Genomic DNA, 72,089 nt, shown 5'->3' with positions numbered 1-72,089 from the left:
TATAGAATCTTCAAAGGGAAAACTGGCAAACGTGTGATGAAAACTGTTCCACACCTCGGCACAGGATTTATTGTCAGCAGGAAAATTATTGATTCAGTCACCGATTTCAGCTCTCCTAACAGCAGGGTCTCGATGCTTAGCTTTCGGAGTATGAACAACGTACACACGCTTGTGAACGTACATGCACCAATTAACCAGGCAAACAAGAAAGACCCAGAAGGAACAGACAAATTCTGGGAGGACCTGGAAGATGTTATATCAAAAATTCCTGACAAACACACAATCATTTTGCTTGGAGACTTCAATGCCCAGATTGGCAAAGACAGGAAATTCCAAAATATCGTTGGAAACTATCCAGCCCACAGACGAACCAACCGAAATGGGGAAAGGCTTATAGAGCTTTGTAAGGCATTCAATCTTGTTCTTAAGTCAACAGCCTTCAAACATCTACCAAGAAAACAAAAGACATGGATATCACCAAATTCTCACTTGGGAGAATTTCAAATAGATCATGTTGCCATTGCACGAAAAGCAACACAAGAGATCCAAAATGTTCAAGTCCTGAGAAGTGCTAACCTTGACTCAGACCACTATCTATCCAAGATCAAAATTAAGCTTCATCCAAGATGATGATGATGATGATGCTTGTTGTTTTAAGGGGCCTAACATCGAGGTCATCGGCCCCTAATGGTACGAAATGAAAGAACAAAAAATTCAAAGGCATCCACTGACCAAAATAAATATAAAATGTCATGAAGAATGAATGAATGGATGGACAGGAACCCAACAAAACACAAAACAAACCCAACAAAAACCAGTGGAGCGGACTCAATGCAGATCGAACATTATTACCGACCAAGGAACCACTTACAAAGCACAATGATGCTTGGTGTCTAAAGGGGGTGCAAAATCCATGTCTAAGGCCCCACAGAATGGTACATCTCGCGAGTAAAATAGAACCATGGTATGTGTCATGTTGGGGTATTAATCAGAAGTAGCGAAGACTCACGGTGTTCCACAAAAGATGGTACTACTCACAAGTATTGCAATACGTACAAGTAACGCAGACCTATGGTATGTCTCACACAATGGCCCAACTCAGATCAACGCAAACCGAGAAGGTTCCCCACCTAGGTGTACTAAACACGGGCGCCGGTATTCCCGTGGTGTTCCTCACATAGTGGGTACTAATCACAGGCAACGCAGACCCACGCTGCTGCTCATATAGTGGTACAACTCACAGGCTACGCCCAGACCCGCGGTGTTGCACACATGGGTACGACGCACGGGTACTGGAATCCACCAGGCCAGGCTTTTACTGCTACTAATCACAAACCGATTTCGTACCGAATTTAGTGGTACTACTCGCAAGTACAGGCAACCTATGGTGTTCCCCGCGTGATGGTACGATGCAAAATTAGTTTCATGGTTCTAATTCAGTCAGCCCTTGGTCGCCCCTTTTAGTCGCCTCGCACGACAGGCAGGGGATACCGTGGGTGTATTATTCGTCAGCCTCCCCCACCCACAGGGGGTGTGTGTTTGGTCCGCGAGAGGTATTTTATTTCCCTCAAGTCCGCCGGCAAGCCGGTTAGGACCCCCCTATCCGCCACCTGGGACGCGCCACGTGGGAGTATCACCTCTCCCCCTGCTACGCCTGCGTAGCAGGTTCGTGGCTTCATCCAAGAAACACAAAAAAGAGTTAAGATAAAGAAAACTAGCAAATTTGATACAGAAAAGCTGAAAACCAGCGAAATTTCACTCAGAAACTTCAGTCTTTGGACACAGAAAATTGGGAACAACTGAAAAATGCCATTGTTGAAACGGCTGAGGAGACAGTATTGCTAAAGAAACCAAAGAAGCATCCGTGGTGGACTCAAGAATGTTATGAAGCCATAACACAAAGACAAATCGCTTGGCAAAGATGGAATTCCCTGAAGAATCCAGAAAGATATGAAGACTTTCTGGAGGCTAGGAAACATGCAGCGAAAGTGATCCGCCAAGTAAAGCGCGCATTTGACAAAAACCAACTGACACAGATCGAGCAGGACTTCAATAAGAATAATACTAGGGATTTCTATAGAACCTTCAAACACAACCTCACCAAGTACACTCCACCAAGTCTACACTTCCGAGATCAAAATGGAGAAGTTGCCTACAACGACAAGGATAACTGCCAAATCTTGGCTAAATATTTTGAATCTCTTCTTAACTGCGAAGAACCAGAATCAGAATTCACCTTTGAAGAATCCAGACATCCCAACCCAGACTCTTCTCCCCCCACAAAAGAGGAAATCAAACAGATAATTACATCATTAAAGAACAACAAAGCACCTGGAGAAGATGCGATAATTGCTGAACTCTGGAAGGCTGCAGGTGAAAAGGCGATCGATAAACTAACTGAGATCATTCGCGAGATCTGGGAAACAGAGAAGATCCCAAATGATTGGACAGCAGCCCTGATTCATCCCCTACATAAGAAAGGTGACAAAACAGATGTAAAAAACTATCGCGGCATCTCCCTTCTCGCAGTAACATACAAAATTCTCTCCAAAGCCCTTCAAACTCGGGCAGAAGAGCAACTTGATTCACAGTTGGGTGAATACCAAGGAGGCTTTAGAAAAGGACGATCTTGTGCAGAGCAGATCATGAACCTTAAGTCTGTCCGGTCGTACCTAAAATCCAGGAATAAGAATTTTGTAGTTACTTTTGTTGACTTCCAAAAAGCCTACGACTCCATAGACCGACACACACTCTTCCGCATTCTGAAGGAAATGGTCTTAGACAACAAAACGAGAGCTATCATTCAACAGACCTTAACCAGCACTACGTCCAGGGTGAAATTCAGGGGAGAAATTTCGAACGTCTTTGAAATCAAGACTGGTGTTAGGCAAGGGGATGGACTATCACCGCTTCTCTTCAACTGCGCTCTGGAGAAAATCATTCGGGAATGGCGCAAGGAGATGTGCAAGGAAGAGGTTGAGAATGGCCTTAGAATAGGATATAAGAAAGATGATCTTATCATAGACTGCCTAGCTTTTGCAGATGACCTAGCGATCTTTTCTGATTCCCTAGATACTGCTGAAAAACAAATTAACCAACTGAGAATCCAAGCAGCAAAAGCTGGCCTCCAAATCTCTTTCCAAAAAACAGAGTTTATAACCAACATCAAGCCAGCCCCCAGAGAGCTCATTGTGGAACAGGGAAAAATCAAGCAGGTGGAAAAGTTTATGTACTTAGGCGAGTGGATAGTACCTAACAACTCTGAGAAAGAAGCGATCATGTGCAGAATCAACAAGATGGAGGTGGCATATCAGCTGTCTAGGAATGTCTACAACAAAAGATCAGTGTCCATCAACGCCAAGCTTAGGCATTATTGTTCGGTTGTACGCCCGGAAGCACTGTACGCAGCAGAATGCCTTGCAATGAACAGAAAAGGTCAGATGGAGAAGCTAGAAGCTAAAGAAAGAAAAATCCTGAGAAAGATTCTTGGACCAATCAAAGAAAATTTTGAGTACAGGAGACGACACAACAGCGATCTGTACCAGCATATGGAGAGGATAACGGACACGATTCGGAAAAGGAGGATTAATTTTTATGGCCATATAGCACGCATGAGCACACAGAGACAAACCAATAGGATCTTTTCCTACTTTCTTAACAAGAAAACCAAGGGACCCTGGTTTATCGAAGTTGAAAAAGACCTTCAAGAAATAGGAATCACACTCGAAGGCATCCAGAAACGTGCTCCTCTCCAGAAAAAGCTCCAGGGATACAAGAGGTTCCAAGAAAGGCCAAAGTTGAAAACAGGCAAGAAGTGGACTGATGAAAGGAAGGAGGCTCACAGAACGAGAATGCGTGAGTACTGGGGAAGAATTAAAGCTCAAGGATGCAAACGGTTGAAATAACGTGGTCCACAGCAGGCCGAAACGAAGAAAGAAAGAATAATAATAATAATAATAATAATAATAGTAAATCTTCTTTCTTTTCTTAATCTGTTCACCCTCCTGGGTTGATTTTCCCCTAGGACTAAGCGAGGGATCCCACCTCTGCCGCCTTAATGGCAGTGTCGTGGAGCTTGAGACATTGATCGGGGGATGAAACTGGGGAGGATGACCAATACCTCGCCCAGGCGGCCTCACCTGCTATGCTGAACAGGGGCTTGCAGGGGATGGAAAGATTGGGAGGGATAGACAACGAAGGGCGAAGGAAGCGGCCATGGCCTTAAACTAGATACCATCCCGGCATTTGCCTGGAGGAGAATTGGGAAACCACCGAAAACCAGTTCCAGGAAGGCTGAGGTGGGAATCGAACCCACCTCTACTCATTTGATCTCCCGAGGCTGAGTGGACCCCGTTCCAGCCCTCGTATCACTTTTCAAATTTCGCAGTGGAGCCGAGAATCGAACCCGGGCCTCCGGGAGTGGCAGCTAATCACACTAACCACTACACCACAGAGGCGGACAATAAAAAATTCTACATAACAAAAACATTACTCTTAATTTAGGCCTACCGTTCAGAACTTAATTTTGTTCATTTTCTTCGATTTTTTCCGTGCAGCGTTAGCGTGTGAATCCGTAGTCCAGCTTTCATTCATTGACCCCTTGAGTGCTCTCTTTTTATTCAGTTCTTTCATTCTAATAAATGAACGAGTTCTCTCAAAACACGTAACAGCGAAGTCGTTGACTTCACTGTACTTAGCTCTGATGATATCTATCAGTGCCTTCGTCACTCTTGGGCACTTCCCCAGAACATTTCCGTGGAACGTTTGAAAATCTATTTCTAGTTCGCAAACGGTGTCGAACCACTGGGGAGATGGATTCATTTGACATCCTCTAGACAAAGCCGAGATCCAGTCAGAGTTCCTAATATTAACGCATTTTCCAGTTTGTCCTCCGTAGATGAAGCTAGTGGTGCTTCCTTTTTTCGTAACTCTGTATGCAATGTACCTCGTCAACATTTTCAATAAGTCCTTATTTTCATTATGTAAGCAATCTTCGAGATTGTGCTGCTCAGTAAACTAATCTATTAATGAGTCAACTATACAATTAAATTCTTCATACTCTCAACCAAAAATGTCCAAGTTAGTTTCGACTGATTCTATGGTGTCATTAATAACAACACAGTTTACTCGGTGGAGGACATCTACAGTTAATGTTTCACACTCTAACCTGTTGCAGGTTGCAGTTTTAATTATGCCTGTTCCGAGGTATCTGTGGAACAGCAGAGGTGAAAGAAGGTGCGGGGGTGAACGGGTCTCAAACTACGAAATTAAAGTTAAGGTAAAATTTAACAAGGTTATATTTTCTTTTCAAAATCAAGAATAAGAAATAACAAATTGAACAGGTACACAGTAGCCGAGACACTATTCGAAAAAGTACAATTACAGTGATTACAGGATTTGGGCTCCGAGAACCAGACACCCAATTCTTGAGCTAGAAGCCCAACCTTACGATATACAGAAGTCAACAAAGGGGCAGAAGACCCCAATCATGCCTAGGAGCACTTGCTCCTCTTTACACGGTAAAGCCTCCTCGAGGCATTCAACAACGCACTTTTTCAAGAAAGAGCAACTCGCTCTTAAAATTTAAGGCTATCAAAGGCCACACCAAAATCCACCTTCAAGTTGTCCTCTAAGGACATAAACACAGGGGTAAAATACCCAACCTACTGAGGCCTATTAAGTAAAGAAACATGAAAATTACATGGCCTCAAAAATACCAACTTGAGAGGAGGCGTTCTTGCACTCCTAATACATTTTATTTAAAACCTAAGCTGGCTCTAGGCCGCTAATGCAAGGGCTAATCCCATACTAAAGAGGTGACTTATAGAAGGAAACAATTTACATTACGTTAAGGAAGAAAAGGTTGTGAAAATAAGTTCTGACCTGCCCCGAGAGTTAAACTGCTGAGCTAGCAAGAAAAGAAGTTATTAAACGGCCATTACCTTGTGGATGAACTGCTGCCCGAAGAAAGAGGCGCTTCCTGCCCCCTGCTACGTACTTTACACACTGAAAGATGTTACTGAAGTGGCGCCGAGACCCTAAAATCAGCAGTTTATATACTCTCGCGGAAAGTTCGAGGCGTATCAGGATTAGAACACCCTCCCACAAGCATTTTATTGGTTAACCAAGAAAACCCCTACACAAGATGAAGAAGAAACACATTATTGGTGGAAAATTAATTCGAGAAATTCGGGATTGGCTAAATTCAAAACAAGGGGAAAGAAAGGGTTATACAGCAAACTTAAACAATAACAGACAGAAATTTAACAAGGAACAAACTTTTGAAATAAAAATTTCTTCAAAAAAACAGTTCTTTCACTTCGCACTAGGGTGCACCATTGTAGTTCTTCAGTAGTGTCCTGTAGAAGAGAATGTTCACACTTCTTACTACAGGCAAAACAAAAATACATCGAAAACGACCCAGTTCAGAAACTTCAAAATTTCTAAGTAATGACATCTTCTGAGAAACTTGAAAATTAACACATTAGATAAAGTTCAGACTTCCTCCAGTAGGGGAGTTTGAACTGGCGCAAAGTTTGAATTAGCGACGTGGAGGGGTACCACCCGGTACAATGTCAAATGAACTTTTGCTCAGTAATAGGGACTTCTTTCTTTGGGTAACAGTTGTGGGCAGGGAGTGGTCATAAAACCGTCCTAAGCCCCTGATCATAGAAAAATGTGAGTCTAAAACATCTTGATTACATTTCGATGCTAGTATATATTGATATCCTTCAGATTTTAGGTTTCGAAATAATCCATGCAAACTACGGATGGAATCCATACAGCCATTTGAAAATGTAGTAAGTCCGTCTTTCTAGTAACTCTTGCTGAAGAAAATAGGTTGAACATTTTATTCGGGATAAGATTCTGTTCCTCTAAACTTGTTCCATAAGCACTTTTGAACTTGTTTGTTGGATGATGAAGGATTCTGTTATTAAGAACGTCAAATCCATCGTTAACAGTTTCAACGAACTGTACTACATGTTCATTCCCAAGAATAATATACGGTATAGCGTTAGCCACAGTGCCAGAGAGAAGTTCAGCAGCTTTCCTTACATTTTGTTGTTCACTACCAGTTACTAGCAAATGTCGTTCGATTGTTTTGAGAGTCAATTTTAAGTTCCCAATTTTCTGGTACTGTAATAGGTCTACAAAGATGTCTTTTGTAACGGTTTTTCCAGGTGCAAGCGTGTATCCTTGGTCGAACAGATGGTTCCTTATTAACATAAGGATGAGAGGAACGTCACAAAACGTCCAAAATCACACCACCCATATCACTCACAAAGTCCCGTAGGCGAAATCCCGTTTCCTCAACAAATTTTACCGTTTCATAACATAAACTAGTAGTGACGGTATGGTCGAACTGATAGTAAACAGGCTGTTTCCATTTTTATCAGTTAGACTTTTGCACTTTTACATGAGGCCCTCTAAATACATCTTGGACACTATTGGAGAATATATCAGATTTAACTTTCATCTCTTCAAAGCATTTCACTACATCTCTTTTAAAATTATCATTCATAATATTTGCTTGACCCTCCAGTAGGTTATTCAACGGCCGTAGCCGTGTTGAAAAACCGGATCCCGTGAGTCTAAGAAGTTAAGCAACATTGGGCGTGGTCAAGATTTTGGTTGGTTGCCACGCGCTGTTGGTGGGGGTAAGGGAATGGAGGAGCGGAAAGGAACTGGCCACGTTACCGCACGTAAACTCCGGCTCAGGCACAGCTCTGCGGAGGTTCGGACCTGCCTTCCGGCAGAATACACCCTTACCTTTACCAGTAGATTAAAACTGATATCCCAAACCCAGGTGGAGATGAAAATTGTGTCAACCGGCGTGTTATTGTTGCTTCACTAGGAAGGAGATATTTTGGAGTTTCCCTAACATATGACAAACCTTTTTATTTTTTGCTGCTGTTTGCTTTACGTCGCACCGACACAGATAGGTCTTGTGGCGACGATGGTACAGGAAAGGCCTAGGAGTTGGAAGGAATCGGCCGTGCTCTTAATTAAGGTACAGCCCCAGCATTTGCCTGGTATGAAAATGGGAAATCACGGAAAAACATCTTCAGGGCTGGCGACAGTGGGATTCGAACCCACTATGCAAGCTCATAGCTGCGCGACTCTAATCGCACGGACAACTCGCCCGGTACAAAGCTTTTTTGGAAATACACCGAAGTGTAACTGCTTTGGCTAGATCTTTATGTGACCAGTTTGTGCACTTTCCCTTCAGTAAGCATTGTTTCTGTCATTTAGAAAAAAAATCCTCTTAGTTCTTTAAAATTGGCTCCAATATCTTTATTTTGGTTTGGGCTCTTTTTTAGATCTTCGGTAAGTAGTTTAATTCTTTCTTTTAATCCTTCACTTTCGACCATCACACCAGCTAGTTCACAATTCAAGGGCAAGTTGTCCTTTTTTGGCGTAAACCCATGCGGGTGGGGGACGCACATGTAGAACCCGCTGTATACCCTGCCTTTCGTAAGAGGCTACTAAAAGGGCCATGTGGCCATGGTCCCCTCCTTATTTTTTTATTGTTTTTTAAGGGTCCAGGTCATCATACGTTCTTGAGAAATTTTCGACTATATTCCACAGAACGACATTATGCTTACCGGGCATCCGGTGGCGTTGGCAATTTTGTCTGTTCTGATACCTACAACGAAGAGATTCCACTAAGAACTCCGCTGTAGGCTGTAGCAGTTCGCGTTCCGCTGCCTGTCATAGCAATAGTGCGTAATGTTTATTTTCCACCAGGCCAGCCTCTTAGCATAAATTATGTCACGAATCTTATAGGCCAGCTTCCTCGATCCCTTCCTTTTATCCACGAACCACTACGCCAGCGTAGCAGGGGGAGAGGTGATACTCTCACGTGGCGCGTCCCAGGTGGCGGATAGCGGGGTCCTAACCGGCTTGCCGGCGGACTTGAGGGAAATAAAATACTTCTCGCGGACCAAACACACTACCCCCTGCGGGTGGGAGACGCACGTGTAGAATACACCCGCGGTATCCCCTGGCTATCGTAAGAGGCGACTAAAAGGGGCGACCTAGGCGCGGATATGGATTGGGTTTGGTATAATACATTCACAGGGATGATGATGATGCTTGTTGTTTAAAGGGGCCTAACATCGAAGTCATCGGCCCCTAATGGTACGAAATGAAATAACAAAAAGTTCAAATTCATCCACTGACCGAAATAAAATAAAAAATTCATGAGGAATGAATTGATGGACATGAACCCAACAAAAAAACAGTGGATCAGACTCAAAAAAGGCGCCGCAATGTGCTAAACACAGTAGGTCTGTAATACATGTGCGAATTTCATTATCTGTGAGTAGTACCATAATGTGTGGAATACCACGAGTCCACGCTACTCTTGATTAGTGCCGCAACATGACAAATACCATGGTTCTACATTTCTAGCGATAAATACCATTATGCGGATCCGATGTCCTGGATTTTGGACCCGTTTCGGCAAAAGCATAATCGATTCAACATCGTGCTTTAGAAGCAGTCCCTTTGTCCGTAATACTATTGTTTTATGCCAGCTTCTGTGCATGTGAGGCACTGTGGGTCGGATCCGCTCATCGTTTTAAATTCATATTCATCCGTCTATTCATTCTTCGTTCTCACGCTTTGAATTCTGGTCAGTGGAGGTTTATGGACTTTTAATTTGTCATCTAATTTCGTACCATAATGGGCCGATGACCTGATGTTAGGCCCCTTTAAGCAACAAACATTAATCAATCAAACAATCAATCAATCAATCAATCAATCAATCAATCAATTGATCAGTGGATCATTGGTCATATTACGCCATTTTCTTTTTGCATTCCCGTCAGACCCGTCTTCACCCCTGTCGCTGCTGGCGCTCCGTCTGTCACAATGGCTGAGCATTTATTCAAGCCTCCAACTCTGTCGACAGTTCTTTTAACAGCATCATAAATGTCCCCCCCTTTTGCTGTTCCTTGAAGAGAGCAGACATCAAATAGCTCATCTGTATTACTGAAGTCTTCGAGGATGGTGCGTACAAATATTAGTAGCTGACTGACTTCTGACTGATCACCACGAACCTGCTACGCAGGCGTAGCAGGGGGAGAGGTGATACTCCCACGTGGCGCGTCCCAGGTGGCGGATAGGGGGGTCCTAACCGGCTTACCGGCGGACTTGAGGGAAATAAAATACCTCTCGCGGACCAAACACACACTCCCTGTGGGTGGGGGAGGCAGACGAATAATACACCCACGGTATCCCCTGCCTGTCGTGAGAAGCGACTAAAAGGGGCGACCAAGGGATGTTCAAATTGGAACCATGAAACTGCTTTTGATTCGTGCCATCACGCGGGGAACACCAAGGGTTGCTTTTACTTCTGCGTAGTACCACTACATTAGGTACGAAATTGGTTTATGATTAGTAGCACACAGGAGCACCGCGCGGTCGGCTTTTGCAGTACCTGTGAATAGTACCACCATATGAGCAGGACCATGGGATGATAGCTACCATGGTTCTGCCTTGCCTATGATTAGTACCCACTATATGAGGAACACCACGGGATAGGGAGAGGTCCCTGTGGTTAGTACTCTCATGTGATGAACACCATAGGTTTGCGTTGCCTGTAAATGGCGCCGCAAAGTGAGAAAAACATAGGTCTGTATTATACGTCGAATTTCATAAGCTTTGAGTAGTACAATAGTGTGTGGAATACCGCAAGTCTCTGCTACTTTTGATTAGTACCGCAACAGGACAGATACCATGGTTCTACATTACAAGCGATAAGTATCATTCTGAGGGGCCTTTGATCTGTATTTTGGACCCATTTAGACACCAAGCATTCTCGATTCAGGATTGTGCTTTGGAAGTGGTCCCTTGGTCTGTACTATTATTAACTATGATAGTTTTTTGAGACGCATCCACTGATTGTTTTAAATTCATATTCATTCATTCATTCATTCATTCTTCATGGCATTTTTTATTTTGGTCAGTGGATGATTTTGAACTTTTACTTTGTCGTTTCATTTCGTACCATTAGGGGCCGATGACCTCGATGTTAGGCCCCTTTAAACAACAAGCATCATCATCATCATCTGACTGATCAGTGCTTTCATCAAGGCTTAGCGGGAAATATGTGCTTTCCTTAACCAATTTAATGAGCGCTTTTTCTACTTGTTCTCCCATATCAGTGACCCCTCTGTGTACTGTTTGGTTGGAAAGTGGCACTGATTCAAATTTCTTAGCCATTTTAGCATCTCCAAAAGCCTTTGCCATTTACATAGCGCACTTTTTAACAAGACTGCCTTCAGTGAAGTGTTTTTTTCCCTTTGCAAGTTCAAGTGACACTGCGTAGGAGGCGTACAGAGAAGACGACTGATTTTGTAAGTCTTTACCAAACATACCTGTTTGCTGCTTTAATTTCTTTTTGAAGTCTGCAATCAGTGCGTGTCGAGCTTCTTCCTTGTATGTTGCATACTTTTTCTCGTGCATTGTTGAGTAATGTCGTTTAACATTGTACTCCTTCTGCACAGACACTATTTGCATACAAATCAAAAACTGAAGCTTCCCACTGTTAGTAATTAAATAGTCCTCTCCCAGCTTTCCTTGTAAATTCTGTTTTCATTTTCAATGTTGCGTTTCACTGAGCTTCCGCTCATTTTCTATGCACGTAACGGACGCAAGCACTTTACACTCAACACTAAACAAAGCCTCCAAAACGGACAGTGCGGTAACTTGGCACTAGACGTCAGTCAAGCGCGACTCAGTGTGTGGAGACGGGAGGAATAGCCAGCAAGCCTTACCGAACGAGTCTATTGCTGCGTGAGTGAAGGGGATGGAGGTCAGTGGAGGGGCCCACGTTCGCTCTTGCCGCATCCTGTAATGTGAGATACGGCGCGTCGCTCGTAGAACAGCTGATTTAGCCTAATTCTTTATCAACTTCGTTTGCTCATTTTTCCTGTATCATTTTCAGACCAACCACTTGCTGATATGAGTGCCTTTTATACATTTCATTAACATTAGCGATTAGAGTTCAGTCTCTGTGGAGTTGGGACCGGTTTCACATGAATGTGAAGATTTTTTGTATCAAGTAGGCGGTGAATTTCTACGAAAACAGTTTTAGACGGGTTGGAAATTACGAAACAGTTGAATGTTGGACATCCTATATGTCTGCATGACAATTCAAACGTTTTTTATGTCATCATTAAGATATGTATGACAATATTCAAACATAAATTATTGAAAAATATTCTCAAGTGTTAGATATTGATTTTATATTGATTGTGGCAAGCCACGAACCCGCTACGCAGGCGTAGCAGGGGGAGAGGTGATACTCCCACGTGGCGCGTCCCAGGTGGCGGATAGGGGGGGTCCTAACCGGCTTGCCGGTGGACTTAAGGGAAAAAAAATACCTCTCGCGGACCAAACACACAAACCCCTGAGGGTGGGGGACGCAGACGAAGAATTGTCTTGCAACCATGAAACTACTTGTGATTAGTACTACCACGCGGATAACATCATGGGTCGCTTTTACTTGCGCGTAGTACCACTGTATTATGTACCAAATAGGTTTGTGATTAGTAGCAAATAGGAGCACCGTGCGGTCGGATTTGCAGTACCTGTGATTAGTACCACCATATGAGCGGGACCATGGGATGATAGCTACCATGGTTCTGCCTTGCCTATGGTTAGTACCCACTATATGAAGAACACCACGGGATAGGGGAAGTTCCTTGTGGTTAGTACTCTTATGTGCTGAACACCATAGTGTTGCGTTGCCTGTGAATGGCGCCGCAATGTGAGAAAAACCATACGTCTGTAGTATATGTCGAATTTCATAAGCTGTGAGTAGTACCATAATGTGTGGAATACCGCGAGTCTCTGCTAATTTTGACTAGTGCCGCAGCATGACAAATGCCATGGTTCTACATTCCTAGCGACAAGTGCCGTTATGAGGGGCCGATAACTTGAATTTTGGACCCCCTTGAGACTGCAAGCATCATCGATTCAAGGTTGTGGTATAGCAGCAGTCCCTTGTTCAGTAATCATATTGTTTTACGTCAGAATCTGTGAATGTAAGGCATTGCTGGTCGCATCCACTGATAGTCTTAAATTCATCTCCATCCATTCATTCTTCGTCCTCACGTTTTGAATTCTGGTCAGTGGAGAATTTTGGACTTTTAATTTGTCATTCCATTTCGTCTCATGTCGTACCATTAGGGGCCGATGACCTCGATGTTAGGCCCCTTTAAACAGCAAGTGTTGTATACAAGGAACTTGGTATACAAGGTACAACATAAAAGTTTATTGCTTCAACACATTTATACAATATGTACATGAAATAGAACGAAACTTTTCTTGAAGCTTGTTGAGTTGCACACGTTTAATGTTAATATAAGGTAGTAGGCTGAGGGCCTGAATAATATTTACATTTGAGATTCCTATATACGTTCAATCTTGTCTTGATGAGACAGTCTGTTCAAATGAGAGAATGTTTTTGATAGTCGAAAACTATCGGTCATGTAGAATAACAAGTGGAACTTGTAGACAGAGTTCGTATTAGCAGAATCCTAACAGAAGGTGTATAACTTGCAAGGAACTTGCGTATAATGTTCATATATAGCAGAATGCTATGATTGGAGTCGGAGCACTGTAGAGGACTTAAGTGAGTAGCAGAATGCTTGGATGGGTGCTCGACGTGGCTACGGGATGCAGGATGAGTGAGTCGATGTCCAGAAGTGAAACCTCACGGCCAGGAATCAGTCCACCTATTCAGAACACATTTTTAAGAGGGTGGCTCCGTGTTTGACTTGCGGTGTAGTCTGGTCGTTGGACACTGTAGGAGTCCTGGCCATGCCCCAAGTCTCAGATGGAATCCAGGTAGATTTGGATCCGTTGAGGATTTTAGCCCTCCGACCGTGTAGGTCTTGGGTGCTATCTCGTAACTAGTAGACAGAAGCTGCATTGATGTAAGGTAGGGGGACCTGGTAACAACGAAATCAGTGCTGGTCAGAATGTGACCTGCGCCCTTTTTAGGGGGCGACTAATCTAAGACAACCTTGGGTCACTTATAGCGGAGGCCAAGGGTATCATAATTGCCCAGCGTCGAGATGAGGGGGTTGGGCTTGGTAGTTAGACCAGAAAAGAATTTCCGGGATGTCTTCTTTATTCTGGTTCTGATCTCATCAATCCTTAGGGATTGATGGATATCCCGATTTCGTTGAAACCATTGAGCACTAGAGATGAGACGCAGCGCGCAATTTTGGGCGCGCTGTACCTTATCCAGGTGGGTTTTGGCTGCCATTCCCCAGACCGGACTGGCATACTCTAGTATAGGTCGAATGGATGTCTTGTATAGCGTGAGCCTGTTTTCTAGATTTAGGCCTTGATCGGCTTTCATGAGTGGAATAATTTCAGATAAGCGTCTGTTCGCTTGGGCCGAAATCGAACTGATATGCTATTTGAAGGTGAGTCCTCTGTCTAGGATAACACCTAGGCATTTAGTAGCATTTCTCCACCGGATCACTTCGCCGAAAAAGACCAGTGGGAGGGGGTTAGTCCTAGTACGTTTTGAGAAAAATGTTGCATTACTTTTGTTGACATTGATCTTAATTCTCCACTTCCGAAACCAGGGTTCGAAGGTGGAGAGGGCGTCTTGAATGTAATTTTGTGCTCTAGGTGGTTGCCAAGAGACAGAGGATATTGCCGTATCATCAGCATACATGTAGACCTTCGCGTGCGTCGGCTTAGTTATGTCAGCCATATACAAGTTAAATAGAATTGGGGAGGGAACTCCACCCTGGGGAACACCCGCCAATATGGGGCGAGGGCTGGACAGGGTTTTGTTCACTTGGACTTGGAATTTCCTGTCTGAAAGATAGCTTTTAGTTATTTGTATCATAAAGGGGGGAATACCGAAAGAGTTAAGTTTAAATATGTGGCCTTCATGCCATACCTTGTCAAACGCACGCGATATGTCTAGAAAACAGACTCCCGTGTGCATTCTATCATTGAAGTTTTTGGTGATTTCTTCTGTAAGTCTAAGTCTTATGAATGGATGAATCGTAGAGTGCTTACTTCGGAAACCGAATTGTTCATGATTAATTAGTTGATTACCCTCAATGATAGTGTTTAACCTAGAGAGAAGGAGTGTTTCAAATAGTTTTGATAGAATAGATAGTAGAGAGATTGGCCTGTAGTTTTGAGGGAAGGTGGTGTCTGCGAGGGGTTTTGATAGCATAATAACTTTGGCTGTTTTCCATGGAGTAGGAAAATGGCCATATCTGAATATGGCGTTAAAGAGTTTAGTAATGAATGTGAGGGCTTTTTTGGGAAGGTTTTTCAGAAAAGTAGCTGAGATATTATCCAAACCTGGGGTTTTTCTATTTTTGAGTCTACGGATAGTTGCGTAGAGTTCTCGGAGGGTGATAAATTTAAAATTAGGGGGAAGATTGGTATCACCTAGTTTCTCGACTTCATCCTCAACTTGATCAATGAAGTCGTCGTCAGAAGTGTCATTATTGGGGGTACAGGTGGATTCTAGTGTGTCAGCAAGTGCATTTGCTTTGTCCAGGTCTGAGTAGACCAGTCCTCGTAAGCCATGAAGGGAGGATATGCCAGTCCGTTTTCTAGTGAATTTCCTAGCCATCCTGTGAAGGGAGTTATCAGCCACGTTCAACTCAGCTAGTCTGGATTTCCATGAGTTAATCTTGTGGTGTTTAATAAGGATGAGTAGGTTTCTTCTTTGTCTATTCCACTTGAGTTTAAAATAGGGATTGCGAGTAGTTTGCCAGAGTTTCCGGGTGCTGTTTTTAAATTTGATTTGGTCCAGAATTTCAGTAGGCAGGGTGTCCTTTCTGGACTGAACCACTGCTGGTCCCACGGCGGAGGTCTCGGCAGCCGAGATGATGCTGTTAGTTATCCCGGTCACTAGTGCATCTATATCTTCGGGGCCTTTCACACTGGGATTGTCATTTATGTGGTTATTAATATATTCTCTGAAATGGGCCCAGTTAATTTTGCGATTGTAAATGGGAATATGTAGAAGGGAGATGGAAGGGGAGAAGGAGAGGGTCATAAGTACTGGGAGATGGTCGGAGTCAAGAGCGTCTACGGTATTGAGTACGATGTGTTGCCTGATCTTGTTGGAAATGGCAATGTCCAGTGTGTCAGGTCTCACATTGAAGTTATGAGAATAGTAATTTGGTTTATCTGGACCATGAGTTAGGAGGAGGTTTCTGTCGCAGTATCTAGAAAGGAGTTTACCTCTATAATTAGTGGTGCGGCTATTCCATCTGGGTTTTTGGCATTAAAATCACCACCAAGATAGATTGGGTACCACCCTGAATGACATTGTCCAAGTCAGCTGAGTCGAACCTGGCTGAAAGGGAAATAAAACACGCAGAGGGATTGAGAGGTCCTTTCTGAGTGTCGACTTGTATTGTGGTAGCTTCGAGGGAGGTGAGATCTGGAGGGGTGGGAATTCTATGGTGGGAGATGGTATTCCGGATGAGTACAGCAATGCCACCTTTTTCGGGAGTAGGTCGGTCATGACGGTAGGTTGTGTAGTTGGGAATGTGGAAGGAGATGTGTCGTTTGAGCCAGGTTTCTCCAAGGAGTGCTATGTCGACATGAAGTTATTTTAGTATTACACATGGTTCAGTGTGTTGGCGCTTTACACTTTCGGCATTCCAGTGAAGGACTCTTAATTGTCTGGGAAGAGTTTTTCTGTTGAGACTATTAGGCATTGTTGAACCATAGGAAGATAGCTTCAAGTAATGTTTGTTTCTTATCATTTATGGTGGGGGCAACTACTAGCTTTTGGAGGGTGGTATTAATTAGGGAGATAATATCCTTTAGTGCTGGGTCAGCAAGTAGTTTGAAGAGTTCTAAGAACTCAGAAGAAGAAGTGGAGGTGATATGAGACGGTGCTTCCCTTGTTGGTAAGGGGGCCGTAGAGGTTTGTGGAAGAGCAGGGAAATCGGAAGGAGATAGAGTATTGGGGGTAGGTTGAGCCAGGTTTCTCCAAGGAGTGCTATGTCGACATGAAGTTATTTTAGTATTACACATGGTTCAGTGTGTTGGCGCATGGAGTTGACCGCAGATGACACACTTAGAGTGACAGTGGCATCCACCAGACACATGACCAAACCCCTGGCAGCGGTAACATTGCACGGGTCCAGCAGGGCTCCTGTAGTGCTCTATTTTTATGTCAGTGCGAAGAAGGTGTTCAACTTTGTAAATGTTATTCTCACCTGTAGTGTCGCCAGAGTAAGTGACAAGGAATAGAGGAAGTGTAAAGCGCCAACACACTGAACCATGTGTAATACTAAAATAACTTCATGTCGACATAGCACTCCTTGGAGAAACCTGGCTCAAACGACACATCTCCTTCCACATTCCCAACTACACAACCTACCGTCATGACCGACCTACTCCCGAAGTACCAGAAGTGGCATTCGCAAAAGTGATGTTTGTTCTGAGACCAGAGGGAGGAGGACCTGCTGGCTTTTTCTTAGCAGAAGGGAGTCTGCAGTTCTGTGCTTCGATGAGACACAGGTAGGCACTGCAACCTCGGTAGTTGGCTGTGTGTTCTTGGCCGAAATTGGCACAGCAGGGTTTAGCTAGTTTGTCCCCTCTTCTCGGACAGTTCTTTGTAGCATGGAGTTGACCGCAGATGACACACTTAGAGTGACAGTGGCATCCACCAGACACATGACCAAACCCCTGGCAGCGGTAACATTGCACGGGTCCAGCAGGGCTCCTGTAGTGCTCTATTTTTATGTCAGTGCGAAGAAGGTGTTCAACTTTGTAAATGTTATTCTCACCTGTAGTGTCGCCAGAGTAAGTGACAAGGAATAGAGGAAGTTTTCTTTTGGTTCTTAGCGCCGTGAGTTGCGTTACAGATGCAATGTTGAATCCTAGTTGAGTAAGTGCTTCCTTGATGTCCTGCAGATCCTGAGTAATATGAAGGCCGCGGATGACTGCCTTTCTGTGACGTCGATCATAAATGGGGCGGGTTTGAAACTCGCCCTTGTGATAGAGAATGGCTAGTTTCAAGGTCTCGAAATCCTCAGTGGTTTTGGTTTGAACCCTTACACCATCGTGGAGAATCTTAAGAGAGTAGTGTATTTGATTTTCGATGAGAATGGAGGTGAAGGCATGAATGTCCTTGACGTGCTTGACGTAGACAGGCGGTATTTGAACTTTCTTCTGAGTAGCATCTTGATTGAGACATGAGTTGGTAGAGGCGTTGCCAGTATGGTTGGAAGTGCTGGGGTTGGTGGATGCCTGAGTGGAGGGGATGTAAGGGGGTGGTGCAGAATTGGAGGTGAGATTCGTGGATGTGGTCGTTTTGGGAGCAGGCAGGGTGTTGCCAGAGGGGGTACCATTGAAGACGTCGTATCTATTGGTGGTCACAATAGGACGGGGCTCAACAGTGAAGTATTGCAGCCGTTTCTTTTGGGACCTTCCTGTCGGTGATGAGAAGGGAAGATCTTCGTCTTTATTTCTTGACCTGAGGTGGTATGTCCATATTGCAGATTGTTGGTAGTTTTGGCCTTGACTAAGGGTAAATCATCTTCATTTGAATCCCTGTCTGGAGTGCAACATCTTCCTTGAGCGTGTGGAAGAGGGTGGTCCTCGTCCTGATTGGGGTGGTGCGACGACTGATCATCATGGAGAGATGGAGGCGGAGTTGTAGATCCTGAATCTGTTGAGGTACATGGTGAGGGGGACCTCGTCCTGGGTGGGGAGTTACCCTGTGTAGTAGTGCCTACCGAGGCTGCAGTCGTAGCTCTGGGGGAGAGTGAGGAATCATCATCGATGAGGATTTTCCTAGCTGGTGTAGTTTTGCCGAGCGTAATAGGGGGTACATAGATTGCGTGCCAGGGTTGATTGATTCCCTTCACAGGTTTGGCTTTCGGGGGCCTAATAAGGCGATTAGTGGAGGAAGAATACATTTTAGAGGGGTGTTTCCCTACCTTGGTCATAATAAGACATCTGAAGAAAAATAAGATAGGGGATCGCAGGTGGAGTCCCCTGCCGAGGCAGGGGGCAGGTCACTAGGCTTGGGGAGGCAGTCAGCAGAGTGTGTGGGGAGACATCAATGCAGCTATAGTGGATTTGAGATGGAAAGCGATAAGATGGGGGGAGGTCAAACACCAGAGGTGGACAGCGAAAGCCGTATTCCTATTACCGGAGTAGTCGTGACAGGGACAGTTTTTTGTACGTGGTTGTGGCCACAGACAAGTCACGAGCTCCAAGCAACAGGTAACGGAGATATGATGGCCGATAAGCGGCAGAGAAAAATAATTACTGGGAACTTATTCCCGCAGCAGGACGCTAAGTTTGCTCCCTAATCTACCGGTACTGCTGCGGGGAGGCAGGCATACACGGACAACAACGCCACCCAGACCAGCTAAGGCGCCAAGGAGCCGACACATTTTGTGCTCTTTCGTCCTGGAGAGGCGAGAAACGGTGCTCCTTATATAGCGCTGGCTGACGTCACAGACGATCACGTCAGCGCACTGCAGGCTGCCTCGTGGTCTCTGGAAACATCCGTGTGTCAGGCGGGCTGCGGAGGACACACACAACAGCAAGCATCATCATCCCACGAACCTGCTACGCAGGCGTAGCAGGGGGAGAGGTGATACTCCCACGTGGCGCGTCCCAGGTGGCGGATAGGGGGGTCCTAACCGGCTTGCCGGCGGACTTGAGGGAAATAACATACCTCTCGCGGACCAAACACACACCCCCCTGTGGGTGGGGGAGGCTGACGAATAATACACCCACGGTATCCCCTGCCTGTCGTGAGAGGCGACTAAAAGGGGCGACCAAGGGATGATTGAATTAGAACCATGAAACTACTTTTGATTCGTACCATCACGCGGGGAACACCATGGGTTGCCTGTACTTGCGAGTTGTACCACTATGTTCGGTACGAAATAGGTTTGTGTTTAGTAGTAGTCATGAGCGTGGCCTGGGGGTTTCCAGTACCCGTGCGTCGTACCCATGTGAGCACCACCGCGGGTCTGGGCGTAGCCTGTGAGTTGTACCACTATATGAGCGACACCGTGGGTCTGCGTTGCCTTTGATTACTATCCACTCTGTGAGGAACACCATGGGGCCCGTGGGACCGGCATCCGTGCCTAGTACACCTTGTACGTACGTCTTGTGTGGAACACCGTGAGTTTCGCTACTTTTGATTAGTACCCCAACATGCCCAACATGCCATGGTTCTACTTTACTCGCGACATGTACTATTCTGTGGGGCCTTAGACATGGATTTTGCACCCCTTTCGACATCAAGCATCATCGTGCTTTATGAGTGGTCCCTTGGTCAGTAATCAATTATGTATGATCTTTGAGTCTGATCCACTGTATTTTGGTTGTTTGTTTCCTTTTTTTTTTTTTTTTTTGGTTGGGTTCATGTCCATCCATTCATTCTTCATGACGACATTATTTTTTTTTGGTCAGTGGATGAATTTGACATTTTTGTTCTTTCATTTCGTACCATTAGGGGCCGATGACCTTGATGTCAGGCCTTTTAAACAACAAACATCATCATCAGCATCATCATCATCATCATCAATTGTGGCAAGATATAAATGCAAGTGAAAATGATACCCATACGAAAATATGTGGTATCGCAAGAATGAGGGTTTTACATTTTGAAAAATAAAATAATTTATTCCGACCAAGTGAATACTTGAAAACAGTCAATTATATTAAATAATGAATTAGTTCTGACTTGGGATAATTTGTTGAACGAGCTATGAAATATTTTTTGGTACATTTTCTTCAAGTTACTTTTAAAAAAATATTTTTTTCTAAAGTTCTCGCGTGCAGCACAATATGGCCGCCTTTTGGAACCCCTGATATAGAGCCTGGTCATGTTAGAATATCTTATAAAGGTTTCCCTTAGATAAAGACATGTATAGGAAGCAAAAATGCAATAATGATGATGCCACCATTTGCGTTTAACCCTCAGTTCTCTCCTGAAGAAATAGACACAAATTATAACATAGCATCAATGCGTATTCATGTGGAGCGAGCTATTCAGAGACTGAAAATATACAAAATACTTAGTAATAAATTTGCTATAGATGTATTGCCCCCTGTGGACGAAATTGTTCATCTTGCTGGAATATTATCAAATTTAAGCTCTCCCATAATAAAATCACAAGCATAAACACAAAGAAAACTATACAAAACATTATGTTACATTATTGGTGAATGTTTGGATGGTAAAAGAGGTGTCAATGTTGGGGGTAAGAGAATTGAATGTATAAGATTTGCTGATGATATGGCAGTGATAGCTGAAAATGTAAAGGACCTCTGCAAAATGCTGAGAGAATTAAACAAAAAGTGTGAAGAGTATGGAATGGGCATAAACAAAAAGAAAACCAAAATTCATGATACTTGGAGGTAAGGTGAAAAGCGACAATCAAGATACGGGGAGAAATTATTGAACAGGTGAATAAATTTAGGTATCTTGGAAGTATTGTGACTGAAGACCTTCGCTCTATAACAAATATAAAAGCTCGAATTGCCTTAGCCAAGGAAAGCTTCAACAAGAAGAAAACACTGTTTTGTGGCCCGCTAGAGAAAGATCTGAGGAAGAGGCTTGCAAGTTGATACATATGGAGTATAACTATATATGGCGCTGAAACATGGACATAAAGGAAAGAAGAACAGAGAGGAATAGAGGCATTTGAGATGTGGATTTGGCGAAGAATTGAAGGTGTGAAGTGGGAAGATAAAATATCAAATGAAGTTCTGAAGAGAGTGGGAGAAGTGAGGAGCATGCTGACCGTAATCCAAAATAGGAAGAAAAAGTGGATAGGGCATAATTTAAGACACAACACCTCACTACAAGTAGCAATTGAAGCGATGATAAAAGGAAAATGAGGAAGAGGAAGGAGACGACAAAAGTTATTAGACAGCATTAGAAAAGAAAGGAAGATTATGCAGAAGTGAAGAAAAGGGCACAAGATCGAGAGATATGGAGGTCACAGCCATGATTGGACCTGCCGAATGGCAGAACAACCTATGATGATGATGATGATGATGATGATGATTGGTAGCCTGTTCTGTACATGCAGCCTATACAGTAGTGTTATATAGTTTTCAAAATAAAACCTTTCTAATGTTGGAATGACTTGTGCAAGAAAATGTTCTCTGGACATTCACATTTACTCTTCCCAGAGGACTCTAATCAAATAAGGCACATAATCTGAGGTTCAAACCATGTAATGACACTTGAATCTGTATATAATAAATGTGTGATTTCTTCAAAGTGATATTTCTCAAAGGAGACGGTTACGGAGATATCTGTGGTAGTTAGACGTGAAAGAAGGTGCGGGCTGGAATAGGTCTCAACTACAGAAGTTCGAAAGATGAATTAAAATTTCAACAAGGTTATATTTTCAAAACTTAACAATGGTAACAAACAATTTGAAAACTTAACAAATCAACAACAAGCCAAAATCAGATACAAAGAATTTACAAGTGTTAGGGGATATTACAAGGTCTGGGCTTCGAGCCCCACAATCACAATCCTTGAGCTACGAGCCCAACTTTACCAAGGTACAAAATTAAACAAAGGGGCAGAAAACCCCATCATGCCAAGGAGCACTTGTTCCTAATTACAATGTTAGGCCTCCTAGAGGCACTTTCCAAAATACCAGAAAGATCTAGCCTGCTCTCGTTTTTTACCAGCCTTATCAAAGGCCGCAACAACCCTTACTCCTAACTGCCCTCAAGGCACACATACAGTGAAACAGGGGTATCAAATACCCAACCTACGGGGCCTTTGCATGAAGAAAACAAAACATCGGGATGAGTTACTGGCCCAAAGTACAGAAGGAACTGGAGGCGTGAACTTGAACTCCAAATAACACCTTTAAAACCTAAGTGGCTCTAGGCCGGCACACAGGGGCTAATCCCAAGATAGGGAGGTGACCCGTATGAGAACTTTAATACATTAATGAAGAGAAGAAACGGTTATGAAAACGTAGTCACCTCAGTTTCAAAAATGAAGGGGAGCTCGAGAGGGTACAGCACTCTCTATCCCCGCTTTACAGTAAAAGATATTTGTAGTTTTTACATAGAAGAGGAATTTACATTTTAAAGTGGTAGGCTACATATTAAGGTTTCGAACCCTCCCCGAGAGTTGAACTGCTGAGCTAGCGAGAAATAAAGATGTTAACAGGCCATTACCTTGTTGAAGAGCTGCTGCTGCTTGAAGAAAGAGGCGCTTCCCGCCCCCTGCTACATATCCACACACTAAGTTAGATGTTACTGAAGTGGCCCCGAGACAAGAAAATCAGCAGTTTTTATACCCTCGTGGAAAATTCGATACCTTTCAAGAATGAATAGACACACCCCCTCAACTTTATTGGATAGCTTAGAGCTACATATCCATATCGAAGAAGACATACACTATTGGTCAAAAATTAATTAAATAAATTCGGGATTGGCTGAGTTCAAAACTGGCAGACAGGAAGATTAATATTGCCAACCCAAAAAAATGAAAGAACTAAATGTAGTAAAGACAAAACTTAATACAAAATTTCTTCAAGAAAGTTCATTCCTTCGCACCAGAGTGCGTAATCATAGTTTTTAGTAGAGACATCTGGTAGAGAACGTCCGCACTTCTTGGTCAATTGCAAACAAAAACACATCAAAATTCACACAGAGCCATCTTCGGAGAATCTTTTGAGTTAATACAGTTTTTTAAAGTTCAGGCTTTCTCCTGCAGAGGAGTTTTCACTGGCGCAATATTTGAACCAGCGGCGTGGAGGTGTACCGCCCGGTACAGAGACAACAAAAGGTAGGGCACATTGCACACATTTCTAACAATAAATCGTTTTTCTGCACATGAAAATGAGCACTTAATTTCTAGCAATTTTAGTTCATCAGGCCCCTCCACAATACCATCAGGACTATAGCTGAGCGATGGTTGTGTTTCATGAATAAACAAACCAACGTGTTTTACACTGCACTTATACACATCACAATATTCTGCAATAGCAGTTTCCCACGAACCTACTACGCTGGCGTATCAGAGGGAGACGTGATACTCCCACGTGGCGCGTCCCAGGTGGCGGATAGGGGGGTCCTAACCGGCTTGCCGGCGGACTTGAGGGAAATAAAATACCTCTCGCGGACCAAACACACTACCCCCTGCGAATGGGGGATGCACATGTAGAATACACCCGCGGTATCCCCTGCCTGTCGTAAGAGGCGAAGAAAAGGGGCGACCAAGGGATGCTTGTATGAGAACCATGACACTACTTTTGATTAGTACCATCACGCGGGAAAAAATGGGTCGCCTTTACTTGCGAGTAGTACCACTATGTTGGGTACAGAATAGGTTTGTGCTTAGTAGCAACAGCGAGAGGGTCACTGTGGGTTTCCAGTACCTGTGAGTCGTACCCATGTGAGCAACACCGCGGGTCTGGGCGTTGCCTGTGAGTTGTACCACTATATGAGCGACATCGTGGGTCCGCATTGCCTGTGATTAGTACCCACTATGTGAGGAACACCACGGGATGTGTGGTTAGTACACCTAGGTGACGAAGCTCATCGGTTTGCATTGGCTATGAGTGGCGCCATTGTGTGAGAACGCCATAGGTCTACGTTACCTGTACGGCGTACAATACTTGTGAGTAGTGTGGAACACCGTGAGTCTTCGCTACTTTTGATCAGTACCACAACATGATATATACCATGGTTGTACTTTACTAGCGATAAGTACCATTTTGAGGGGCCTTAGACCTGGATTTTGAACCCCTTTAGATATCAAGCATACTAGATTCAAGATTGTGCTTTATAAGTGGTCCCTTGGTCACTAATGCTACTATATATGATCATTTTTTGATCTACTGTTTTTGTTTGTTTGTTTGTTTTGTTTTGTTTTTCTGTTTTGGGTTTCTTGTCATCCATTCATTCTTCATGACATTTTTTTTGTCAGTGGATGATTTGAACTTTTTGTTGTGATTTCATTTCGTACCATTAGGGGCCGATGTCCTCTATGTTAGGCCCCTTTAGACAACAAGCATCATCATCAATAGCAGTTTCTTCCTTACTTCTCCCATACCTATTTGCTGTCGTGTAGTCTTTAGTCATCACAAGTGATTTTGCAAGCTGCTCATACATTCCGGTTTTTAGTGTCTTAAATTTGTGTGGCTTTATACTAACAGATATTCTCAGGTTTCTCTGCTCGTGTCAAAGTTTACAGTGAGATTGAGATTTTGTAAACATGCAATTTGAATTTTCTGTATTTTGCTTACTTTAATGTTCATCTCATAGAAACTGTTGCAATCCCTTTGGTCAATTATGCACAAATTAACTGGAACTAGTTTTGCTTTTACTTCTGATAGTCCTTGAATAAAATAACAATTGTGTATATTTTGATAATTATAGGTTTCTAATTCATTAATAATAACTTTTAATCCTTCATTTTCACTTAAATAAATGCATTATTTACAATAATATTTACCACTGATTCACATATTGCAATGTTTTCTCTTTCACACTCAGCCCCACGAACCTGCTACGCAGGCGTAGCAGGGGGAGAGGTGATACTCCCACGTGGCGCGTCCCAGGTGGCGGATAGGGGGGTCCTAAGCGGCTTGCCGGCGGACTTGAGGGAAATAAAATACCTCTCGCGGACCAAACACACACCCCCTGTGGGTGGGGGAGGCTGACGAGTAATACACCCACGGTATACCCCTGCCTGTCGTGAGAGGCGACTAAAAGGGGCGACCAAGGTTTGATTGTATTAGAACCATGAAACTACTTGTGATTAGTACCACCACGCGGAGAACACCAAGGGTTGCTTTTACTTGTGCTTAGTACCACTACATTGGGTACGAAATTGGTTTGTGATTAGTAGCACACAGGAGCACCGTGCGGTCGGCTTTTGCAGTACCTGTGATTAGTACCACCAGTGTTACCGTGTTTTTGCGGTAGTTAGAGGTGAAAGAAGGTGCGGGTGTGAACGGGTCTCAAGCTACGAAATTAGAGTTCATGTAAAATTAACAAGGTTATATTTTCTTTTCAAAATAAAGAAATAACAAGCATGGCAGGTACAGAGTAGCAAGGCAACAAAATCTAGTGACAATATTTACCGGATTTGGGCTTCGTGCCCCGACTTCACAATTCTTGGGCAATCAGCCCAACCTTACTCCAAAATAAGTTTTAACAGAGGGGCAGAAAACCCCATTCATGCTCAGGAGCACTTGCTCCAAATTACACAGAAAAGCCTCCTCGAGGCATACAACACTCAATTTTCAAAAAAGAGCCACTCTCTCTCAAACTTTAAGCCTCTCAAAGGCCACACCAAACTCCACCTTCAAGTTGTCCTCTCAGGACATATACACAGGGGTAAAATACCCAACCTACTGAGGTCTATTAAGTAAGAAAAAAAGGTTAATTACATGACCTCAAAAATAACCACTTGAGAGGAGGCGACCTGCACTCCTAATACATTTGTTTAAAAAACCTACTTGGCACTAGGCCATTAATACAAGGACTAATCCCATACTAAAGAGGTGACTTTAGAAAGGAACAATTTACATTACGTTAAAGAAGAATAGGTTGAGAAAAAATAAGTTCACCTCAAAACAATATGAGTGGGAGCTCGAGAGGGTTAAGCACTCTCTATCCCGATATGCAGTTTAAAGATAGAATAGATACCAAGGGTCTTTACATTTTAAGGAAGGTTACATTATGGAAAAACTTCGGACCCGCCCCGAGAGTTAAACTGCTGAGCTAGCAAAGAAAGAAGTTATTGATCGGCCATTACCTTGTTGTTGACCGCTGCCGAAGAAAGAGGCGCTTCCCGCCCCCTGCTATGTACTTTACACACTAAAAGATGGAACAGAAGTGGCGCAGAGACCCAAAAATCAGCAGTTTATATACTCTCGCGGAAAGTTCGAGGCGTTTTTGGAGTGAGAACACCCTCCCACCAAACCTTTATTGGTTAGGGATAAGCAGCGTATTCAAGTTGGGGGAAGATACATCAGATTGGTCAGAAATTAATTAAAGAAATTCGGGATTGGCTAAATACAAAACAAGGGGAAAGAGAGGGGTATACAGCCAACTTAAACAATACCAGAAAAAAATTTAACAAGAAACAAACTTTTGAAATAAAACTTTCTCCAAAAAACAGTTCTTTCACATCGCACTAGGGTGCACCATTGTAGTTTTTCAGTAGTGTCCTCTAGAAGAGAAAGTTCACACTTCTTACTACCGGTAAAACAAAAATACATCAAAAGTGGCACAGTTCAAAAACTCCAAACTTTCCACGTAGTGACATCTTCTGAGAAACTTGAAAATTAATACCGTCGATAAAGTTCAGACTTCCTCCAGCAGAGGAGTTTCAACTGGCGCACATTTTAAATTAGCGGCGTGGAGGTGTACCGCCCGGTACAAGCAGGACCATGGGATGATAGCTACCATGGTTCTGCCTTGCCTATGATTAGTACCCACTATATGAGGAACACCACGGGATAGGGAGAGGTCCCTGTGGTTAGTACTCTTATGTGATGAACACCATAGTTTTGCGTTGCCTGTAAATGGCGCCGCAAAGTGATAAAAACGGAGGTCTGTATTCTATGTCGGATTTCATAAGCTCTGAGTAGTACAATAGTGTGTGGAATACCGCAAGTCTCTGCTACTTTTGATTAGTACCGCAACAGAACAAATACCATGGTTCTACTTTGCTAGTGATCAGTACCGTTATGAGGGGCCGATAACTTCTATTTAGGACGCCCTGTTGACTGCAAGCATAATCGATTGTGTTCTGCTATAGCAGTAGTCCCTTCGTCAGTAATACTATTTTGTCACGTCAGTTTATGTGAGACCTTGCGGGTCGCATCCACTGATTGTTTTATATTCATGTCCATCCATTCATTCTTCGTTCTCACGCTTTTGAATTCTGGTCAGTGGAGGATTTTAGACTTTTAATATGTCATTCCATTTCGTCTCATTTCGTACCATTAGGGGCCGATGACCTCGATGTTAGGCCCCTCTGAACAACAATCATCATCATCATCATCACACTCAGCCTTTAATGTAGCTGAGAAGGCACAGTCAGTAATTTTAATTTTATTATAAAGTTCAGTTTCATTTCTTTCACTATTAGGCCTACTTGTATTTTGTTCTGAATGGGTAAGATTTTGAGCTGTATGGAATATTTCTGCAATGCACTACGCCTTTTATATGCTAGGTTTAATTGCATGCCACTGCTGAATAACTGAAGTTTGAGACTCCTGTCTTTCACTCTTAATATACGCACATAATGCAGCTATGTGTTTACATCTTCCAGATAGACCTACGTTGCAAGTACAGGCAGCTTTTACTAGGTCTCTGTTGCAGTCAATATAAAACTATAAATAAATAAAATAAATAAATAAGGTAGCTATCGAACGGGAAAAGTTAAATTGAACATTAAGGTTATATGTTTAATAATGTTTGTTCCGTTCTATCTGTGGAACGCAGAGGTGATGAAAGAAGATTCGGGCTTGAATGGGTCTAACTACAGTCTCAAAATTAATTTAAACTTTAACAAAGGTTATATTTCTTTAGAATTTCAAAAATCAACAAATAACAACACAAGGTGAATGAAAGCACACGGCGTTCCAATATAATGAACACTTAAAAACCTATAGGGCTCTAGGCCGATGAAACAGGGGCTATTCCCAAACTACTGCGGTGACTCGTATAGGAATTGATTTAACACTTTACAGAAGAAAAGTTACAAGACGTAGTCACCTCAAACCATGATGAACGGAAGCTCGAGAGGGTACATCACGCTCTATCTCCGGTTTACAGTTAAAGATTTTAGGAAGGTTTTTACATTAGCCGGAAGAAAGTTGCATTTTAGAAAAACTTGTTACATAACTAAAGAGTTAAACTGCGGAGGTAGCAAGAAGGAAAGAAAGAAGTTATGTGGCCAATACCTTGTATATGTTCTGCTGAACGGTGGAAGAGGCCGCCCGCCTCCTGCTTTGACACACATACTCAGTAAGATGACGATCAATTGGCCAAGAAACTAGAAAATCCGCAGTTTATAAACCCTCAAGGAACGCTCGAGATCATTCAAGTCTAAACTAGCCACACCCTCTAAATTTTATTGGATGAATTCCAAAGTTACACTTAGAATCGAACAAGAAGCGTGTGATAGGTTGAAAATATAAACGGAAATTAGGGATTGGCTAGATTCAAAACTGGCGGAAAGAAAAATGTAATATTGCCAACCCAAGAATAAATGAACATCAATCAGTTACAAAAACCTAGAAATACAAAACTTCTTTAAATTATAACCTCTTACAACTCGCACCAGGGTGCATGATCATAGTTTTTAGTAGTGTCCCCTGTGGAAAAATGTGCAAACTTCTTGATGAATGTCAAACAAAATAAGTAGAAATTCACGCAGGTTAGGAAACTGCACAATAATAAAATTACTCAATATTTCTGTGGTGACATCTTCTGAGTAAAGTTCTAAGTTGGTGTAGTTTCAGTTTCACTCTTTTACCAATAGAGGAGTTTATTTAGGCGCTGAAATTGAATGTGCGGCTTTGGGGTGTACCTCCCGGTACAGGCCTCCTCCCCCCCCCCCCCCAAAGTCCTTCCTTGGGGTGACACAGAAGAATTTTGAGAAAACCTTTTCACTTGAAGAGAAAAAAGAATTCGAAGTTTTTTTAGATGGTAGGTAGAAACTTGTTTAACTCCAGCTTTCAACGTGTCCTTGTTGTTGTAGAGTATTAACAACGAGTTGATACTTTTGACGGCAAGACCTACCGCCACCGCCGATACCCAGTCAAGGTCGCCCGGACCCCTCAAGAACACTCAGATACACCTCTCCCGATACTATGAGAGGGGTAGTCGTGGTGATTGTCGCCGCAGATTAGAAATATATGTGCAGTCCGCAGATGAGTTGGCGGTAGGGTCACCGCACTTCAGCCTTTGCCGGGAATGGACTCTGGCGCGCCGTTCACGAGGAGCCTTCACGGGAGTGGAGTGGGTCCGTACCTCACTTCAGTTGCAGTACGGCGGCGAACAGGCTGAGGGGGCACTGAAACAGTAAGATCTCGGCGACAGAGAAGTGTTCTTGCAGGCTTGAGAGTACGATCTTTATTGGTGATGCAGAAGGGCGGGCGGCGTGGAAGGTTCTTGTATGCCAATAGTGCGGAGATGCAGGAGACGGGAGCTGGGTAATGGCCACTAAGGAATAGACACCAGGAAAACCAGAGGGGAAGATCGTACATACACATTATATACATAACTAAATAAAATAATTTCGGGCAGAAGGCCTCCAAAAAATATATAATCCACGAACCTACTACGCTGGCGTAGCAGGGGGGGGGGAGGGGTGATACTCCCACGTGGCGCGTCCCAGGTGGCGGATAGGTGGGTCCTAACCGGGTTGCCGGCGGACTTGAGGGAAATAAAATACCTCTCGCGGACCAAACACATTACCCCCTGCGGGTGGGGGACGCACATGTAGAATACACACGCGGTACCCCCTGCCTGTCGTATGAGTCGACTAAAAGCGGCGACCTAGGCGCGGACATGGATTGCGGTTTGGTATAATGTGTTGGACCTCCTCTAGATGGGAGGGGTCGAGTACATTCACAGGAAATCCCTGCCTGTCGTAGAAGGCGACTTAAAGGGTCATCTGGCCATGGTCCCCTCTTTATTTTTTATTATTTTTCCGAAGGTCAGATGTACACCATTCGAAATTTTGATGTGCGTGCTGCTCGGCGATGGAGCTCCTATGTGTGCGACTACCCTCGAAAGCCCGTGCCAGCAACCACCCAGGACGCGGCGGGTGGGAGTGTCATGTACCCGGGCAGTGGTATCCGCCTGACAACGCAGGTCCCCGCACAGCCGAATGCCAGAAGGACATATTCTTATTCATTATTTTTATTTATTTTTTCTATATTTCGTGCTCTGTACACGCTATGGGGTACATGCTATTGCGGGTGACTGGAGGAAGGGAGTCTTAGTGCTCATTGCCTCAGTCATCCCGTATTAGGCATCGTCCAACATCGGACCCCGGGCAGTACCTGCTACGACCAGGTGGGTATTGCCTTGGCTGCTTGGTTCGGCTACAGAGACCCCTGATCGGAGTGGGTGGCATTCGTGGAGGAAGCTTTCGGGAATGGCTTCCAAACGAAGTCGTCCTTCTCAAGGGGGTCCCCCGCCTAAGTCTTTAACTTTTGCTTCACTGAGAGGTTCAACTCCCTGGGAACATGCGCAGCGTGAAGGAATGGGATCCAGCTTCCCTAGGTTTCTGGTCGCTACCAGAACCGATGGGCATGATTTTAAGCTGGTGAAGTCGATCCTTTTTAGTCGATACATCGAAGGCGTTTACGGCGAATTTGATGACCTTAAGAAAATGCGCAACGGTAGTTTGCTTATGAAGACTCGTACAGCACTGCAAGCTGATCAGCTGCTAAGTGCGACCACTTTGGCGAATCCCCGTCAAAGTGGAGGAGCATAAGTCCTTGAACCTAGTTCGCGGAGTCATCTTTCACCGCGACCTTATTTTGAACACTGGCGACGAGTTGATGGAAGACATGAAGAACCGTGGCGTGACACACGTCCGGTGCATTACGCGCAAGGTCAACGGTGAAGACGTTGCCACTGGTGCCTTCATTGTCTCTTTCAAGTTGTCTGTGTTACCAGAGAAAGTCAAGGTAACAACTTATCGTTGCGATGTGAGGCCGTACATCCCGCCTCCCATGCGATGCTATCAATGCCAGCGATTCGGACAAATGGTATCTCGCTGTTCGAATCAGGCTGTATGTGGTACATGTGGACGAGTAGCTCACGGCGCGGAGGAGTGCACAACTCCGTACAAGTGCACTAACTGCTCCGGTTTTCATTCTCCTCGGGATCGGAACTGTCCGACATACCTGAGTGAGAAGATCCAGGAGATCAAGACCCTGGGCGTAGTACCACTATATTAAGTACGAAATAGGTTTGTGATTAGTAGCACACAGGAGCACCGCGCGGTCGGCTTTTGCAGTACCTGTGATTAGTACCACCATATAAGCGGGACCATGGGATGATAGCTACCATGGACCTGCCTCACCTGTGATTAGTACCCACTCTATGAGGAACACCACGGGATAGGGAGAGGTCCCTGTGGTTAGTACTCTTATGTGATGAACATCATAGTTTTGCGTTGCCTGTGAATGGCGCCGCAGAGTGAGAAAAACATAGGTCTGTATTTATGTCGAATTTCATAAGCTTTGAGTAGTACAATAATGTGTGGAATACCGCAAGTCTCTGCTACCATTGTTTAGTACCGCAACAGGACAGATACCATGGTTCTACATTACTAGCGATCAGAATCATTCTGAGGGGCCTTTGAGTTGTATTTTGGACACATTTAGACACCAAGCATCCTCGATTTGCTTTTGGAAGTGGTCCCTTGGTCAGTAATACTATTAACTATGATAGTTTTTTGAGTCGGTTCCACTGATTGTTTTAAATTCATGTTCATTCATTCATTCATTCATTCGTTCATTCATTCTTCATGACATTTCTTATTTTGGTCAGTGGATAATTTTGAACATTTACTTTGTCGTTTCATTTTGTACCATTAGGGGCCGATGACCTTTGATGTTAGGCCCCTTAAAACAACAAGCATCATCATCATCATCAAGACCCTGGATGGTCTTTTTTCTACCAGGAAGCGCGCCGTAAGTTTATTTCCACGAATACACCTGACCGTACACTCGACTACAGCATGATAGCTCAGAGTCTTCCAGGTTCGTCATTTACGACCTCGACACCTGTCCAGACCGCTGCGCCCAAGGCGACTGTTGCTGCTCCCAGCGACGTCGCAAAGAGTAAATGCTCGAAGGGGGGGACCACCCCACCTTCGACCAACCAGAAGTCTGTGCAGGCTGGCAGTTGCCAGCCGGCACAGCACGGGGGGATGACTAAGTCTTCCCCCCACCTGGGAGGTCGACGAAAGTCGTGCCCCAGCCGGCGGAGGCGGCATCGTCGACCAGGGCTGGGAAACCATCTCCCAGCCCGTCTAAACTAGAAAGAAAGAAGGGGAAGAAGAGTGTCCGTCCTGAGCGCTCTCGGACTTCCCCTGCGAAGGAGATGTCATGCCCCCCACCTGAGGGGTATGAGCTTTCGCCGGGGGGTACTCCTGCTCCCAAACCTGCGCGCTCTCCTCGTAGGGGTCCCCTTCGCCCCCGAAAAACGTCGAAGTTCTGGGCGGCATCCCCGCCGTCTGTTGACGACGAGATGGATGTCGCGCTGTCCACTACATCTACGGATGTAGATGTTGATAGTCTTTAGGTTTGTGAGCATTTTATCTCTCATAACCTAACACTACGTATATCGTCCACACTATGGCACTGTTACAGTGGAATTGTAATGGTTATGACAGGCATCTTGCTGAGTTACGTCAGCTTATTAGTGAGTACGCAGCGAGTATAGTCTGTATTCAGGAGACCAACTTCAGACCTGGTCATCGTACGGCCTTGAGAAATTTTAGGCTATACTCTACAGAACGATACTATGCTCACCGGGCTTCCGATGGCGTTGGCATTTTTGTACGTTCTGATACCTACAGCGAAGAGGTTCCATTAAGAACTCCCCTCGAGGCTGTAGCTGTTCGCGTTTCACTGCCTGTCATAGCAACATTGTGTAATGTTTATTTTCCACCAGGCCAGCCTCTGAACATCAATGATGTCGTTGATCTCATAGATCAGCTTCCACCTCCCTTCCTTTTATTGGGCGATTTTAACGTCCATCACCCCATGTGGGGCTCTGAGGTGCCTTGCCCCCGGGGAAGAGAGCTGGGAACATTAGTGACCGAGCTGGATTTATGTCTTTTGAACACAGGTGAACCAACTCACTTTAGTGTACGTTATGGCACGTATTCTCGCATCGACCTAAGTCTATGCAGCCGAACGTTGGTTCCACTGTTTCGGTGGAATACACACGATGATCTCTGTGACAGTGACGATTTTCCCATTATCCGTACTTTGTTGAAGCATAAATCCGTCGAGGCTCCCCCTCGATGGATACTTAAACGTGCTGGTTGGGCAAAGTACTCATCACTAGCTGTCTTTAATGACGATATCAGGCGGACTGTCGGTGAGGAAATAACTTATGTCACCCAAGTTATTCTTGCTGCTGCTGTGGAGTCCAATCCGTTCTTCTCGGGGACTCCTCGCCGAAAACTCGTTTCCTGGTGGAACGATGAAATAGCAGCCGCCATCACAGAACGCCGTCGCGCTCATAACGTTACCGTAGACAGCCTACTGTTGCCAACTTGGTAACATTTAAGAAACTTCGCGCTAAGGCGCGAGTTCTTATTCGACAAAGTAAGAAGTCTTCATGGGAGAGATATGTGTCGTCCATGACGTCACATACTCCATCATCAAAGTGTGGACGAAGCTTCGACGGATTTCGGGTATTCACGGATCATCTGCTGTACCGGGAATTTCCATTGCAGGCAGTGTCGCCACTGACCCTCTTGCGATTGCTAACCATCTCGCTGGTCATTTCGCGGATGTCTCCGGCTCCGGGAATTACCATCCTGATTTCCTACCTCTGAAGCGGGAGGCAGAACGTCATCACCTTAGTTTAGCCACCCAAGCTTCAGAGGATTACAACGTGCCCTTTACGGAGTGGGAACTCCGTAGCGCGTCAGCGCTTTGCAAGGACACGTCTCCTGGACCGGACAACATCCATAACCAGATGTTGAAACACCTTAGTGATGATAGTCTCCTATATCTCCTTCGTGTGTTCAACCGAATCTGGATAGAGGGTGATTTTTCGTCTCAGTGGTGAGGGGGCATAGTCATTCCTGTCCTCAAGCCTGACAAGGATCCTAAGTATGCAGGAAGTTACAGACCAATTTGTCTTACAAACTGCCTGTGTAAGCTATTTGAGAGGATGGTAAATCGCCGACTAGTGTGTTGTCTGGAGAAACAAGGACTCTTGTCCGAGTACCAATGTGGTTTTCGAGCCGCTCGCTCGACTACTGACCACTTGGTACGCCTGGAGAGTTATATCCAGGATTCGTTTCTCCGCAAACAGCACTTGGTAGCTGTTTTCCTTTGACTTCGAGAAGGCCTACGACACCACCTGGCGATATGGCAACCTTTCAGTCCTGCAACAATGGAGATTCCGAGGTAACTTGCCGGTATTTATTGCGAATTTTTTGTCCCTCCGTCTACTCCGTGTCCGAGTAGGGAGGACCTATTCGCAATACTACGTACAAGAAAATGTAGTCCCACAGGGATCGGTTCTTAGTGTCACTCTGTTCGCGATTGCCATAAACGGTATTGTTGCTGCTGCTGGTCCAGCAGTAATACCGTCCCTATATGTGGACGATTTTGCTCTGCACTATAGCTCGTGCAGTATGGCAGTCGCAGAGCGACAGTTACAGCAAGCTATCAGGAGGGTGGAGCAGTGGACCTTAGAACTTGGCTTTGGGTTTTCTGCCGCAAAGACCTCTGTTGTCCACTTTTGTCGTCAACGTACTCTTCACCTCCATCCTGAGCTTTATTTAGGCAATGTCGGTCTTCCAGTTGTTGACACTTACCGATTTCTTGGGCTCCTTTTTGACAGCAAATTATCGTGGGAGCCACACGTGCGGGAGCTAAACGTGCAATGCACCAAGGAGCTTAACCTCTTGAAGTTTCTTAGCAGCACTTCTTGGGGGGCTGACCGCATGGGCCCCCTACAATTCTATAGGGCACATATTTTATCTCGACTTGACTACGGCAGTGCAGCATATGGCTCAGCAAGACCAAGCGTTCTTGCGACGCTCAACAGCATCCACCACAGCGGGCTTAGGTTGGCGACGGGAGGTTTTCGTACAAGCCCCATAGCTAGCCTGCTCGCTGAGCCTGGTGTGCCGCCTTTACACCTGCGGCGCCAGCAAATGCTTCTTTTGTATGCTGCTAATTTGCGACAGATGCCACTTCATCCCAGCTATCCTTGCGTATTGAACAATGGCAACCGTTTTCTATACGCTACTTGTCCTCGGGCAACGCGGCCGGTTGGCATACGCTTGGAGAGCTGTTACAGGTTGTTTAATGTACCTTCGGTTCCTTGCCTTGTCAGACATCAAGTGGGGTACCTACGTTAGTTGTACGACGACCTGACATCATCCTGGATTTGCACACTGGCCCCAAAGGAGACACGGACCCTTCGGTTTATCGGAGGCTCTTTCGGTCCGTTGTTGGCCGCTATCCAGGTTCAAGTCGTCGTTTACACGGATGGTTCAAGGATAGATACGAAGGTGGGCTGTGCGTTCGTTGTCGGAAATGATCGGTTTCTTTTTGCTCTCCCGGAAACCTGTAGTGTGTACACAGCGGAGCTTTATGCTACCTGTGGAGCTCTGCGGTACGCACTGTACAATGAACGCCGACACTTTCTCGTGTGTACTGACTCCTGGAGCTCGCTCCAGTCTATTGATACCTGTTTCCCTCGGCAGCGTCTGGTGCAGCGGATCCAGGACCTGCTGGTCGGGTGTTCGGATGCCGGCACCAGAATTACGTGGGCATAGAGGGAAACGAGTTAGCAGATCAGGCTGCCAAGTTACACTGCCCCCGTTGCCTATCAAGGTTCCAGCAAGTGATATTCGCTCTCAGCTGAGACATCTGGTTATGTCCCATTGGGAGATGGAGTGGCAGGCCATCCCACTTCCCAATAAGCTGAGAGCGATAAAAGGAACAACGAAGGTAGGGAGGACTTCCCTTCGGGCTTCGCGGAGGGAAGCCGTGGTATTATGTCGCCTTCGGATCGGCCACGGCATCTTGACGCACTCCCATCTACTGAAAGGAGAACCCCCTCCGGTGTGTACCTGCGGCGACCATCTCACCGTGGTACACATCCTTACGGAATGTGTAGACCTGGTCGATCTGTGCCGTAGTCTTAACCTTCCGAGTACAATCTCCCGTATCTTGCGAGATGACGAGCAGTCAGCAGACCTCGTCATCCGCTTTATGAGGGAGAGCGGTCTGTTTTATCGTGTGTGATGTCCTTTGTCCTAGTGTTGTTTATGTCAGTTGCGCTTTTATCTCATTGACATCATTTTAGTTTGTGTTGCGCATTTTAATGTGTTATTTGAACGTCCAACGTAAATTATGTGTTAATATCTGTACTACTGGGCAATACCTTATTCCTTCGTTTTCCTGTATTTTCTCTTATATTAATATAACATAAGGCATTGCGTATTAGATCCACTGAAAGTTTTAATCTCACCCTCATTTTTCTTCAACACCATTCTTTTTTAACTCTAGTCAGTGGATACTTTTTAAAATTTTAATTTCATGTCTCATGTCATTCATTTCGTTTCATTAGTGGCCGATGACCTTCGATGTTAGGCCGCTTTAACAAGCATCATCATCAATACACTCGCGGTATCTCCTGCCTGTCGTAAGAGGCGACTAAAAGGGGTGACCAGGGGATTCTGGTATTAGAACCATGAAACAACTATTGATTAGTACCATCACGCGCGAAAAACCATGGGTCGCCTTACCTGCGAGTAGTACCACCATATTTGGTACACAATAGGATTGTGATCAGTAGCAGCAGAGAGTGGTTCCCCTGTGGGTTTCCAGTACCCGTACGTCGTACCCATGAGAGCAACACCGCGGGTCTGGGCGTTGCCTGTGTGTTGTTCCACTATATGAGCGAAACCGTGGGTCTGCGTTGCCTGTGATTAGTACCCAGTATGTGAGGAACACCACGGGGCCCGTGGGACCGGCACCAGTGATTAGTACCCCTAGGTGAGGAAACTCATCGGCTTGTGTTGGCTATGAGCGGCGCCATATTGTGAGAACCACCGTAGGTCTGCGTTACCTGTACGAAGTACAATACTTGTGATTAGTACCATCTTGTGTAGAACACTTTGAGTCTTCGCTACTTTTGATTAGTACCCCAACATGACAAATAGCATGGTTCTACTTTACTAGCGACATGTACCATTCTGTGGGGCCTTAGGCGTGGATTTTGCACCCCTTTCGACATGAAGCATCCTCGATTCAGGATTCTCCTTTATGAGTGGTCCCTTGGTCAGTAATAAATTACATATGATCCTTTTTTTAAGTAGAATTTTTTGTTTGCTCGTTTTTTGTTGTTTTTTCTACATGTCCATCCATTCTTTCTTCATAGCGATTTTTTTGGTCAGTTTATGATTTTGAATTTTTTGTTGTCATTTCATTTCGTACCATTAGGGGCCGTTGAACTCGATGTTAGGTCCCTTTAAACAACAAGCTACGAACCTACTACGATATCGTAGCAGGGGGAGAGGTGATACTTCCACGTGGCGCGTCCCAGGTGGCGAATAAGGGGGTCCTAACCGGCTTGCTGGCGGACTTGAGAGAAATAAAATACCTCTCGCGGACCAAACACACTACCCCCTGCGGGTGGGGGACGCACATGTAGAATACACCCGCGGTATCCCCTGCCTGTCGTAAGAGGCGACAAAAAGGGGCGACCTTGGCGCGGACATGGATTGCGGTTTGGTATAATGTGATGGACCTCCTGTGGATGGGAGAGGCCGAATACATCCATAGGTAATCCCTGCCCGTCGTAGAAGGCGACTTAAAGGGTCATGTGGCCATGGTCCCCTCTTTATTTTTTATTATTTTTCCGAGGGTCAGATGTAGACCATTCGAAATTTTGATGTGCGTGCTGCTCGGCGATGGAGCTCCTATGTGTGCGACTACGCTCGAAAGCCCGTGCCAGCAACCACCCAGGACGCGGCGGGTGGGAGTGTCATGTACCCGGGCAGTGGTATCCGCCTGACAACGCAGGTCCCCGCACAGCCGAATGCCGGAAGGACATATTCTTATTAATTATTTTTATTTATTTATTCTATATTTAGTGCTCTGTACACGCTATGGGGTACATGCTATTGCGGGTGACTGGAGGAAGGGAGTCTTAGTGCTCATTGCCTCAGTCATCCCGTATTAGGCATCGTCCAACATCGGACCCCGGGCAGTACCTGCTATGACCAGGTGGGTATTGCCTTGGCTGCTTGGTTCGGCTACAGAGACCCCTGATCGGAGTGGGTGGCATTCGGGGAGGATGCTATCGGGCATGGCTTCCAAACGAAGTCGGCTCTCTCAAGGTGGTCGCCCACCTAAGTCTTTAACTTTTGCTTCCCTGAGAGGTTCAACTCCCTGGGAACATGCGCAGCGTGAAGGAATGGGATCCAGCTTCCCTAGGTTTCTGGTCGCTACCAGAACCGATGGGCACGATTTTAAGCTTAGTTTTGCCACCCAAGCTTCAGAGGACTACAACGTACCCTTTACGGAGTGGAATCTCTGCAGCGCGTTAGCGCTTTGCAAAGACACGTTTCCTGGACCGGACAACATCCGTAAGAAGATGTTGAAGCACCTTAGTGATGATAGTCTACCATATCTCCTTCATGTGTTCAACCGAATGTGGATAGGGGGTGATTTTCCGTCTCATTGACGAGAGGGCATAGCCATTCCTGTCCTCAAGCCTGACAAGGATCCTTAGTATGCGGGAAGTTTTTCTTACAAACTGCCTGTGTAAGCTATTTGAGAGGATGGTAAATCGCCGACTCGTGTGGTGTCTGGAGAAACAAGGACTCTTGTCCGAGTACCAATGTGGTTTTCGAGCCGCTCGCTCGACTACTGACCACATGGTACCCCTGGAGAGCTCTATCCAGGATGCGTTTCTCCGGAAGCAGCACTTGGTAGCTGTTTTCTTTGAGTTGGAGGTGGAGGACACCACATGGCGATATGGCATTCTTTCAGTCCAGCATCAATTGAAATTCCGAGGTAAGTTAACGGTATTTATTGCGAATTTTTTGTCCTTCCGTCTATTCCGTGTCCGAGTAAGGCGGACCTATTTGCAATACCACGTTCAAGAAAATGGAGTCCCACAGTGATCGGTCCTTAATCCTTATTGTCACTCTGTTTGCGATTGCCATAAACGGTATTATGGCTGCAGTAATACCGTCCCTATATGTGGACGATTTTGCTCTGCACTATAGCTCGTGCAGTATGGCAGTCGCAGAGCGACAGTTACAGCAAGCTCTTAGGAGGTTGGAGCAGTGGACCTTAGAACATTGCTTTCGGTTTTCTGCCGCAAAGTCCTCTGTTGTCCACTTTTGTCGTCAACGTAAATTTCACCCCCATCCTGAGCTTTATTTAGGCAATGTCGTTCTTCCAGTTGTTGACACCGATTTCTTGGGCTCCTTTTCGACAGTAAATTATCGTGGGAGCCACACGTGCGGCAGTTAAAATTGCAATGCACTAAGAAGCTTAATATCCTGAAGTTTCTTAGCAGCACTTCTAAGATTCTACGATTCTATAGGGCACATATTTTATCTCGACTTGACTACGGCAGTGCAGCATATGGCTCAGCAAGATCAAGCGTTCTTGCGAAGCTGAACAGCATCCATCACAGCGGGGTTAGGTTGGCGACGGGAGCTTTTCGTACAAGCCCCATAGCTAGCCTGCTCGCTGAGTCTGGTGTGCCGCCTTTCCACCTGAGGCGCCAGCAAATGTTTTTTTCGTATGCTGCTAATTTGCGACAGAAGCCACTTCATCCCAGCTATCCGTGCGTATTCAACAATGGCAACCGTTTTCTTTACGCTGCTTGTCCTCGAGCAACGCGGCGGGTTGGAATACGCTTGGAGAGCAGTTACAGGTTGTTTGACGTACCTTCGGTTCCTTGCCCTGTGAGACAACCAAGTGGGGTACCTCCGTGAGTAGTACGGCGACCTGAAATCATCCTCCACGAACCTGCTACGCCGGCGCAGCAGGGGGAGGGGTGATACTCCCACGTGGCGCGTCCCAGGTGGCGGATAGGAGGGTCCTAACCGGCTTGCCGGCGGACTTGAGGGAAATAAAATACCTCTCGCGGACCAAACACACACCCCCTGTGGATGGGGGTGGCTGACGAATAATACACCCACGGTATCCCCTGCCTCTCGTGAGAGGTGACTAAAAGGGGCGACTAAGGGTTGATTGAATTAGAACTATGAACTACTTTTGATTCGTACCATCACGCGGGGAACACCACGGGTTGCCTGTACTTGCGAGTAGTACCACTATGTTGGGTACGAAACGGTTTGTGTTTAGTAGTAGTCATGAGCGTGGCCTGGGGGTTTCCAGTACCCGTGCGTCGTACCCATGTGAGCACCACCGCGGGTCTGGGAGTAGCCTGTGAGTTGTACCACTATATGAGCGACACCGTGGGTCTGCGTTGCCTTTGATTAGTATCCACTAGGTGAGGAACACCACGGGGCCCGTGGAACCGGCATCCGTGCCTAGTACACCGAGGTGAGGAAACTCATTGGTTTGCGTTGGCTATGAGTGGCGCCATTGTGTGAGGAACACCATAGGTCTGCGTTACCTGTACGAAGTAAGGTACTTGTGAGTTGTAAGCCACCAGCGCAGTTAAGTCACCACACTAGCGGTTAGCAAACAAACACCGGTCGGTACAGCCTATGAATCGGTGTGAAATAGACAGTTACCAAAAGCAAAATGAAAGTCAGAAACAAAGATAGCAAAATTACACCAATCAAGTACTTACCATGCGGCCCATAAAATCACCCAGAGGAAAAAAAAAACAAGATTCCTTGTTTTGGCGTTGAACCACTTAGATAATGAAAGAAAACTCTTGGTTAACTTTTCAAAATCTTTAATCAAGGAATGAAAACTTATCATTTAACCAAAACTAACATCGTCCCATCTGAGAGAATAAAAATTGTTTAGTTTGAAAATAAACAGTGAAAAATAGAGAATAACACAGACTGAAAACGCAGGCCTATCAGGTAATAACACTGATGGAAATCATTAGCTAAAAGGAAATGGCTCTAATTTATAACACCAAATTCATTACAAGAAAAAGATCGGATAGATAACCTTAATATTACAGAAAAGTATACGAATAAAAACTTAAATTGACTACAGAAAGTGTACACGGGCCCGTTTGTTAACGTAACTAAAATGAAATTAAAACTAAAGTTTAAACCTTGGGAAAACCCACTCATTTGATCAGTTTAATTGAAATAGTTAGCAATATGAGGCTTCGCAGAAACATAAAACTCTAGCCCAATAAACAAACTACGAGGGCACAAATTCAATCCACGAGCGATAATCACACAGAAAAACAGGAGGAAAATAAGAAGAGACAAAGCGAGGATAGGGAAATCTTTCACATCAGTCGAAAATACATCAGTAATCTTAGGTCACACAACCAACACGCAAAACCCACCGGCAACAATCAACAATCCCGCCCCCCCCCAAAAAAGCGTTGCCATGGCAACCCAAAAAAACACGCCGCGTCCCACAATAAGGTACAACCAAGGCGAGAAACCCAAAATGATGATGATGATGATGATGCTTGTTGTTTTAAGGGGCCCAACATCGAAGGTCATCGGCCCCTAATGGAACGAAATGAAGGACATGAGATATGAAGTTAAAATTTTAAAAACTATCCACTGACTAGAGTTAAAAAAGAATGGTAATGAAGAAAAATGAGGGTGAGATTAAAACAGTCAGTGGATCTAATACGCAATGCCTTATGTTCTATTAAAATAAGAGAAAGTACAGGAATTCGAAGAAATAAGGCATCGCCCAGTAATACAGATATTAACACATAATGTACGTTAGACGTTAAAATAACACATTAAAATGCGCAACACAAACTAAAATGGAGTCAATGAGATAAAAGCGCAACTGACATAAACAACACTAGGACAAAGGACATGATCACACACGATAAAACAGACCGCTATCCCTCATAAAGCGGATGACGAGGTCTGCTGACTGCTCATCATCGCGCAAGATAAGGGAGATAGTACTCGGAAGGTTAATACTACGGCGCAGATCGACCAGGTCCACGCACTCCGTAAGGATGTGTACCACGGTAAGATGGTCGCCGCAGGTACACACCGGAGGGGGTTCTCCTTTCAGTAGATGGGAGTGCGTCAAGATACCGTGGCCGATCCGAAGGCGACATAATACCACGGCTTCCCTCCGCGAAGCCCGAAGGGAAGTCCTCCATACCTTCGTTGTTCCTTTTATCGCTCGCAGCTTATTGGGAAGTGGGATGGCCTGCCACTCCATCTCCCAATGAGACATAACCAGATGTCTCAGCTGAGAGCGAATATCACTTGCTGGAACCTTGAAAGGCAACGGGGGCAGTGTAACTGCCTCCTTGGCAGCCTGATCTACTAACTCGTTTCCCTCTATGCCCATGTGGCTGGGAAGCCACACGAACGTAATTCTGGTGCCGCCATCCGAACACCCGGCCAGCAGGTCCTGGATCCGCTGCACCAGAGGGTGCCGAGGGAAACAGGTATTAATAGACTGAAGCGAACTCAAGGAGTCATTACACACGAGAAAGTGTCGGCGTACATTGTCTAGTGCGTACCGCAGAGCCTCACAGGTAGCATAGAGCTCTGCCGTGTACACACTACAGGTGTCCGGGAGAGCAAAAAGAAACCGATCATTGTCGACAACGAACGCACAGCCCACCTTCGTATCTGTCCTTGAACCATCCGTGTAAACGACGACCGAACCTGGATAGCGGCCAAGAACGGACAGGTAGATCCTCCGATAAATCGAAGGGTCCGTGTCTCCTTTCGGGCCAGTGTGCAAATCCAGGATGATTTCAGGTCGTCGTACAACCCACGGAGGTACCCCACTTGGTTGTCTGACAAGGCAAGGAATCGAAGGTACGTCAAACAATTCATAACTGCTATCCAAGCGTATCCCAACCGGCCGCGTCGCACGAGGATGAGCAACGTACAACAAACGGTTGCCATTGTTGAATACGCAGGGGTAGCTCGGATGAAGTGGCATCTGTCGCACCACGAACCTACTACGCTGGCGTAGCAGGGGGAGAGGTGATACTCCCACGTGGCGCGTCCCAGGTGGCGGATAGGGGGGTCCTAACCGGCTTGCCGGCGGACTTGAGGGAAATAAAATACCTCTCGCGGACCAAACACACACCCCCTGTGGGTGGGGGAGGCTGACGAATAATACACCCACGGTATCCCCTGCCTGTCGTGCGAGGCGACTAAAAGGGGCGACCAAGGGATGAATGAATTAGAACCATGCAACTACTTTTGATTCGTACCATCATGCGGGGAACACCATGGGTTGCATGTACTTGCGAGTAGTATCACTAATATGGTACGAAATATCTTTGTGATTCGTTGCAGTAAAAAGCCTGGCCTGGTGGATTCCAGTACCCGTGCGTTGTACCCATGTGGGCAACACCGCGGGTCTGGGCGTAGCCTGTGAGTTGTACCACTATATGAGCGACACCGTGGGTCTGCGTTGCCTGTGATTAGTACTCACTATGTGCGGAACACCACGGGGCCCTTGGGACCGGCACCCGTGACTAGTACCCTAGGTGCGGAAACTCATCGGTTTGCGTTGGCTGTAAGTGACGCCATTGTGTGCGAAACACCATAGGTCTGCGTTACCTGTACGAAGTACAATACTTGTGAGTAGTACCATCTTTTGTGGAACACCGTGAGTCTTCGCTACTTCTGATTAATACCCCAACATGACACATACCACGGTTCTATTTTACTCGCGACATGTACCATTCTGTGGGGCCTTAGACGTGGATTTTGCACCCCCCACCCCCTTTAGACACCAAGCATATTGTGCTTTATAAGTGTTTCCGTGGTCGGTCATCATGTTATTTTCGATCTGTATTGAGTCCGATCCACTGGTTTTTGTTTGTTTGTTTTGTGTTTTGTTGAGTTCCTGTCCATCCATTCATTCTTCATGCCATATTTTATTTTTATTTTGGTCTGTGGTTGCCGTCGCAATTTTTGTTCTTTCTTTTCGTACCATTAGGGGCCGATGACCTTCGATGTTAGGCCCCTTAAAACAACAAGCATCATCATCATCAGCATCTGTCGCAAATTTGCAGCATACAAAAGAAGCATTTGCTGACGCCTCAGGTGTAAAGGCGGCACACCAGACTCAGCGAGCAGGCTAGCGTTGGGGCTAGTACGAAAAGCTCCCGTCGCCAACCTAACCCTCTGTGGTGGATACTGTTCAGCTTCGCAAGAACGTTTGGTCTTGCGGAGCCGTATGCTGCACTGCCGTAGTCTAACCGAGATAAAATGTGTGCCCGATAGAATCGCAGGAGCACCACGCGGTCAGCTCCCCAATTAGTGCTGCTAAGAAACTTCAAGAGGTTAAGCCTCTTGGTGCATTGCACTTTTAGCTCCCGCACGTGTGGCTCCCACGATAATTTACTGTCAAAAAGGAGCCCAAGAAATCGGTAGGTGTCAACAACTGGAAGAACGACATTACCTAGATAAAGCTCAGGATGAGGGTGAAGTGTACGTTGACGACAAAAGTGGACAACGAAGGTCTTTGCGGCAGAAAACCGAAAGCCATGTTCTAAGGTCCACTTCTCCACCCTCCTAATAGCTTGCTGTAACTGTCGCTCTGCGACTGCCATACTGCACGAGCTATAGTGCAGAGCAAAATCATCCACATATAGGGACGGTATTACGGCTGGACCAGCAGCAGCGACAATACCGTTTATGTAATCGCGAACAGAGTGACACTAAGAACCGATCCCTGTGGGACTCCATTTTCTTGAACGTGGTATTGCGAATATGTCCTACCTACCCGGACACGGAATAGACGGAGGGACAAAAAATTCGCAATAAATACCGGCAAGTTACCTCGGAATCTCCATTGATGCAGGACTGAAAGGATGCCATATCGCCAGGTGGTGTCGTAGGCCTTCTCCAAGTCAAAGAAGACAGCTACCAAGTGCTGTTTTCGGAGAAACGCATCCTGGATAGAGCTCTCCAGGCGTACCAAGTGGTCTGTGGTGGATCGAGCGGCTCGAAATCCACATTGGTACTCGGACAAGAGTCCTTGTTTCTCCAGACACCACACGAGTCTGCGATTTACCATCCTCTCAAATAGCTTACACAGGCAATTTGTAAGACAAGTCGGTCTGTAACTTCCTGCATACTTAGGATCTTTGTCAGGCTTGAGGACAGGGATGACTATGCCCTCTCGCCACTGAGACGGAAAATCACCCTCTGTCCAGATTCGGTTGAATACACGAAGGAGATATAGTAAACTATCATCACTAAGGTGTTTCAACATCTGGTTATGGATGTTGTCCGGTCCAGGAGACGTGTCCTTGCAAAGCGCTAAGGCGCTGCGGAGTTCCCACTCCGTAAAGGGCACGTTGTAGTCCTCTGAAGCTTGGGTGGCAAAACTCAGGTGATGACGTTCTGCCTCCCGCTTCAGAGGGAGGAAATCAGGATTGTAATTCCCGGAGCCAGAGACATCCGCGAAATGACTAGCGAGATGGTTAGCAATCGCGAGGGGATCAGTGGCGACACTGCCTGCAATGGAAATTCCCGGTACAGCAGATGATCCTTGAATACCCGAAATTCGTATGTGACGTCATGGACGACACATATCTCTCCCATGAAGCCTTCTTACTTTGTCGAATAAGAACTCGCGCCTTAGCGCGGAATTTCTTAAATGTTACCAAGTTGGCCACAGTAGGCTGTCTACGGTAACGCTTATGAGCGCGACGGCGTTCTTTGATGGCTGCTGCTATTTCATCGTTCCACCAAGGAACGAGTTTTCGGCGAGGAGTCCCCGAGAAAAACGGAATGGACTCCTCAGCAGCAGCAAGAATAACTTGGGTGATGTAAGTTATTTCCTCGCCGACGGTCCGCCTGACATCTTCACTAAAGACAGCTAGTGATGTGTACTTTGGCCAATCAGCATGTTTAAGAATCCATCGAGGGGGAGCCTCGACGGGTTTATGATTCAACAGAGTAAGAACGATGGGAAAATGGTCACTGTCACAGAGATCATCGTGTGCATTCCACCGAAACAGTGGAACCAACGTTCGGCTGCATAGACTGACGTCTATGCGAGAATATGTGCCGTAACGTACACTAAGATGAGTTGGTTCCCCTGTGTTCAAAATACATAAATCCAGATCTGATAGGAGTGTTTCCAGCTCCCAATAAGAGGAAGGGTGGTGGAAGCTGATCTATAAGATCAGCGACATCAGTGATGTTCAGATGCTGGCCTGGTGGAAGATAAACATTACACACTGTGGCTATGATAGGCAGCGAGACGCGAACAGCTACAGCCTCAAGAGGGGTTCTTAAAGGAACCTCTTCGCTGTAGCTATCAGAACGTACAAAAATGCCAACGCCTCCGGAAGCCCGGTGAGCATAGTATCGTTCTGTCGGGTATAGTTTGAAATTCCTCAAGACGGTGTGATGACCAGGTCGGAAATTGGTCTCCTGAATACAGACTATACTCGCTGCGTACTCACTAATAAGCTGACGTAACTCAGCAAGATGCCTGTCATAACCGTTACAATTCCACTGCAACAGTGCCATAGTGTGGACTATAAAAGGAGTGTTAGGTTATGAGCAACAAAATGCTCGTAAGCCTAAACACTATCTAGTTCTACATCCGTAGATGTAGAGGACAGCGCGACATCCATCCCGTCATCAAAAGATGGCAGGGGTGCCGCCCAGAACTTCGACGCTTTTCGGGCGCGAGGGGGTCCCCTACGAGGAGAGCGCGCATGTTTGGGAGCAGGAGTGCCTCCCGGCGCAGACTCATATCGCCCAGATGGAGGGCATGACTTCTCCTTCGCAGGGGAAGTCCGAGAGCGCTCAGGACGGGCGCTCTTCTTCCCCTTTTTCCTTTCAAGTTTAGACGGGCTGGGAGATGGTATCCCAGCCCTGGTCAACGAAGCCGCCTCCGCCGGCTGGGGCACGACTTTCGTCGACCTCCTAGGGGGGGAGACTTAGTCTTCCCCCCTTGCTGTGCCGGCTGGGTCCCAGCCGGCACAGACTTCTGGTTGGTCGAAGGTGGGGTGGTCCCCCCCTTCGAGCTTTGACTATTTGCGACGTTGCTGGGAGCAGCAACAGTCGCCTTGGGCGCAGCGGTCTGGACAGGTGTCTTGGTCGTAAATGACGAACCTGGAAGACTCTGAGCTATCAAGCTATAGTCGAGTTACGGGCAGGTGTATTCATGGAATGAAACTTACGGCGCGCTTCCTGGTAGGAAAGACCGTCCAGGGTCTTGATCTCCTGGATCTTCTTCTCACTCAGGTATGTCGGACAATTCCGATCCCGAGGAGAATGAAAACCGGAGCAGTTAGTGCACTTGTATGGAGTTGTGCACTCCTCCGCGCCGTGAGCTACTCGTCCACATGTACCACATACAGCCTGATTCGAACAGCGAGATACCATATGTCCGAATCGCTGGCATTGATAGCATCGCATAGGAGGCGGGATGTACGGCCTCACATCGCAACGATAAGTTGTTACCTTGACTTTCTCTGGTAACACTGACAACTTGAAAGAGACAATGAAGGCACCAGTGGCAACGTCTTCACCGTTGACCTTGCGCGTAATGCGCCGGACGTGTGTCACGCCACGGTTCTTCATGTCTTCCATCAACTCGTCGTCAGTGTTCAAAATAAGGTCGCGATGAAAGATGACTCCGCGAACCAGGTTCAAGGACTTATGCTCCTCCACTTTGACGGGGATTTCGCCAAAGTGCTCGCACTTAAGCAACTGATCAGCTTGCAGTGCTGTACGAGTCTTTAGAAGCAAACTACCGTTGCGCATTTTCTTAAGTTCCTCCAGTTCGCCATAGACGCCTTCGATGTGTCTACTAAACAGGATCGACTTCACCAGCTTAAAATTCTGCCCATCGGTTCTGGTAGCGACCAGAAACCTAGGGAAGCTGGATCCCATTCCTTCACGCTGCGCATGTTCCCAGGGAGTTGAACCTCTCAGGGAAGCAAAAGTTAAGGCTTCGGTGGGCGACCACCTTGTGAGCCACGAACCTGCTACGCAGGCGTAGCAGGGGGAGAGGTGATACTCCCACGTGGCGCGTCCCAGGTGGCGGATAGGGGGGTCCTAACCGGCTTGCCGGCGGACTTGAGGGAAATAAAATACCTCTCGCGGACCAAACACACACCCCCTGTGGGTGGGGGAGGCTGACGAATAATACACCCACGGTATCCCCTGCCTGTCGTGCGAGGCGACTAAAAGGGGCGACCAAGGGATGAATGAATTAGAACCATGAAACGACTCTTGATTCGTACCATCATGCGGGGAACACCATGGGTTGCATGTACTTGCGAGTAGTATCACCAACATGGTACGAAGTATGTTTGTGATTCGTTGCAGTAAAAAGCCTGGCCTGGTGGATTCCAGTACCCGCGCGTTGTACCCATGTGGGCAACACCGCGGGTCTGGGCGTAGCCTGTGAGTTGTACCACTATATAAGCGACATCGTGGGTCTGCGTTGCCTGTGATTAGTACTCACTACGTGCGGAACACCACGGGGCCCTTGGGACCGGCACCCGTGACTAGTACCCTAGGTGAGGAAACTCATCGGTTTTCGTTGGCTGTGGGTGGCGCCATTGTGTGCGAAACACCATAGGTCTGCGTTACCTGTACGAAGTACAATACTTGGTAGTAGTACCATCTTTTGTGGAACACCGTGAGTCCTCGCTACTTCTGATTAATACCCCAACGTGACACATACCATGGTTCTATTTTACTCGCGACATGTACCATTCTGTGGGGCCTTAGACGTGGATATTGCACCCCCTTTTAGACACCAAGCATCATTGTGCTTTATGAGTGGTTCCTTGGTCGGTAATAATGTTATTTTCGTTCTCTGTTGAATCCCATCCACTGGTTTTTGTTTTTGTTTGTTTGTTTTGTGTTTTGTTGGGTTCCTGTCCATCCATTCATTCTTCATGACATTTTTTATTTTTATTTTGATCAGTGGATGCCTTTGTAATTTTTGTTCTTTTATTTCGTACCATTAGGGGCCGATGACCTTCGATGTTAGGCCCCTTAAAACAACAAGCATCATCATCATCATCACCTTGTGAGAGCCGACTTCGTTTGGAAGCCATGCCCGATAGCATCCTCCCCGAATGCCACCCACTCCGATCAGGGGTCTCTGTAGCCGAACCAAGCAGCCAAGGCAATACCCACCTGGTCGTAGCAGGTATTGCCCGGGGTCCGATGTTGAACAATGCCTAATACGGGATGACTGAGGCAATGAGCACTAGGACTCCCTTCCTCCGGTCACCCGCAATAGCATGTACCCCATAGCGTGTACAGAGCACTAACAATAGAAAAATAAATAAAAATAATTAATAATAATATGTCCTTCTGTCATTCGGCTGTGCGGGGACCTGCGTTGTCAGGCGGATACCACTGCCCGGGTACATGACACTCCCACCCGCCGCGTCCTGGGTGGTTGCTGGCACGGGCTTTCGAGCGTAGTCGCACACATAGGAGCTCCATCGCCGGGCAGCACGCACATCAAATTTTGAATGGTCTACATCTGACCCTCGGAAAAATAATAAAAAATAAAGCGGGGACCATGGCCACATGACCCTTTAAGTCGCCTTCTACGACAGGCAGGTATTACCTATGGATGTATTCAACCTCTCCCATCCACAGGAGGTCCATCACATTATACCAACCGCAATCCATGTCCGCGCCAAGGTCACCCCTTTTTGTCGCCTCTTACGACAGGCAGGGGATACCGCGGGTGTATTCTGCATGTGCGTCCCCCACCCACAGGGGTAGTGTGTTTGGTCCGCGAGAGGTATTTTATTTCTCTCAAGTCCGCCGGCAAGCCGGTTAGGACCCCCCTATCCGCCACCTGGGACGCGCCACGTGGGAGTATCACCTCTCCCCCTGCTACGCCATCGTAGTAGGTTCGTGGGAAACCCAAAATAAAGGTAGAAATTCACTAAACATAAAATACCGGAAAAACAGAAGAAGCAAGATTTCCTTAAAAAGAACAAGGAAACTAGAATTATATGCTACTGGAAAACCTCGCACAGAATAAAGGCAACAGAGTGCCGCGACACAATTTGAATTTACATGATTAATTAACGGGTGAAAATGATGGTTAATAATTAAAATCTCCTTATTTTCATAGTCTTTACATGCCTATAAGCTTGATATTTTGGTAGAAATAACCACACGACCGTCCGGTTTGTAGTTTCCAAAAAAAATTAATTTCACTAACTTCCGCCACGAAATAGTTAATTTCAAAACACGGATCACATGAAATTACTCGCAGTTTCATAATCACAGGATATAACTTGCCAAATGATGAACCACTTACTTGGGTGAAGCTGACGCTCAGCGAAGATGAGTTAGATCCTCACATACTTACAGACGCTTACTGAAGAGTTTGGTTTCCCAGGTCAGAATTAGTTAAAACCATTTACTAATAGGACGATGCAGAAGATGAAGTAAAACGGGTTTCAAACCCATATCTCAAGTCCCTCAGCCGGGGTCTATTCTCCAACATGACGCCAACATCTTGAGAATCCCATTAACGCAACTGCACGCCATGACTCGCAGCAACGAACTGTTTATAGTACAAAATGGCGAGGTTTGCTCCCTCGGGCAGTAGCCGCGCTCCGATAGGTAGAAGAGCGCGCGGGGAGGGGAACTCTATTGTGGGTGATTGACGGAAGATAGCAGCACATATTAGACGTGGAATGAAACAGTCCACACCATACAGAAATGCGAGAATGTATTGACGTTGTCATTAGTCCACAACAAGGCATATAAATAATGTTCAATAAGTATCACTAAAACACTCAGTGTACGAGGGAAACCATACGCTTAGTCGTATAGAATAATGAAGTTTTTTTTTCTACGGCGATGTTGCCAGTTCAAAATAGGTTCTCAGGGTAGGGTAAATTGCGTTACACCGTAACAGCCCTCCCCTCCCCCCCCCCCCCCCGAAGCCTAGTGTATTCACTGATATACCTTCCAGTTCAGTTTAGTGGTCAAGAAGTAAGCTAAATTTCAAATCATGTCCACATGAGATAGAGACCACAAATGACGACTTCATGTATGCATAACCATAACACGCCGACCTTGAGTCTTTTTAATGTCACAATCCTCACTTCAGTTCAAGTTTGTGGTGGCAAGAGTTTAGTAAACAGATCACGCTTCCCTCAAACAGGGTTCCATTTACCTAACGTTCATAGCCATTAGATTTAATTGAATTTTCGCACTCTAGGCGGTGCGCCTCTAGTTAAGGGGACTTGGGACACATTTTTTTTTTGGTAAATGGATGAAATTGTCGGAATTTGAATTCTGGCATAAATAAATTATATTAACCTTGCTCTACATAACAAAAGTGGTTTTGTGCTGCTGTGACTATTTTTGACGTAGTTACGGCCGTTTTTAAGTGGCTCTGCACGGTCATTTGATTCTCCACCACGCCCCCTTTTCTCTGTATGCTCGGCTATCCGTGTTCCCTTCTGTTACCAATAATTCCCTCTTTTCAGTAGCATTGAGATGACACAATTTTTGAATACTGGAATATATACTGCCATCTGTTGGCTATGTTATGAACTACTTCAACCTATAATTTAGTCAACATAAAACTTAATATTTTAGAACATGTTTATAATTATATCCATTCTAGTGACATGTTTGACTTGAAAAATTCTATGTGTTTATAGAAGTAGTATTTTAATATGTTTGAGAGTTGTAACCAAATGCATATATTTAATAAGTTAGTGGACAGCCTGACATCAGCCTATACACTTCCTTGTTTACTATTGGGTTTGTTTTGGTCAGTTTCGTGAATTGCAAGCAAGGTTGCGGGAAATTGTTAGTGAATATGATATCAAATCATGAGGAAGTACATCCATCCAATGTAGGTAAACAAGTGCTTGACATTGCTGTATCATTTGATGGAACATGGCACAAGCGTGGCCATACATCTCTCTGTGGCATTGGCATAGTGATTGACATTCTGAGTGGATTAGTTATAGATTACCATGTGTTATCTAAATATTGTCACATGTGTGTTGTAACTGCTCATAAACTGGGTGATGATTCTCCAGAATATAATGTATGGCTGGAAGGTCATAAAGCATGTGGGGAAATGCTCCAGGAATTATGAGGGATCATCTGTAGCAGTGAAAGTATTTGCAGCTGATATTTTATGGAAAGGATCAGTGGAAGAATGTGGCATGCGCTACACAACTGTGCTTTTTGATGGGGATGCCAAAACATTTCTCCACCTTTCAAATGAAGCAGTATATTGACCAGATGTACAATTGAAGAAAGAAGAGTGCATTAACTATGTTTCAAAAAGGATGGGGACTGGTTTGAGGAATTTGGTGAAAGAGTAGAAAGTAAAAGGAACTACACTTGGTGGAAGGGGTCCTGGAAGTTTGAAAGAAGCAACTATTGTGAAGCTCACAACTTATTATAGGCAGGCAATTTGTCCAATTATTCCCTCAGTAGATAATATGAAATCTGCATTATATGCCACACCATACCATTACTCCTCCACAGATGAAGATCCTAAGCATAAGAAATGCCTCTTAGGACTTGAATCATAGTGGTTCTATAACAAGAGTATCACAACAGGACAAACCCCTCAAAACCCACAAAAAATGTCAGTTTAATTCACAACTGCAATGCTGCTGAAAATTGTGCCTGTATACCAAAGGCTGGCATCAACAGAACTTCTGTCTAGATGTTGTAGAGGGGCTACTCAAAATTCCAATGAAAGTCTTCATGCATGTATATGGAAAAAGTGCCCAAAAGAGACCTTTTTGTCCTCAAAAAGACTTGGAATAGCTGTTTCTAATGCAGTTTCAGAATACAACATGTGATGCAGTGCAACACAGGAAATGAAAATGGCTGTAAGGAATTATAAACTTTCACCAGTATCCACCAAACTTGCCACACAGAGATGAAAGAAGAAAATTTGACAGTCAGCGATCAGTCAACCAACAAAAGAAAACAGCCAGGAAAAGACTGAAAATCCTCAAGGTGCACAGGGAGGAAGCCAAGAAGAAACAGGAGGGTAGGAGGTATAGTGCTAGTGAATTTTAAGAGATTTGGAAAGGCCATTATGAAAATTTTTAGTGGTTTTAGAACTAAAATTCATTTAACTCAAAACACCATTTTTTGTAACCTGCAGTGTTCCATGCGGGTCAAATCTAAACCTATATTTACCAAAGTTTGTGTGTAGAATGGATTGTAGGATGGATTTTGCATTTTTCTTCAATATACGCTATTGAAGCTATGTGTGATTTATTATTGATTTTATAAATTTTCTTTACTGTGTGTATCACCGGACTTGTGATTTTTCCTTTTCTTTTGCTTACATGTTTGACTATTATGTCAAAAGGAAATGGGCGAGATAGTGCATTTCTTGGTAACCTAGAGAAAATTTATTCTCTAACCTGTAATTATGAACTTAATCTTAATTTTCTTTAAACGGGTGAAAAGTAATATGTAACTGGCTTAAGGGAACTTGGGACACATTAATTTTAACCCACCCTACTCCAAAGGTGGAACATACATGTCAAGCTTACAGTAAGTACTTACGTCAATGTACCAAATGGTTCAATACACAAACTTAAACGTTGGAGGTGAATGAGAATAATGGACGTAACGTCCACTAAGGTTCCCTACCTATACAGGGAGCCACGAGGAGAATAATCAATTCACGTGCTCCACCGGAGAACGCTTGCCACTATAAGAAAAATCCCCAAAACCAGCAATATACCAAGATACAATCCCCCAAAACACAGCTTTACTTAAACACCCACAGACGGATAAGATGAGTAAAAACCCCCTTAAAAAAAACAGACATCTACAGATCAGTGAGCCACTGGTTCATTAATTTTTAAGAACCCACCATAATTCAACCCAAATAACTAATTAGACCATTAAGGATGGCAGATTTTAAATCATAAGTAATTGACCTCGCATAACCCAGAAGAAGAGATTATTCGAAGAAGGACACATCAAGCAGAGCAACTACCGACCAGAGCACAAACATTGTGAAGCCATAACTGAGTTAATGGTAACTGCCTTTCCAAGCAAAGGAAACCCTAGGTAGAATGAGTTGGAGACCTCTAGTACTATCAGGTGTAGGGAGCGCAACAGTTTGTCATCGACAATCATTCCGCGGGGGTACACTAAGCAAGGAACAAACTAGCACAGAGGTAAGTACCATTCAAGAATTGATGGATAAGGCTTCAGGAGGACATAACACGGAGTCACATAACCAACCCACATTGGAAGAGGAAAAACTAGAACACCCTCCACAATAGTACACCCAATTAAAACAGAAAAGGTAATGAGATACCTCAATTAGATGACTACTGGGGACGTGATGGGCAATAACCCAACATCGCACATAACTGATAGCCCAAGGAACCTCGCCACTACGCGGTTATTTAAAAAAGGTTATATCCGTAGATACACACTGCTGCCCATGAGCAAACAGGACCACTTCCCCACCAACAGGAGAGTGGAAATATTACATATACATAGTAGGTAACGATGTTGGTGATAATTTACTAGACAACATGCAGAAGAAAGGATAAATTCCACTAAGGGATCATCAAATTAATAGGCAGGATGACTCCAAAAGGTGATAGCACATAGGTAAGCAATAACACGCTCAACAATCCAGAATGCAGAACGGTAAGCAGACAAATCAACAATAACTACTAATGTTAGCAAATTAACCAAAGGAAAAATAACCATAGAAGGTAGGATTAACAAAATTGAACTTTACAATATTATAAGTGGAAATAAGGATGACATCAGGGCAATAGGTTATGCGGGTAATTACAATTTTCACTCACCAAGTCCATAACATACCATACGAGTTGCAGGCACAATCTGCCTAATTAATTTCCATCTTCACAAAGACACAAAGGCTCAATCAAAGGTGCTTAAACACCCACCAGAGTGCAATAACACAACTAATATTGACTCACAGAATCCTTACAGGAGCAATGGTAACCAGCACTAAGAGACAATATAACAGGGTCCCTCTACCACCACATGCCACACAGCATCTTAACCAATTCATGGTGAGAAACCACACCACCACCAAATTCAGGACTAGGAAACCAAGCACAAAGGTAAAAGAAGATAACTTCTCAGGCTTCAAGTCCATGTATTGACTTCTCTACTCAACATAATATCAATAGATGGAAGATGGTACTGTCAACACCCCAACATACACTCCACAACTCGCACAGAACGATAAGATCAACAAGAAGATAGTAAATTCAAGAAAATATTTCAGTAGTGTGGCGATAATAGTAATGCGTGGAATTAAATACCACAAGATCCATGAACATCATAAGGAACAACCTAATACCACCCATAGAGGAAGAGTAGTTTAAAAAAAAACAAAATTTCAAAACAATGGGATAATATATTCAACCAAAGGAAAACCATAAGCCAAGTAAGGAATAAATTGAGATTACTAAGAATAGAGGTACTACTGTCAGTTCTCAGAATAATTATCACAGGGCAACGCAGCATTAGAAATGAAGAGGGACTAAAACCAATAGCTAGAGATGGAAAAACCATAAAGATCCAAGATCCATGCACGAAGCAAACGGTCTACCAACTCCGACACAGGTTAACAGACCACCCCAAAGGATTTCACCAAAACAAAAGGATTGCAGAAACTGATCAGCGGTAAGTAACTGTGTTAATCTTCGAAGCTTAAACAAATGGCACTCAGGGACAGTTATTATTGAAAATCGATAGTAGCCCACAAATAAGATACAGAATAAGATATTAAACCTAATTTCAAAGAGATAAATAATGATAAGATCACCAACACCAGAAACAAGTCAAGGATATGAACAAAATATTCCATGATTAAATCAACCACCAGATAGTTAAAACTCAACCATTTAAAAAAAATATATTTTAGAACAATCACCCAGGTGACAAAATTAAAACGAGCAACCAATAGTTCAGAAGGCTGCCAAATAGATACCCTGCACAGGAGGATAAATACATATCAACAGGACACGGTCATAACATTTTTGCTATACCACAGTATGAGCAGCAAGGATGACGAAAGGCAGACTCGAAGAATTCATTATCAAATCCTACTCACAGCCAAGGCAGATTTGACATGATAAATAAAAATTTAAACGCAGAAAAGGTAAGATATTAGGTATACAGCTCAGGAAACTTATTGGTAACAAACCCCAAGAAACAGACATGTGATAAATTCCACACACCACCAAACCACCACGTTCACCTCTGAAACATCGGCAGTCGCAAAACAAATAGAAACATAACAAACTTAGGTTCAAAAGTCACAGAACCATGTACCTAAATGAAACTGACAAGTACACTTACAATAAACAGTAACGTGTTAACAGTTTAATTAGCTCACTGAAATGCAGGTTCTCAGTTGTATGTTGATTCCAGCACCCCAGGTGCTTGACAAAACAGAAACCCAAAGGAAGGGAAACAGTAGAACAGTACTGTACATCAACCAGGTTTAATTTGAGACAGATGGACACGCCTAATTCTTTTAGCAACCGGGTCACTCACTAACATAGATACCGGGGACAGAAATTGCAATACGGTGCAAGGACCTTGATACCTAGGCGCCAGCTTGGCAGAAAATTTATTAACAGCTTTACTTATGGGATAACATTTAATTAAGACTGTATCGCCAACCTTCACTCTAGTTGATTTCCTACCCAAATTGTACCTTATCTTGGCTTTCTCATATGACACGGACAGGTTTTCCTTTGCTTCGTCCCAAACCTTCCGAACATCATGTGGTTTAGAGAGATCAGGCAAAAGATCATCAATAGCAAGCACATTTGACATTGGGGAATATGGAATGTAAGAAAACATAAGGGACATGGGCGTTTTTCCATGAGACTCATGGATCGCAGAGTTGAAAGCATGAGCTAACCAATGCAAACAGGAGTCCCACTTAGATTGATGAAAGAAAACTCTTGATTAACTTTTCAAAAACTTTAATCAAGGAATGAAAACTTATCATTTAACCAAAACTAACATCGTCCCATCTGAGAGAATAAAAATTGTTTAGTTTGAAAATAAACAGTGAAAAATAGAGAATAACACAGACTGAAAACGCAGGCCTATCAGGTAATAACACTGATGGAAATTATTAACTAAAAAGAAATGGCTCTAATTTATAACACCAAATTCATTACAAGAAAAAGTTCGGATAGATAACCTTACTATTACAGAAAATTATACGAATAAAAACTTAAATTGACTACAGAAAGTGTACACGGGCCCGTTTGTTAACGTAACTAAAATGAAATTAAAACTAAAGTTTAAACCTTGGGAAAACCCACTCATTTGATCAGTTTAATTGAAATAGTTAGCAATATGAGGCTTCGCAGAAACATAAAACTCTAGTCCAATAAATAAACTACGAGGGCACAAATTCAATCCAAGAGCGATAATCACACAGAAAAACAGGAGGAAAATATGAGACCAAGCGAGGATAGGGAAATCTTTCACATCAGTCGAAAATACATCAGTAATCTTAGGTCACACAACCAACACGCAAAACCCACCGGCAACAATCAACAATCCCGCCCCCCCCCAAAAAAAAGCGTTGCCATGGCAACCCAAAAAAACACGCCGCGTCCCACAATAAGGTACAACCAAGGCGAGAAACCCAAAATAAAGGTAGAAATTCACTAAACATAAAATACCGGAAAAACAGAAGAAGCAATTACATGCTACTGCAAAACCTCGCACAGAATAAAGGCAACAGAGTGCCGCGACACAATTTGAATTTACATGATTAATTAACGGGTGAAAATGATGCTTAATAAGTAAAATCTCCTTATTTTCATAGTCTGTACATGCCTATAAGCTTGATATTTTGGTAGAAATAACCACACGACCGTCCGGTTTGTAGTTTCCAAAAAAAATTAATTTCACTAACTTCCGCCATGAAATAGTTAATTTCAAAACACGGATCACATGAATTTCCTCGCAGTTTCATAATCACAGGATATAACTTGCCAAATGATGAACCACTTACTTGGGTGAAGCAGACGCTCAGCGAAGATGAGTTAGATCCTCCCATACTTACAGACGCTTACTGAAGAGTTTGGTTTCCCAGGTCAGAATTAGTTAAAACCATTTACTAATACGACGATGCAGAAGATGAAGTAAAACGGGTTTCAAACCCATATCTCAAGTCCCTCAGCCGGGGTCTATTCTCCAACATGACACCAACATCTTGAGAATCCCATTAACGCAACTGCACGCCATGACTCGCAGCAACGAACTGTTTAAAGTACAAAATGGCGAGGTTTGCTCCCTCGGGCAGTAGCCGCGCTCCGATAGGTAGAAGAGCGCGCGGGGAGGGGAACTCTATTGTGGGTGATTGACGGAAGATAGCAGCACATATTAGACGAGGAATGAAACAGTCCACACCATACAGAAATGCGAGAATGTATTGACGTTGTCATTAGTCCACAATAAGGCATATAAATAATGTTCAATAAGTATCACTAAAACACTTAGGGCCGGTTTCTTCAACCAATCTTAAGAGTTCACACTCTTGTTAAGTGGACTTAACACACACTTTAACAAAATGACTGTCTCATCAACAATTGTTAACACTAACAATTGTTAATACTTGTGTTAAATTAACCTAGCACCAGACTAGTGTCAAATCTCTTAACAAGTGTTAAAACTTCAAAATGGCGGCATGTAGAAGACACATGTTTGAAGCTTTACTGATGTATGAAGAATATCTACAGGCTGAAGAAGGCAGAGAACAACCCATACAAAGAAGAAACGACTTTTTAGAATTATCAGAGAAGCAATTTCTACAAAGGTACCGAATTTCCAAAGCTGTAGCAAAGAAAGTCCTAGAAGAAATTGAAGATAGGTTAGAGTTTCCCACAGACAGAAACTTACCAGTGCCTCCGATGCAGCAGTTGCTGATTGCTCTTAGGTATCATGCTTCAGACTCTTTCCAGCTAATTGTAGGTGACTGTGTACGTGTGTGTAAGGCAACAGTGTGTACAATTGTGCATAGAGTTTCTGCTGCCATTGCAGCATTGGCAAGGCATTACATTGTTTTCCCTTCAGTAGAAGAACGGCCAAAAGTCATTAAAGATTTCTATGAATTGTCGAATTTTCCCAGTGTTTTAGGAGCTCTAGACTGCACCCATATAAGAATTCTGTCTCCCGGTGGTGAAAGGGGTGAGCTATGCAGAAATCGAAAAGGCTATTTCTCTGTGAACGTGCAAACCATTGTGGATGCAAATCTTCTTATCAGAGACATTGTAGCACGCTGGCCAGGTTCCGTACATGACAGTACCATATTTAATAACTGTAAAATCAGGGCAGATTTTGAAATAGGAAGGATCACGGATGGCATACTTTTAGGAGACAATGGATACCCATTGAGGAAATACTTAATGACTCCATTTCTGCAACCTGCTGGGAGAGCCCAGCTAAACTACAACAGGGCGCATATTAAAGCAAGAAATTGTGTTGAGAGAGCATATGGTGTGTGGAAAAGGCGATTTCCTATTCTCAGCATGGGGCTCCGAACAGAGATTCCGAATAGCTTAACCATCATTGTAGCTACTGCTGTTCTGCACAATATTTCTATTTTAACAAAGGATGACATCCTCCCTGTTAATGCAGTGTTACACGAGTATCTCGCTGAAAGGAGAAACAGGAACCAGGAAGTTGATCAAGACCCTCCTAGACTTGCTATAGAAGAGCCCAGAAATGCAGTTGTCCTTAGGAATGCTATAGCCGAGCAACACTTCAATTGTAAGTAACAAACTAAAATATTTCCTGCTGTGACAAATATATTTATTAAACCTTTTTTTTTTTACACTTTTTACATTCATTATTTTACAAATTTTCTAGGCCTAATTTTTTCATTAATAATTTATTTTTCAAGCGGGCATTCTCAGTTTTAATGCGTGCTTCCTCAATTTTAATATTTAGAAGTTCGTCCTCTTTTTAAAATTTTTTAAATATTAATTCTTTTTCCAATTCGCAGAGGCTGGAACTTGCGCCAGCCAAATTGGCGATGTTGGTGCGGCAACGCATGGCTTCAGTCGTCCTGTTCTGGCGAGGAACTGGACTGTATTCGGATGACCTGACTTTTCCCTGAAATAAAAAATAAGTGCTTCAGTGTATTGTTTATATTGTTTTAAATTGATTTGTATTATTTTAAAATTCATTTCTAGCACTGCTTTGGCAATAAAAGTAACTGAAAATATATATTTCTTTTAGATAAGAATTAAATCTGCTACTTCAGGCAGCTGAACATACAAACAGATGAAAGGAGCAAACTCATCACAGTGAATGGATGGTAAATTATAAAAAAGAGCAGTTTCAGAATAAAACAACTCTTCTTGCCCCCTCTTCTACCACATGAGTAAGAAGAGGCAACAATACTTTTAACTGCTGTTATTTGTGGTTCTACATCCATTCACAGGTGAAGTCTTCTTTTTTGTATGTTTACATTTCTTTGTCAGCGTCTATTAAGCATGTTACTTTACAAAAGTACGAAACGGTATTGAAACAGCAACACTGAAAAATATAGTTTCCATCTGTTTGCATGTTATTTTTCCAATTTGCCTCCAAATCTAGTACTTCTTTTTTTTTACATAAAATAAACCAATGTTTCAGAGAACCTCGCTTATTAAATAGCTAACCTATATCAATTGTACTTTCCTTGGCACCAAACTAAGATCACTGACAACACTATAATTTCCCCACACTCAAGTACCTTTCTGTACCAGCAGATCTTTTAACTGGAAATATACTTCCCAATGAGATTACTTTTTCTCCATTTCCATTCACAAATCAGGCCAGGCCCATTTATGATTCTAGGGACAAGTTTTAAAAATACCTGCATGCCATAATGGAAAGACAGTTTTTTCAGTATTATCTTGAAATTTAATACAGTTGAACCTGCCCTAACGGACACCTTTATTCAGCAGACACCTCTCTATACGGACATTTTCCCACAGGACTGATTTTATTTTACATAAGACGCATGTTAAATAAGCCTCATTTAAGCGGACACCTAAAATACTGGATCGCAGACACCGCTATTAGTCTCGTCCACTTTACTTCAGCAGACACTTTACAAGTTCCAACACACTTTTTTTTTTTTTTTTTTTTTACACCGGTGTATGTCATGCTTTCTTTTAAAACCATTCTGCAGACACGCAGGAATTCCTTTTTTAATGTTTGTACTATTTTGTGTGCTAGGAAAAGAGAGAAAAAAATGTCCATAGGGATGCTGTAATAGTCATGAAGTTATTTATTCTACACAGGTCTCTTTCCACACCTTTCGTTACGGCCGTCTTGCATTCTAATTAATGTACGTACTGAGATTTTTACTTGATCGAGAATGCTGCCAGTGACTGTTTACTCGCAAGTTTCCACAGGATTTTCCAACCTAACTTACATAATTTTATCCATAACTCAGATTGTCACTGATAACGTCAAGATCAGATAGTTCGGTTAAACTTGGAAAGGAGACATTTGCTAATTGTTGAGACAGAAATACTGCAACATTTCAATTACCCAGCAACAAGGGACAAGAAAAATGTAATTACAGAAACTGCAAAATTACCTTAAATGGGAAAGCTCGTTGAAAAATTTGTGGGAAAACCCAACTAAACACAATTGTGAATAATAGAAATTAAATTTAAAGAGAGTGGGAAGAAAATGGGAAATGAGGAGTGAAAAGAAAGCAGGAGTCAATTTTTGCAGAAGTGGACATTGCGGTATATGAATGGTTCAAGTGTGTTCGAGCAAAGAAACTGAGGTTGTGTGGGGAATGTTACAAATAAAAGCTTGAGAAATCACAGATAATCTGAACGTTCAGATTCTTAAACAGAGGAAGAATTTGTTTGTCATGCTCGATTGCAAGTAAAGGAATAACACAATGGGACCATTTAGTAGACTTAATTCCCTTTTCAAGAATATCGCATTAACGAAAAATTAGTGAATAATTATTTCCTGAAGCTATAATGTTTGTAAAATCACTTCTAATATCTCTCAGGCAAACATTTAGTTACAAATGATTTATATTTAAGGTGGATGTTCTTTGTCGTTAAAATGTTAAATTAATTTTTACAACCTTGTTTCAGCGGGCACCTGTCATAATGGACATTTTCCCGCGGAACCGATGGTGTCCGCAGAAGAGGGGTTTGACTGTATATTACTTAGGCCTACTGACAGAGAGAAAACGTTACTGTTTTCAAGATGAAGAAATGTAACAATTTTACCATTCGTGAGTGAGTCGTCAAAAGATTCTGGCAAATGGACATGAAAGTTTAGTTCCAAACCACAGGTAAATTCCAAGAACCTCAACTGAAGACTACACAGTATTATATACATAATATCTTCTCTTTTAGAGGCTGCGAATTCAGGATAGAGGGACGATTAATTTTGGAGTGTATCATTACCAGTAGCCTACTGTTGTTCCCATGGGTAGCAATACCAAAATGAGAGATTCAATTATTCAGATTAATACATTATTTCTTAAGCCTTTCTAGCAAAATTTAATTTAAAATATATCATGTTGGTTGGTTGGCTGAACCAATAGAGTTCCTATCTTCCATTATCACTTCTCTGCTTGGGATCAGAAATCCATATCAGAACAAAGCAGTGGTGGGACATACGTATATTACTCAAGTTTACTCCAACCCATCCCAATCCTGTTTACATCCCACATCTGTTCTCTATCAATATTTTGCTTGTGTTATTAGATGGTGGTGGTGGGCTAAACATTATTATGGTACCTCAGAGATATCGCAGAAGTTCTAACATGGGTCTCTACATCATGATTGAAGAAGCGGAAGAGGGGCGTTGGGCATTCTCAGTAGGGACAACATGTTCTGGTGATTAGTTATCTATACAAAAAAATATATTTCCTGGTTTCTGACAAAGAACACAGATAATCTCATAATTTTGACAAAAGTACGTTATTTCTACCGTCTTCATGTGCCACATTGTAGTAGCTACCTAACATGTCATAAAAGTTACCACGATGAGCTTTATTCGGTGGTCTGGTCGTTCATAAGTAAAAAGCTGAATATTGCGCCATGAATTTTACAAGCTTTTGTGTTTACGTGGTGCAGTTAAGAGAAGGTAAGTATTCAGGAAAGAATTATATGGAACTTACATTTGAGACGTATGCAAACAAAGCACGTGTATAACCTCAACCAGTGAAAATATTAGTCTCTTCCTCATTTTAATTGTTTTAAATGAGCATCCTAAAAGGAAACGTTCCGGAGTTTGGTGCGAAAGTAACACTAACATTTCAAGATACTTAAGGGGGAAAGTTGTGGTAATGAGTCGAGTGCTGATGAAGAAGACAATGTCGTACCAACTGTTACTAATGACGAGTGTGTAGAGCCGTCAGATGAACCAAACAATATGAAATCCACCAAACAATCAGAAACCAGTGAGTGTAAAGAATCCTTTCTGGGAAATCCAAATATTATTATACCACCTAAAAATTTCCTCAACCTGTGAGAAAAGTATTATATCGTACTCCTAGCACGTGGTGGTGGTGGTGATTATTGTTTTAAGAGGAAGTACAACTAGGCAACCATCCTCTACATAACACAAATCAGAGAGAGAAAAATGGGAGGGATCTGACACTTCGAAAAAATGAAGGCACCAGCCAAAGAAAGACAAGGGCCACGAAGGGCGTGGAAATGAAAGACTCCCTAGCCCTTGGAAACCTAATAGCGTCAGGGTCGGAAAAGAACAAGAGTAGGGAACATGCATGATCCGGGGTTTTAATTAAAAATATGCTAATCTGATACAAAATTGCATGCAGAATTCAAAAATGTGATCAGAATGTACAAATAATAACTCCAAACATGATAAAAATCTACGAAAATGTCACGTCACGCAAGGACGCGATCTCATTGGCCTGACGTCATCGTACAGGTTGACTGAATTAGCAGACGAAATAACACATAGTGTGCTGTGAGAAGCAGGATACACGTCGCGTATTTCTACTTTACGTTAGTGTCTAGTATGGTTAAATTCGAGGTCTATACATTGGATAATAATCTGAGTGGTATATTTTAGACTTAAAATGAATCCTGCGCAAACAGTGAGGCAGAAAACTTATAAATGGTGTAGAGTTCCGATGTGCAATAGCACATCGCATACCATCCCAAACAAATTGTTTATAAACGTTCCAAAGACGCTAAAAGTAGGGAGAAATGGATTTTGGCGAGCTGGAGAAATGCTGGTGATATATCGGAAAAGTCTACAGTTTATTTTTTTGAAGATTTTAACGTAAGATGAATTTGTTTGAATTTTCAAATCACTTTTCCATGTCAGCTGTTCTAGTGGTAAAACTTTAAATTTTAATGTATGATGCTTTATTTAAATGCTTCAATTACATCTTGGAATATGAAAGTAATAAACGGTGCATTAAATAATGCTGATTATTAAAGTATTCTCCAAACCTAACCTATGTTTTGGGTGATCCATGTCAAGATAATAAATCAAAGGGGTTATGAACCATTTTGACAGCTCTAATTCTACCAATATATCTTGGCATGGGACAGTTATGTATGTCTTTATTGAAGAGCTTAATTGGTAAAGAAATTTAGGCTATGTCTAAATACCCTATAATGTAGCAAAGAATAGGCGTGTACATCATGAAAGGAAACGACGTGAATTTAACAAATGTATAACTCTACACAAAACCAATGCTTGTCTGTTGGAGTCTTATAAGTTAACAATGCTCAATTATAATAATTATCATAATATTAATGAAATAAATAACATAATTGCACACAGGTGAAAATAGTGATGTAGGTGTTTAAAATATAATCCAACTTAGCCTAAGTTTTAGGTTATACAAGCCAAGTCAATAAACCGAAGGGTAAAAATACCGCGCGAGTTGGCCGTGCGGTTAGGAGCGCGCAGCTGTGAGCTCGCACCCGGGAGATAGTGGGTTTTGAACCCCACTGCCGGCAGCCCTGAAGATGGTTTTCCGTGGTTTCCCATTTTCACACCAGGCAAATGCTGAGGCTGTACCTAAGGCCACGGCCGCTTTGTTCCCATTCCTAGGCCTTTCCTGTCCCATCGTCGCCATTATGTGACGGTGTGACGTAAAGCAAACAGAAAAAAAAATTAAAGTCACAGCACCCAAAGACATTCCTGTATTGAACGACTAAAATGTCACCAGGACACTTTTCTTTCCTGATATGCTCAGCTTGTTAAAAGCCAAATGTAATTAATGTTATTGGCTTCACGCCCTGCAAACTACTTCTACGATTTTCGGAGACGCCGATGTGCAGGAATTTAGTCCTGCAGGAATTATTTTACGTGCCAGTAAATCTACCGACACGAGGCTGACGTATTTGAGCACCTTCAACTACCACCGGACTGAACCAGGATCGAACCTGCCAAGTTGGGGTCAGAAGGCCAGCACCTCAACAGTCTGAACCACTCAGCCCGACTTGTGAAAACTAGATGAAGTCATATTTACCTTTATCATGTTTAACTTTTTCCCTCCACAAAGATATTTAATTCTCTTTCATGGGCCCCGGAAGTGGGTAGGCCAGTTGTCCCAACCAAAAATATATATTTTTTTGGGAATGATAGATTATAGCCCTATAGTACTATGATCTTTCTTTCTTTCCTTCTTTCTTTCTTTCTTAATCAGTTTATCCTTCAGGGTTGGTTTTCTCTCGGACTCAGCGAGGGATTTCACCTCTACCACTTCAAGGGCAGTGTCCTGGAACGTGAGACTTTGAGTATGGTGATGAAACTGGTGAGGAGGGCCATTACCTCGCCCAGGAGGCCTCACCTGTTATGCTCAACAGGGGCCTTGTTGGAGGATGGGAGGATCGGAAGGGATAGACAAGGAAGAGGGAAGGAAACGGCCGTGGCCTTAGGTGCCTGGAGGAGAAGTAGGAAAATACGAAAAACCACTTCGAGGATGGCTGAGGTGGGATTCGAAACCCTTCTACTCAGTTGACCTCCCGAGGCTGAGTAGACCCCGTTCCAGCCCTCGTACTATTTGTTTTCAACTTTCATGGCAGAGCCGGGAATCGAAACCGGGCCTCCGGGAATGGCACACATTAACCACTACACCACAGAAGCGGACTAGTACTATAATGCTACCTATATGTTTATGTTAGTGCTGAAATCCGATTTCTTACTTTACTAATGCTGAAAGCCCGAAAATGTAATGTTATTCTTTAATAGGGGAATCAGTCTAGAAGGAAATGTTGAAAGTGATGTGATATCTATCCAGGTTCAGTTGTTATCCTAATACTATGGGTTACAGTACATTGCACGTATATAAAAGATGCCACTTACAAACTTGCTTTTTATCCGCGAAATTCTGCGGCCACAAAAGTCACTATTTTTCAAGAATGATGACATCTACACATGATAGATTGTCTGATTGTGCTGTTTTGAACCTTTCTTCTGTCATTCTGAAGTTATTCGCGATCATGAATAATAAACAATCGGCTTTTAGCAACGGCTGATGCAGAACGGCTGGTAGAGCTCCATGCGATACGGGATCGTGACGTCACAGCGCGCCGCTTACGTCAGAGGCCGTTTCACTCGCCTTGCGGAAAGGCACTATTAAATATTTTTTTAATGGTAGAAAACAAGGCAACATACCACAATGTAGTACGTTTACGTACTATTTCATTGGTGTACTTTTCAAAAAAAATATTTTTGAAAATGATGCATGTTCCCAGTTGACCAAGGGAGATCGGATAGGATAGATGAAAGTGATGAGCCTGGCACAAGTGGAAGCAATGCCAGGACTCAGTTAAGGGCTCCATAGTCACCAACCTACGCTCCAAAGTAGAGACCCTGGAGCTTTTAGTCACCTCTTACGACAGGCAGGGGATACCGTGGGTGTTATTCTATAGCCTGCACCCACAGGGGGTCGTACTCCTAGCAGAAACATAATCCATTCTGTACAGTCTCCACTAGGTGAGGCCATACAAGCATGTGATACACAAATATGGTAGAAATTCAGTATGTGCAGCTTAAGTTTTATAGCATTATAAGGGATTTGAAATGTTAGAAATCTTATGTGGAATACCTTGTAGAGGAGAGATGTGTTCACTGCAACAGCCAGGGACCCATCCACTGTCCCCCACAAATACATTTACTTTTATAACCTAATATAATTTATCACACACCATGCTTCATTGTTCAAGCACGCTGCAGCATTTCCATTGGCTGAGATACAATTGGAAGTGAAATGCATTCCGTTACCAACCCGCGCACAATAAAAACACAACTAAATGCAATCTCTAATGAAACGAAACAAAGTACAGTACAGACCAATAACTTTGTCACTAGCAGACACGATAAATTACTTCAGCTTTTCGAATGTGCTGCTGTCACCATACGGAATGCTAGAGGCCTAAAGCCGCTTCGCGGCCCTAACATGCCCCCAGACCCCCTTTGCTTGGTCCCAGTCTAATGGTTTTGTCAATAACCTAACCAATCCTGACCTTTTGTCACCAGCCGCACCTAACCAATCCAGATCAATGGTTTTGTTACTAGCTGGTCCTAACCAATCCAGACCCATAGGTTTGTCACTGGCCGGCATGAATAAACCACTTCAGCGTTTTGAATGCAATGCTCTCACCGTACGGAATGCTAGAGGCCTAAAGCCGCTTCGCAGTCCTAACCGAGGGCTCGTGCCCCCAGACCCCCTTTGCTCGGTCACAGTCCAAAGCAATCTGCATGTTCGTAAATTGAAAACTAGTGCCGCCACACCTAACTATGCACTGCATGCTCACGACCATCGAGAGAAGTCTGAGAGAAAGAAACAAATGACAGTGCAATTGAGCCTAGATGTCTGCGCTGAGAAACTGTTGCAGTAACTGAACTTTTGCCCACAAATATCCTTCTCTGTATTTTTTTGTAGACACTGGAGAGAAACAATTGTATGCCAGAAAAGAAAGAAAAATAAGTACAAATCACCTGTTCGTACACAAGATGATGTGTCTCATCCCTGTTAAGCCTTTAAACCCTGTCAGCTGCACTAAAAAAATTATCACTTATCAGTTCGTTAAATTTTGGACGGTGTTTTATGTGGGCGCAGATACAGATCAACAATGAACTCTGAAAAATGTGAATTTCTGTTATTATGGCCTCAAAACTGATTGGCCCTTGATCAAGTTCCGTAAGAACCGAAGAGAGTCTTCTTTTTACGCAAGTATGTTGTCCTGTGTCACCTGCTAATCTCCTTGATGGATGTCAGAAGTACACTCAGTATCCACAGAAGCATTATTCATAAGATAACTACTATATGCCATAACTTTATTTTGCATGTTAAATACTAGGGACAACAAACCAATTTGCTTTAGGGTAGTGAACGTACTTCCCAGTCAAGTCTGTCATGAGTTAGGTCTGCCAGCAGCCTTTGCTTTCTCTTTCAAGTGCCAAATTGATTTGAGGCACGCTTGCACTTTGGTGATAAAAATACCCAAATGGAAAGTAAAGAGAATGACTCTTTTGTATTTGTTAACAATTGTACACCAGTCTTTCATAACTGACGAACAGCTCCTCGCCTTTCTAGATGTACATTCCAAATAAACCTAGGAAGTATAACATCAAATTGGTAATGACTTGTGATACTAAAACAAAAACGCAGGTTTAAGAAGAGAAGTGGAAAATAACTGCAATTAACCTCAACATTTTCCAAAGTTCATATAGCAAAGCTTTCACCAATAACCATCATGTATCACGTATCACTGCTTAAGAATATAGCCCTCTTGCATGCAGTTCTGTTTACATGTACCTATTAAGCGCAAAATGGGGCCGATGACCTAGATAGGCCCCTTTAAACAACAAGCATCATCATCATCATCAAGTGCAAAATGAAAATCTCAGAAGACAATTGCTCTAATTAGTAGGAGTTTTCATTACCTACAAGGCAAGTGATAGTATAGTAAGGCCTAGTCCCTGTTGATGTTAACTAACACATTCCCATTTTTTCATTAAGGAAACACAGTTACTTACATTTTCACTACCCCTGGAAGATTTGGGAGTATCCAATGTGTTTTGCTCTTCTTGGGTCGTCTCCTCCAGAGTAATTACCTCTTCAGTCCAGGTAGTAGAATCATGCGGATGACATTCACTTAGGCCTACCACAGTAATGTCGCCTAGAATAAAATAAAAAATAAGGTTATATTATGTTGAATTGCACTGCAATGTAAACTTACTAGTAGGAATGTTGGAAATAGGCAAGCATGGGAGAAATATATTAATAATATATTAAATATACTGATAGAACCATCTATATAAGACCAATAAAACTTACCATTGTATTCCGCATCGCCGTCGAATGGGTTCTGTAGCGGTTCCACGCGGTCACCCATTATCGCAAGCAATTTTTCGCTGCAATCGTTCATCCCTTTAGGAAAAGTACCACCTCCAGTTTTATACGTTTCAATTTTCACCCTGGCCTTTTCCTTCTTTGCGTTCCTCTTCATATTCACATAAAATTGTTTTAACTGTTTCGTACAGCGCTTTGTAACTCGAATATCAGAGTTAAATTCCCGACACAGTCGGTCCCATGCAATGTCTTTTTCTTTTACGCTGACACAGTCCGTTCTCTTATTTTCTATGATACTTGCATACTTTCCGATTAAATCTACGAACAAGTTCCTTTCATACTCGTTATAGTTGGGCGTGCGTTGCCCCTTACTGCTCAAGTTATCTTCGCGTTCACTATCCATAACCTCTATAATATTATGATGAACTTCACAAAACACGGACCAACTACAAGTGCACGAGGTTCCAATTAACCGCGATAAGCGCCACGTGCGCCTGCATGTAAACAAAAAACAAAAGAACAACACGGTCGAACGCGTTCAGAAACCTCACGGGAACGTGTTAATTTGACTCTAACAAAAGTTACTTAACAAATGTTGGAAATGCGTTCGTGAAACAGGGGACTGTTAACCGAAATGTTAAAATAATAACAATTGTTAGTTAACAAATGTTAAGCTACATTTAACATACGCTTGAAGAAACCGGCCCTTAGTGTACGAGGGAAACCATACGCTTAGTCGTATAGAATAATTAAGTTTTTTTTCTACGGCGATGTTGCGAGTTCAAAATAGGTTCTCAGGGTAGGGTAAATTGCGTTACACCGTAACAGTTGTACCGTCTTGTGTGGAACACCGTGAGTTTCGCTACTTTTGATTAGTACCCCAACACGACAAATACCATGGTTCTACTTTACTCGCGACATGTACCATTCTGTGGGGCCTTAGACATGGATTTTGCACCCCTTGGTCAGTAATCAATTGTGTATGATCTTTGTTTGAGTCTGATCCACTGTATTTTTTTGTTTGTTTCCTTTTTCTTTTCTTTTTTTGTTGGGTTCATGTCCCCACGAACCTGCTACGAAGGTGTAGCAGGGGGAGAGGTGATACTCCCACGTGGCGCGTCCCAGGTGGCGGATAGGGTGGTCCTAACCGGCTTGCCGGCGGACTTGATGGATATAAAATATCTCTCGCGGCCCAAACACACTACCCCCTGCGGGTGGGGGACGCACATGTAGAATACACCCGCGGTATCCCCTGCCTGTCGTATGAGTCGACTAAAAGGGGCGACCTAGGCGCGGACATGGATTGCGGTTTGGTATAATGTGTTGGACCTCCTGTGGATGGGAGGGGTCGAGTACATTCACAGGTAATCCCTGCCTGTCGTAGAAGGCGACTTAAAGGGTCATGTGGCCATGGTCCCCTCTTTATTTTTTATTATTTTTCCGAGGGTCAGATGTAGACCATTCGAAATTTTGATGTGCGTGCTGCTCGGCGATGGAGCTCCTATGTGTGCGACTACGCTCGAAAGCCCGTGCCAGCAACCACCCAGGACGCGGCGGGTGGGAGTGTCATGTACCCGGGCAGTGGTATCCGCCTGACAACGCAGGTCCCCGCACAGCCGAATGCCAGAAGGACATATTCTTATTAATTATTTTTCTTTATTTTTTCTATATTTAGTGCTCTGTACACGCTATGGGGTACATGCTATTGCGGGTGACTGGAGGAAGGGAGTCTTAGTGCTCATTGCCTCAGTCATCCCGTATTAGGCATCGTCCAACATCGGACCCCGGGCAGTACCTGCTATGACCAGGTGGGTATTGCCTTGGCTGCTTGGTTCGGCTACAGAGACCTCTGATCGGAGTGGGTGGCATTCG

This window comes from Anabrus simplex, chromosome 4 (genome assembly GCF_040414725.1).
Source record: "Anabrus simplex isolate iqAnaSimp1 chromosome 4, ASM4041472v1, whole genome shotgun sequence".
Lineage (NCBI taxonomy): Eukaryota > Metazoa > Arthropoda > Insecta > Orthoptera > Tettigoniidae > Anabrus > Anabrus simplex.
This window is presented reverse-complemented; position numbering follows the sequence as displayed.